The 72089-nt window shown below is 46.2% G+C and overlaps 2 protein-coding genes across 3 annotated transcripts; one reads left to right on the top strand and one right to left on the bottom strand.

The window, feature by feature from the left end:
* Positions 1-33696: 33696 nt before the first annotated feature.
* LOC149348829 (uncharacterized) lies at positions 33697-36130 on the bottom strand. The gene is made up of 2 exons (XM_089585917.1): positions 35743-36130; positions 33697-34133 (listed from the first exon to the last, which is right to left on the bottom strand). Exons 1-2 carry the CDS (start codon positions 36128-36130, stop codon positions 33697-33699), a joined length of 825 nt encoding a protein of 274 aa, XP_089442043.1.
* Positions 36131-46693: 10563 nt separating this feature from the next.
* On the top strand, positions 46694-68839 carry LOC149348828 (uncharacterized). 2 transcript variants are annotated; one of them, XM_089588387.1, is made up of 11 exons: positions 46694-46788; positions 51176-51346; positions 53833-54234; positions 55435-55702; positions 56982-57133; positions 61476-61731; positions 64895-65058; positions 65246-65337; positions 67084-67242; positions 68201-68270; positions 68360-68839. In XM_089588387.1, exons 2-11 carry the CDS (start codon positions 51298-51300, stop codon positions 68455-68457), a joined length of 1710 nt encoding a protein of 569 aa, XP_089444513.1. In that variant the 5' UTR covers positions 46694-46788; positions 51176-51297; the 3' UTR covers positions 68458-68839. The 2 variants fall into 2 exon arrangements, with proteins under 2 accessions (XP_089444513.1, XP_089444512.1); XM_089588386.1 differs by lacking the exon at positions 46694-46788 and having other exon boundaries at positions 50804-51346.
* The last annotated feature ends 3250 nt before the right edge of the window (positions 68840-72089 follow it).

Here is a 72089-nt window from a genome sequence, read left to right as displayed (position 1 = left end):
TTATGGAAATATTTAAAGTAATCGTCCATTCTTCTGATGTGTAACAAAATCTTTCTGTTAAAATGTGTTTCCATCGATTGCATGGAGCAATTAAGACTGCTATAGAAAATCAATGGGGAACGCTTTTGACGATAACAAAAACATTAATACCAAAAAAAAAATACAAGACGGCCATCGGCTGGTCTGCGGATAGATTGGTTGTTTGCCGAAATCTCACGGTTTATATAAAAAAAATATCGTTCATAAGCTGTTTCCTGCTCAAAAATGCTTCTGACCAGAATCGTTGGGCACGTCTCAGTTATTGATAATACACGGGTTTTGTTCAGAAGTTGCGCACTGAGGCGAGAATGGAAATGCAAGCTCTCGCACGGTGTAACCTCGGCGGTATGCGCTGCTGCGCTCCGGTGTCTTAGGAATGGATACGTCAGAGAGAAACTGAGAAAGAAGGATAACTTGCCTTGATGATGGAGACACTGAAATATAGTTTTCACATTAGAAGGGCCTGGGTGCGGGGCCAGTACAGAATTCGCCTAACACAGCCCGCTTCAACCAGTGCACTAGGTGTCGCTTCAGCACGTCGCGCAAAAGCGCCACCGAGATTCAATGGTTTGGGATCCAAAGTGGGAATAGCGTAAAAGTGGGCGGAATTTCTAGTTATAGAACGATAAATAAAAAAAGGACTTTTTAGGGCAAATTATCTGCAAGAAGTATGCGAAGAAACAAAAAAGTGAGACTCTAAGGCAGTGTACCTTTGATTCTTTTTTTGCTCGCACGATAACAGATTGGAACAACTTACCTCTGCCTCTTCTAACCAGCATTGATTCAATTGAAACCTTGAATTGCTCTTAAGTGTTTTTCTTGTCTGCTTTTTGGTTGCCCAAACAGATCGTGTTTTTGCCTTGCTGCAAGTTTGACATTTAATCTTTGGATATTTCATTAATTGGCTTACTTCTGTTTGTTTATGTTTGACTTTCCCAAATGAAGAGCTCGGTTTGCATTTCGTGTAGTCCTTGTTTTGCTCATATTCTATTGCCCAAAGGACAAGTGCTTTGAAATTATTATTTGTTATCTTCATTCTGTACACTGATGTCATTTGTATGCCCCTCCTGCTTGGGTCGTAAAGGCCTGCAGTATTGAATAAATAAAATAAATAAATCACTACCGAGTGTTAGCATTATCGAACGAATATTGCGTCATTAGCCGTCTTCGCTATATCCGGTACAATTTTTTCGTTATATCCAGATATCTACTGTTTTGATGCAAACGCATACAAAGCAAGAAGACAAATCGTTTGACACCACTTCGATTGTCCTACGTCTGTTAGGCCGTAATGGACATTTGAAGTTTCAAGAAGTCATGGTTTGGGGAATGAAAGGTCGTCGGTGCGAATCAATATAAAGCGCTACGCTTTGATTCGACTAGCAGTCGTCTGCTCCGTAACGCGCTGAATCATTTGATACCACTCCGAACATTCTACGCCAATTAGGTGGTGCAACATCTGCGTAACAACAGTACCAAACACTGGTCTCAATTGAACGACCTTGTGTAACATACTACCACGACCTTAAGTAAGGCGAGTATTAGAGCTGCGCTCTAAAAATGGTCGGCCTGGTTTCGCTGGCCAGCAGCGAAATAAATAATAAAAGAAATAAATAAATAATAAAAGAAAACCAAACCAGAATATAGAGCAATGGTAGATACGTGGACGTCGACACCAGTTATATCCCACCACATGGCGCGGATTTGCATTTGGCATTTTGGACTACGATAACTTGCAATTTATTTTCGCAATTTTTTATAGTTCGCTGTGTCGAAATATGGTGGCTAACCGGCGCATTCTTGACGGTCCTATGGCTACGGACGGGATAGTGCAGTATAGCCTCAAACTGCATAAATATCCTTTTTTTCTGGTGACAAATTAGAAGCTTCCTGTCCATTACCTAATGTCTACACGTCAAACAAAATGGAGTCTCTTCACCGAACAACGCTTGCCACCATCTTGAAACGGAGCCGCTGTCACAGAAACACCCCATTTTGGCCATCGTTAATGTGTGCCTTATACTTCAGTTTGAAAGAGTATATGCTTTTGTCGTCACTTTTTTTTCCCCCGTTCATCCGCTTCTGTGTTAAACGGCGCAGACGCCGAGAGCGGCTTTAGTATGCTTTCTGCTGTGTCGGGAGAATATTCGTTTGCAATTTTACATACCTAAAGCGCAAGATAATGAAGGTCAGGCTGCATGACTGCTACCAGCGCTTCTACGTTGACTTTTGTTGTAATTCCCGGCATTCGCAACTTCACAGAGAGCACATAACTATACTTGTGGAGACCGGATGTGGTTGAACACGTGAACATAACAATGGTGAAGCGCATGCTGAAGAAGTGGTAGGGTTTTAACATAGTTAAACAGAGTAGACGTGCGGAAGCATCTGTTCATTCTCCGTCTCTTCTTTCTGGCATCGACATGTGCACGCAACCACATTTCTCGCTCTTCATTTTCACACCCTCTCTCCACCGGGCGGCAGGTGGCGCGACGGTCGCGGAGCGCGCCGGAGTGAGTACTGCAAGCGAGCGCAGCTGCCGCGCGTCACGTGGTTAGGAAAGGATGTGTCACGTGATCAGCTGGGCGGCGACACCCGGCGGCGGCTCGCCGCAACTCTGGCGAGTCATGTACGCGGTATGACGACATGCCCCTCCTCCTGCTTAGAGGTCACGGCGCAACGTTCCTGACCTTCAAAGTTCTGGCTCGGAGAGTAAGAGCTATAGGTGTTAAAAAAAAATGGCCTGGCTTAGCTTATGGTTAAGCCTAGGATGCGAAGCATACCGCCGGCGGAGGCTGCGCGTCCGCAAGCGAGCGCACGAGTTGAGCCCCAGCTTTGACACCTGTTGTGACGTCAGCGCCCCTAGCGGAAGGAGCGGGAGTTAGGCCGCCGGTGGAGGCTGCGCGTCCGCAAGCGAGCGCGCGAGTTGAGCCCCAGCTTTCACAGCTGTCGTGACGTCATATCACGTGGTGCGCCGATGTAGGTCAAGTGGTAGCTACGCGGCCGCGCGCGGCGCAGCAAGGAAGAGCTCGGTTGTGCGGCTAGTATGCTTCGCATAAAAAACTTATGCGAGGCTTCAGTAAAAAGGACAGAGAGCGGCTACAGTGTCATTTTCTGAAGTTTTGATACATGACACGGCCGTTACGCGCCAGATTTTTCCTTTTCGGTAATTCATTGATTTGACTTTTGTGACTTTAACGTCACAAAGCGATTCAGGCTATATGGGGTACGCCGTAGCGAAGGGATCCGGAAATTTCGAACACCAGGGGTTCTTTATTTAACGCGCACTGATATCGCACAGCACACGGGCCTTTAGAATTTAGCTTCCGTCCCAAACAGCTGGAACGCTGACGAGATACGTTTTTACGCCTGCTTGAATGTGGCTTCGCGCTCAGCCTCCAGGACGATGATATAAACGCAGTGCTTACCGGCTACTTCTATATCCCCGGATGCCGGCTCTGTAAGAAAAAGAGAAATGAAGTGCGGGATGATAACCGCACAGCCAGTTTCATTATTTCGCACGTTGCTCTGACCAGCTCAATCGCGCGGCACTCATCGGTTGCCGCGTGAATGGGGGTGTGTATATACATACACGAATAAGCGCACCAGCCCGATAGCTCACACGGCAACTTGCATTAGCTTGACTAACGCCAGAAGTAAAGTCACTCTAGTCACTTTTAGTCGGATGCAACTAAAGAACGGAGCAATGCTGTGCGGCAGTCCTCAGTGCGGGCGGAGCATCACTGCAGACTTACGCTGTAATTTTCTACAGGGGCTTTAGTGTTTAGCCGTCTAGTAGATTTACATGACTGCTAGCCAACCTTCAACTTGTACGCCACTGCGTTTAAGAAATCATTTGCCTGTCCGGGAACCTTACGCCGTCCTGGTCTGTTTTATTTTAGTGGAGAATCCTCTTTCAAGCTTTGCTAAAATCTAAGTAAATGAATGAATTAGAAGTAAACACTCAAGGTACTCTAAACAGCTGGCGCTCTAAAGCTTAATAAGAAAAAAAAAATGGCTGTGGTTTAGCTCTGGTTAAACCTGGAGGATTGCGAAAGCAACATCTGCACGTAGCCATATATAGTTGCGTGAGCCACACTGCCCACAATCTCGCCGTTTCGCGTGCTCTTGCACGACCATACTGCGCATGCGCAAGGAGCAAATGACGTCACTATGCACAGCTGGCGTGCCGGCGGCCCCGGAACGCTAGCTGTGCGCCGCTACTGCGCATCGGATAGGAGAGAGAGAGAGGCGATGGAGAGCGCGCAGAAGCGGCGGCGGCCTCGGCACGTTAGTTATGCGCCGCTACTGCGCATCGGATCGGAGAGAGAGAGAGGCGATGGAGAGCGCGCAGAAGCGGCGGCGGCCTCGGGACGCGCAGTTATGCGCCGCTACTGCGCATCGGATAGGAGAGAGAGAGAGGCGATGGAGAGCGCGCAGAAGCGGCGGCGGCCCCGGCACGCTAGCTGTGCGCCGCTACTGCACATGCGCAACTGGCGAGCGCGGCGGCGGAACTTCTGTGTCACCCGTACAGCGACGGCAGAGGCGTCCCTGCTGTGCGCCGTGTAACGTGACTGCTCCTCGCGCATGCGCAGTATGGCCTTTCCTCGGCTCCGCGAAATGGCTCGGCGATTAGCGTAGTGTTGCTTTCGCAACATAACAAACAGATGTTCAAGGCCAGCTTTCTAACATCACATCTCTAATCTGCTATGATTAAGAACCATGTTGGTAGCTCCAGCAGCCAGCGCCAAATTATCCCCTGGTGCCAAAATACTGAGCCTGGAAGCTACACACATTTCTCTCGACGCGGTAGCTAAAGCGCTGCTATAATACGGGGTATAATTATGAAGCACAGTGTAGGTATATATTTTTATTGGTCAGCACTACTACGTGGGCTGAATGACCGACCGCTGTAGCCGCATTTTAGGAGATAACAGACGCAGGGAAACTGTACGTGTTGTTCTCAAATGAGGCGATCCAACACAGTCTTCCTAAGAACACGACTTATTAGCCAACTTAGTCTTCCCAAGAAGACTAAGAACACAACTTAGTCTTCCCAAAACAACGATAAGTCCGTGGGCAGAAAAACTGTGGCTTACAACTCGTTTGCTGTTAGTCCCAGGGAGAGAAAAGAGTAACGGCCGATGGTCTACAAGATATGGAAGGCGTGTAAGAGATTATTACGTTCCCTTTCACTTTAACAGGTTACCTCCAAGTGTTCGCCGGGCAAAAACTAAATACAAAATAAAAAAGATGCTGCGATACATTAATTAGAGGGTTTAAGACATCATGCATGTGATTTACCACCTGTCAAGTAAATCTTGTGATTTCATTGGTTACTGCTGTATTTATTGCATTGATCTGAGGTATTGTCATGCCACTTTGGTTTTTCTTCCTTGCAATTTAATCTGATGAGGATTTTTTTTTCCTTTATGTAACATGAGTCTTGTGTCTATTTTGTTCTCACCATCATACTAATTTGATGTCCGTTATTTTGAATGTGTTTTTTTTTTGCCTATGTGTATATATGCGCGGTTCCGCTGCCTGTCGGGCTCTGCCACTCAAGCCCTATGAGGCTTTGGCAGGCCGGATTTCTGTACATTTTTTTTAATATTTGGCGCAATAAAGTATTATTATTAATTATTATTATTATTTGTGACACTAATGACTCTCAGGGAGTAGCGTTGATTTTTGGGATAATAGTCGGGTCGGCCACACCGCTAGCCCCCAAAGAACTAACCCTCGGCGTAAAGTTTGACCCTTATCCCACTCTAACCTTTCCTTTAAATTAAATAATAAACCATGCACCACTAGTACGACTCGTTTCTAGCTGAGAGCGTACCTCACAGTGGAACTGCAGCTGCGGTGCATAAAAATCTAATATAATTCAAAACCATCATTTTTTACCTTTAATAATTCGCAGCACACCATAAGCGTGTTGCCAACACGGCTTATCTCTTCTGATAAATAAGACTAGCTTTGCCGAACCTGAGGAGTTCGTGATTAACGGTCAGGAGTAAGTAGATTTTGTAGATTTATCACATTGGGAAACAAAACTTTGAGCGCACCTTGGTCTACAAAACTAACGGTGATATTATCAGCATTGTCGAAAAGTTGTCTTACACGCTCAACGTATGTACCCTTCAGCGACTGCAGGGCTGTGTACTTACAATTTGTATGTATATTTATTTTTTGTATCTGCTAACTACTGTGTGCAAATGCTTTGTATTGTGTTCTTTTTGTGCCCCCCCCCCCCCCCCCCCCCCCTGCGTAATGCCCACTTGGGCCTTTAGGGTACTTAAATAAAAAAATAAATAAAAAAGTATATACAAACAGCACTTGCTTTCACTTCAGCTTGCAGGCGAGAATGACACGCCTTATGGAAAAAGCGAAGAAAGTGGCCGTGTAATACTGCATCTCATGTTGCAGTGATAAATATGATAAAAAGATGGACGCCCTACCTCTTGGGGAACGCTCTTTAGCCATTTGGGATGCTGAAAAAAGAGTATTATGCGACCTGCGTAAGAGAATAGCATTCGCCTCTACCGCGAATTTTACGTTCCAAATAGTCAGTGCGCAGAATTGAAACCACCACCGCTCTTTTATGCGCTCCGAGTTCGTGCTCTTTCAATGGCCCGCTGCAGCGTGGTAGTGACTAATTCACTTGAGCTTTCAGATTAGTATGACAATGACACGCCTTATGGAAAAGAAGATAGTAGCTGTCTAATGCAGCAGCTCCGGCTACAATGACAAATAGGTTTGGTTTGGTTTACTGGGTTTAACGTCCCAAAGCGACTAAGGCTATGAGAGACGCCGTAGTGGAGGGCTCCGGAAATTTCGACCACCTGGGGTTCTTTAACGTGCACTGACATCGCACAGCACACGGGCCTCTAGAATTCAAATAGGATAAAAAAGTGGAAACACCTTACCTCCTGTGTAAGGCTCCGTAGTCGTTTGGTACACTGAAAGAAACGTATTACGCGGCCTGCGTGAGAGATTTTCCCAGTTGTATCAGATATATTCATAACTGTGGCGAACTGCCAAAGATGTAACAATCCAGCCGGTGAGCGTCAGCGATCTGGCGGTAGTGGAGTTGTTTAGCTGCTTATCTGATCTTCGTTTCCAATTTCGGGAGGCTTTAAAACATTTTAAAGCGCTATAGCACCTTTACGGTACTTCATCAGAATTGAAACTTTGAATACCACCTTTAAGAACACAGCCTGCTTTGGGACATGGCGGGATGCACTTAATCAGATGCGGAAAAATATGCAAGGACGTTCATATTTTACTCGACTGGAATAATCTTTTTGCTTCGAAAACAGGAGGGTGAGGGCTGGCCCCTGCGCACGAAAACGTTACCATGCTTTTCTTTTTACCATTCCTTTACCATTTTCTTTCGGCAGGGGTCAAAAAAAGAAATTTATCGCTATGTGCCCGTAGTCAGTTAAAACTCAACAATGCAGGGTCGAATGGTCCTCGGAGGAGGCCCTCCAGTCAATGGGGTTGTCCAAGACACGGGCCTTTCTCTTAAGCCTCTTTCAACTTCCCCTTTAACACCCTTGCGCACCCCTTAATACGTGCAACGAAAAGGCCGCGGGGAGTGGGCGGTTGGGGAGTTGGATCTAAAGCATAGGTATAAATTGAGACGCTACGCGTCCACTGTTGCTGTGTGATATATAGTGCGGTCACGTGTTTACCGTTCTGATCAATTCGACCTTCATTGCAGACAGACCCGTCCTTGACAAGCGTAAGTAGTAAGACCTAACGCTCTTACAAGAACGACAGCGGAGAAACCACGAAAATTCACTGTGCTTCAAGCACAAGGACCCAGAACCCCGAAGAAAGATTTGAGGAGGTCGGATTAAGTCCTACGAGAGGGAAATAGGGAGAATAAAGTTGATGAATATTAAGTAATTACGCGGGTCGTTTACCCAGGTGCCGGAAAGCTAACCTAACCTAACCAAGAGAATACGGCCCTCCAGGCCTGACCGATCAGCTGGCGCTGATGACCACGTCTCATCGGCCGTAATTTATACACACGTGAGTGAGTATTTTCTCTTATACCTCGGAAACATGCCCATTTCTGTCCGGTTGAAGGAAACCACAGGTAACTAGCGCATTCGCCTTCGGCACTCATCATCCCTCCAGCATCATGTGCTTCAGAGCTCGAGGTTTTGGATATTAGAATCGTGTTTTCGAGTAACTACACTCCTTGGTTTCCCAAAAACAGTTGTGAGAAAGGCATCCTCGTTTATGATTCTGGGAAATCCAAACTGGTAGAAAGAGGGATTGCGCTGTCTTATGCGAAGCAACCCCTGACTGAGCCACGTGCCCAAAATACGAATGAAAGCTTACGCTTGCAAACGCAACGCCTCACTAGCTGAGGATACCCGCAGACGTTGCTCACTTGTGTTGAGGCTTTTATTTTGTAGATTTGAAGACCGATAAACAAAACAAAGGATTTCGTGGAACTGCCTCGAAATTGGCTAAAGTGTTGGTGTCAAGGTTGTTCTCTCAGTTTCTCTCATGTTTAAAGGCATTTGTAAAAAAAAAGGTTAGTCATGAAGATCCTGCACATGAAAAGGGTGAAGTTTTCCGCATGTTTTCAACTTTTGTCTCTGGCTCAGCAGTGATTTGAAAAAAAAAAAAATGCCTATTTCGTGCGGCAAGGCCTTCGTTGGACAAACAAGACGTTTCCTAAATCAATGGCTTTTTATATCGCTTTCAGCTGGTTCCATGAAATTCGACAATTCATGACCTAAACCACAGGTGCCACCGTTCCTTTGAGAAGAGGGAGATTTTTTTGAATTTCTAGTCCTTCGCCACTGGCGGAAGCAATGACACGCCGTAAGCTTGAGCCAGTAAAAAAAGAGCAAACGAGAGGCGGGGTGCAATTTAGGCAATGACGAAAAGCGGGAAATAAAAAAAAATGGGATGGAATCGGTGCCACTTTGTTGCGCTCTACAGACACAACTCTGCCAGTTGAAGCGACCATGGTCGAGATCGCACACGTCATCTGTTTCGTCATCGAGATGAACTTGAACTTTGACCAACTAGCCCGAGAGAAACCCCTCTTGAATCAAGGTACGTGAAGATACAGCATCCAAATTGCTAATTCTAGCCTTATAAAATCGACGGCAGGCTACATCTCCTAACAAGGGCTTTCAAAACGGCGCCCTCACCTGACGAGGTAGTAGGCGACATGGCTGTTCCGGTGCTGGGGGACATGAGGCTCGGTGTCATGGTTGATAGGCCAGTGGTCGTGGCTGAAACCGAAGATAAAAAAAAAGATTGAGTTCGTGTGCTAATTAAATTCGAAGGACTTTATCGTGGGCTGCGAATGAGGGTTTATAATTAGCGCTTCAAAATAATCGGTCAGCCAGCACACAAGGTTTGGTATTGGGGTTTAACGTCCCTAAGCGACTCAGGCTATGAGGGACGCCTTAGTGAAGGGCTCCGGAAATTTCCACCACCTGGGGTTCTCTAACATGCTCTGACTTCGCACAGTACACAAATCAGACAGACAGACAGACAGACAGACAGACAGACAGACAGACAGACAGACAGACAGACAGACAGACAGACAGACAGACAGACAGACAGACAGACAGACAGACAGACAGACAGACAGACAGACAGACAGACAGACAGACAGACAGACAGACAGACAGACAGACAGACAGACAGACAGACAGACAGACAGACAGACAGACAGACAGACAGACAGACAGACAGACAGACAGACAGACAGACAGACAGACAGACAGACAGACAGACAGACAGACAGACAGACAGACAGACAGACAGACAGACAGACAGACAGACAGACAGACAGACAGACAGACAGACAGACAGACAGACAGACAGACAGACAGACAGACAGACAGACAGACAGACAGACAGACAGACAGACAGACAGACAGACAGACAGACAGACAGACAGACAGACAGACAGACAGACAGACAGACAGACAGACAGACAGACAGACAGACAGACAGACAGACAGACAGACAGACAGACAGACAGACAGACAGACAGACAGACAGACAGACAGACAGACAGACAGACAGACAGACAGACAGACAGACAGACAGACAGACAGACAGACAGACAGACAGACAGACAGACAGACAGACAGACAGACAGACAGACAGACAGACAGACAGACAGACAGACAGACAGACAGACAGACAGACAGACAGACAGACAGACAGACAGACAGACAGACAGACAGACAGACAGACAGACAGACAGACAGACAGACAGACAGACAGACAGACAGACAGACAGACAGACAGACAGACAGACAGACAGACAGACAGACAGACAGACAGACAGACAGACAGACAGACAGACAGACAGACAGACAGACAGACAGACAGACAGACAGACAGACAGACAGACAGACAGACAGACAGACAGACAGACAGACAGACAGACAGACAGACAGACAGACAGACAGACAGACAGACAGACAGACAGACAGACAGACAGACAGACAGACAGACAGACAGACAGACAGACAGACAGACAGACAGACAGACAGACAGACAGACAGACAGACAGACAGACAGACAGACAGACAGACAGACAGACAGACAGACAGACAGACAGACAGACAGACAGACGGACAGACGGACAGACGGACAGACGGACGGACGGACGGACGGACGGACGGACGGACGGACGGACGGACAGACAGACAGACAGACAGACAGACAGACAGACAGACAGACAGGTAGGTAGGTAGGTAGGTAGGTAGGTAGGTGTAGGTAGGTAGGTAGGCAAGCAGGTAGGTAGGTTGGTAGGTGTAGGTAGGTGTAGGTAGGTAGGCAGGTTTGAGTGTGCCTCAACAGCCAGTTGGCCTAAAACGATCGCACACAAGTCAGATAAAAACAGGCCATGAACACAATAAATAAGAAAGGCAATTTAAAACATTTAAGGTGACGTATGAAAACCAGTTTAGGGAAATATGTCTGTGCTCACAAATGTCGAATTATGTGTTCTGCAAACGAGTCATTGGCACATGGCATGAATCATAGGATAAAAAGTATCGGAACATTTGGCGGCTTTTGAATGAGGCCCACGAAATAGCAGTGACATCAAGAATTGTTGAGATTCAATGCAGGCGCCCACAACTTTTTTCAGTAACTGCACGCCGCACATGAGTCGCCTGTCATGAAAAGTAGACATACTGAGGTATGCTAAGGGGGAATCATAGTCGCAGAAACGACGGCGACCAATATATCTGTCATAGAGAAAGCGTATGAGTTGACGTTGAACATTTTCAATTTTATTGCAGTAGCTAACAGAGATACTATTCCAAGCTACAGACGCGAACTCAAGACGCGGCCTCACGAGAGCACAATAAAGATTGCGAAGACTCCAGTATATACACTTTGAGCGCCTTTGCCGGCCACTTATGTTGTGTAGTGGAGTATACTTGCACACAGTGAGCAATTTGTCTCTTGAGCTACACAGGGAACACCCGCGGAAAATTTAAGGCGCAACGCTGCTGGGAGTAGAACGACAAATATTTTTGGAGTATATGAAGTCGACGTCTCCTCTGTAAACGAAAAACTGCCGCTGATGTAAACACTGCAAATCTTCCAGCAATTCATCGGCACTGTTCTATTGTCTTGGCACATGAAGGGGAGCAAGATTTGTTAGCTCCCATGTAATGAGCATAAGCATACATGTGCTAGACATGCCCCTGAGTACTTGTTTCATGCGTCGTACGCTGCATATACATATCTATATCGCTGATGTTGGAATCAAAACCGTACTCAGAAGCTTACAACCTAGTTATACTCAGTCCAGAAACACAACAATAACATTTTTGTAGTCACAACAGATTTTCTGCAATGTTTTCGCCCACGAACTTGTAGTAACAACAGAATTTTTGCGTAGTATCAAAATTTTGCACAGTTGCTGCACAAATGCACTGCAGAAATACAGGATACATAAATGCATTGCAGAAAAAAACTACAGTAGCGTATAAAAATATTACAAAAACAACAAATTTATAGCTAGAGCTAGACGAGACAACTTTAGTCGTATTTTTTTTAAACGCTTCTGCCGTTTTAGTCGACTGGGCAGGCAGGATAGTATGGCAAGTGCGTGGAAATTTAACAACGGAACATTCCACTTGAGTCTTTTCCGAGTTTGGGCGCTGCAATGAAGTCAGTACAAAAATCTGAAGTTTGCAGACAGCGGACATCCAGTACCCGCAATGCACGGCCTCAACTGAGCCATGAGAAGCGCCAGACTTATGCGATTAGAGCGACGTTGCACACTTACTCTGTGACATTGGCGACAGTGGAGCATAGGACTGAGCTGCAAAGAAAGGATTTTGCACCAGTATGAGCGAGAAGCCTTAATCACAGCGAATCTTTAAGCAAGCTTCAAGCAAACAACAAGTAAGAAGGAATGGAATGACGTCCAATGGATAAACCAAATGCATACCGTTTTAAAGGTGCACTGAAGAGGAATCTGAACTCGTGTTTTTTTTTCAATTCAATTCAATTCGTTCATTTTCTAGAGCGGTACAAATACAAACTCTAAATGGTCCCCTGGACTAAAAGTTGCGCAGGGCAACTGACAAAGGTCCAAGCAGTCGACATAGATTAACAAAAGAAATTGCGCTGAAGAAGGTCTCAAAAGCGCGCAGCGGCAACTCGATTGACACGGTCCCAGCATTCTTAGATACTTTGATTTATTGCCCTGTGTGGCCGATTTCCCTAATTAAATCGGTTTAACGTCCAGCTCCCACCTTTTTTTTTTAATTCCCCGCATACGGTGGGAGGAGTCGACCAACGCATGGAGTGCCTTTCAGGCAGTCGCGTGACGACTTTGCTTTCGCTTTTATTTTGTTTCTTTTAGGTTTCCGGGAATAAATAGGTCTAGTCAGGGACTACATAGCTGGAAATTAGGCCCGCGGAAATAAATATACGGGTGGACTCGTTGCTTTCGCTGACCACTACGTATCACTCCGCCGGTGGCAGAGCGGCAAGCCGCCACGGGACTGGGTGAAAGGTTGGTCGACTCCTCCCACCGTTTGCGGGGAATTCAAAAAATAAAAAAAGGCGGGAGCCTGACGTTAAATTCCGATTTAAATCGGGGAAATCGGCCGCACAGGGCAATAATTCGATGTTTCCAAGAACGCTCGGAACGTGCAGATCGAGTTCCAGCGGTAAAAAGACGAGTTCAGATTCCTCTTCAGTGCACCTTTAAGCCGCTGCGATTAATTTTAATCGAAACATGTACGGCCACTCAATGCACCAACCTTGCATATCGTAGGCGGAGGCACCGTACGGCAGCCCGGGTTGCATCTGGTCTGAAATTGGCACGGAGAAAGTCTCAGAATACGCCTCAGTTTTGATTACCAGATGCAATGCATCTTTGGGACCTTTAGGCTTCGATTAGGTGAAAAGTAGTGGGCTTAAGCGATTCGAGAGACGTTCTCCACTTACACTGCTGTGGTGCCACGTATACCATACCGGGAGGCGCGTAGAAAGAAGCTGTAACGAAAGAATTCGAGCGCATTTGGCAGCACTACGATTATCTGAAATGTAACAGTTCAATCGAAAACACCTAGTACAGCACGTGACAGGTCGGGTCTCGCATGAACTAAAGTGCTATAATTCGTGGAGTCAAAGATTAAGTATGTCCCGTCTGCCACGTAAACACTGGGGGAGATGGATGGGAGACGGACCGGTACTATAGATTCAGCGAGTTTGTGACGCAGCAAATCAACGCACTCCTCAGCTCTATGTCAATATCGTCACGTAGTCGACTGGTGAGTTGTAACTTCAACTAAACCCCTGAGCAGCATAATACGAGCTCTCTGGCATTACAGGGAAATTCGGAAACATGCCTCCAGAATTTGTGGGCGTTTTGTCTACCGTCCTGAGCAAGATACACCTCGAAGTACCCTAAACGGTCGACCAAAGGTTGCAGCTTCCACTATCCATCCGCAATAACATCTATGCGCACCAAATACCCAGAAATATGCATCCGATATAGAGGGTGTTTCACCTAAGACTTTAAACAACATTAAAAAGGGACTTTTAAGAGTTAGAGGTTAGCTTTTTTCGGCATAGTATTTTCAGCACTGCAGAACATAAGAAGTGCTAACGCAGACGTGCTGACAAGCTAACTGATATTGAATACCTAACTTTAACTAATTCTTTTAGGCTCTGTAATTATTAAGAGGCATGTGGCCCGCCGTAAGTAATATCCATATCAGCTTTTATAATCTCGAAAACGCGGTTACCCTCGGCGCTGTCGTTAAAGAAATTTTGGCTATTTCGACGGGTTACGTGCACTGGAGGGGTTGCTTTGCCTGCAAGCTTATCGAAAGCGCATGCATTCTGGCTCAGTGTAGCCGAAATTTGTGCATAGCATTCGCACATAGCAGGCAGCCATTGCGGTAGCGTTAGCAACCATCCCAAACGCTAATCTACTGACAGATTCCTAAAACGCGCGCTGAAATATTAACAACGGACTAACCCACTAATCAGGACTCGCACGCTTCGCAAAACAGCCCTCTAGTCAAGCCTCAGTCTTATGGTTCCCGGGACACACGAGCCAGCGGGAGGGTAAATGCGAGCTCTCTCACACCGGGCGTCCCGCTTGCTAAACGAGGCAGAGGAACATGTTACGTAGCCCATAATCACCCTTTCATAACTGCTATCCATTTTTTAACAGCGCGAAAGGACGACGACGTTTACACACACAACAACACTAGCGCTGACTTTCAACTGAAAATTTATTAACACAAAAGACATTTATACGTAAGCCCGCCAAACAAACACACAAAAAACCTACTTAACTTATCTTAAACATCCGGCAACGACTTCTCAAGAAGGGCAAATTCACGATTCATTAATGACAATGACGGTTTAGCGACACACGCAGAACCATCTTTATCAATGTGATAGGCCTCTACTAATTCTCTTACCTATCACATTGATAAAGAGGGTTCTGCGTGTGTCGCTAAACCATCATTGTCATTGATGAATCGTGAATTTGCCCTTCTTGAGAAGTCGTTGCCGGATGTTTAAGATAAGTTAAGTAGGTTTTTTGTGTGTTTGTTTGGCGGGCTTATGTATAAATGTCTTTTGTGTTAATAAATTTTCAGTTGAAAGTCAGCGCTCGTGTTGTGTGTGTAAACGTCGTCGTCCTTTCGCGCTGTTAAAAAATGGATAACAACCAACTCGCCCAGCTTTCTGTTCTTCTTCATAACTGCTACAAGTGGACAGACCGGCCAAATAGACATACCCCCAATTCACAAAACTCTAGAAAAGGCAGAAGAACACACCCTTCACGGACTATAAACAGGCACCCTCGTAACCCCACTTAAACTCCACCAATGGTCCCCCTCACTCTACAAACCAGAGTGCCTACACTGCGAAGAAATAGCAACAGATTTTCGTATGGTGTGGGCGTGCCAGTTCAATCCTGCCGTAGACAGATTTCCGAGTCCCAATTTGGAGCAGTGGGAGGCCATTCTGCACAGCGAGGACACCGACCAGCAACGAGGACTGGTTCACAGGCACCACGCTGCGGCGGAGGCCAATGGGCTGCCGGAATAGGCGGGCCTCCCAAGACTCCGATCCGAGACTTCCCATCATCATCATCAGCCTGACTACACCCACTGCAGGCCAAAGGCCTCTCCCGCGTCTCTCCAATCAACCCTGTCCTTCGCTAGTTGCGGCCACCGTATCCCCTCAAACTTCTTAATCTCATCCGCCCACCTGACTTTCTGCCGCCCCCTGATGCGCTCGCCTTCTCTTGGAATCCACTCCGTTACCCTTAAGGACCAGCGGTTATCTTGGCTTCGCATTACATGCCGTGCCCAAGCCCACTTCTTCCTCTTGATTTGAACTAGAATATCATTAACCCGCGTTTGTTCTCTGAGCCAATTCTCACCAGAATTCCCATGCATACACAAAAATTTTTCAACTAATCAATCCGTCTGTAAAGATTTTTTATGCCCCTCTAGACGTTCTCGAAAGAGGGACCGAAGCACTTACACGATTCGTATTCGCTTCCATATTGCATTTCTGGAAGGACAAAAGAGCGTTTGTGTTACGTTTTTTCCGGCACTTGTGCATGCCCGATTGCGTCACATTCAAGTAGCACTGAGATAACACCATCCAGTTATTGTTCTTAGTAAATATTGATTTGGTTTGGTTTGTTGGGGTTTAACGTCCCGAAGCAACTCGGGCTATGAGGGAGGCCGTAGTGGAGGGCTCCGGAAATTTCGACCACCTGGGCTTCTTTAACGTGCATTGGTTCTCCGGACCTTTTAAGCTGTTTACTTTCTCTGGCAGCAGAAGACGCAGTTGTAATAGAGAAAATTGGATTTAAAAATCTTCCCTTCAGTCAAATCAAACTCGTGAAGTCATCACTGAAAAGAACAAGTTTAAACCGTTTTGAAGTAAAACGGTGGTGTAGGGACGCCTCCGGGATCCGCTGCGCCCTTTTCGTTAGCCTCCTCGTTTCGGCCCCATAGGCGAGTGCCGGTAAGATCTTGCCGCGATCTGTTAGTGAATGATTAGTTCGCTGATTCGACAGCTGATTTACTGATTAATACATTTTCCACCTTTTTTTTATTAATACTACGAAATTATTTGATATGTAGAAAACCAGCGAAAAGGACGCATTCACAAGGAGGAGAAGTACACAGGACAACCAGAACCACACCTGCAATGCAGCAGTTTTTATTCCTCGAACTCTTGATGCGATTAGTAAGATAACCCGGTAACCCGATAAAAACCTTCGTGAGTGATTTGTGGTACTATTACTGACTTTCAAGCAGAGCTGACGCGTTAACAACCACCATAACGACACAACTTGTAGTTCACGTCAGCACATTTAGTTGAACGTTAGCGAACACAAACGTAACAGTGTGAACCTGTAGTAAACCCATCTGGGGTTAGCAAAGTAGAAACTTCCATACAAAGTACACCATCTGCTGCCTAGCTTAAACGATTCAAACGATTTGTTAGGCATTGGAATGCATGGTTCACCACGCGGTGTTCGCTTAATATATAATTGAATTTCTTGATGTTGCTTCGGTTTATATTTCATCAATCGAACGTCGACGTTACGTCAGTTGGTGTTTAGGTCAGGTGGTGCACGAAAAAACTGAAATGTAATCCCTGATACGTAGTTTGAATTCACTACAAGACTTAAAGAATCCTGGTTCAAGAGGTGGAATGACAATGTCGTATCAGGAGTTTCTTTTTTGTTTATTTATCTGTATGCGTGACCTGACCTAAACAGAAACCACAGACCCTAGCCATTGTTCGGATCTTGAAACCGAAACCAATATTGCATCGAGGAGAAATTCAAGTATAAGTTATTTAGCGGTCGCACGCAAATACCGTGGTGTGGTTTATGTATACGAGTGCCTAACGCATCATTTGAAAGAATAAAACAAGCAAGCAAACATTTCATGTCTATACTCCTATACGAAACGAAGACCTAATGGTCCCTGAGTCTAATGGGCAGCGCTTTCCACGGGTTTAACATTTCCTTTAGCACCCTCTTTCAGAGAGCACGAAAGTACCGCAAGCTGACACAGCGTTTCAGATGAAAAGTATACTCACGCGGTTCGCCATAATCCGGTGCAATGTATAGCTCTGTAAAAAAGAGCGCAGTGGTATCGATGTTACCGATGTGCAGTGGTACCGCAGGGGTACAGATGGAAGGGGTACACCGTGTTATTCGCATACGTGTGAAAAAGAGCAAGAAATTTCGAGGACAAGAGTGCAAACATGCAACGCTGGTGGTCTGTTGCAGAGCAAAGGAAAAAAAGTTGGAGGCTTATCAAGGTTAAGCCCAGTGGATGCGAAGCAGCCTTCGTTCTGCATTCTTATTATTAACGTCCTTAGCGTTTGGAGGCATCTTGACCGCATACACGCCCGGCGCAAAGACGCTGGCGCGGTTGCGGGCACAGAGACTGAAGCGTGGCCCGCATGGAGCGTTTTCGTCGGCGTCGACGGCACCGGAGCGTTTTTTTGCCGCTGGGAGGACGTTTTTGCCAAATCGTCGGGTTCTGTCGATACAGAAAAAAAACGTCGACGCCGCGCCGACGCCAGGAGAGGGCAGCGACAGAGGGCCAATGAGAGCCGGAGCGGGCGTCACGTGACTCTGGACGGAGCCACGCCGGCCGAGAGACGCGCTCGCGAGCTCTCTCTGGCACTGTAGCTGCGTCGCTTCTCGGGTGTCTGCGTCGTGTAACTGCGTCGTGCTTCCCGGAAAGACGGGCGTTTGGCGCTCCGAGGGTACCGAGTTCTAGTTCACTATAGTACAGGGGCTTGGGCTTCGGGTTTCTCGGCCGAAACGGCCGAGCAGCGTGTTGTCTTTCGGAGGAGTCGCTTTTAGCTGGCCGCGCCGTCCCTCAGGTAGCGCCATCTAGTGACAAGACGCCAAAGCACATCAACGCTGTGTTGAAGAAAATTTTTATCCGTAATTACTGATAACTACGATGGGTGCGTTGCGAGCCTTTTTTCGTTCCAAGAAGAAAAACTGCAAATAGATGAAAATGTAGCAAGTGACTAAAAGCTAGACAACTGCTTCACCAGGTGTCGTTCTTGCGAGGTAAACACACTGTATTTAGTTAGGCCTAAGAGCTTGAAAATCGCCAAATTATCTGAAAAACAAGGTCTAGTTATCGCTTATACCTCTACGCGTGGGCAAGAGTAGGCGGAATAAAAGCGAACCGCTACCATTTGAGCGAGCTATCACGTCGAAGAATACAGCGGTGACATGTATTTATTCCGAAGTGGGCGAGCAGGGCGCCGCCATCCTGTCAACGTATCCCGTAACGCGCCCGCAGCGCGCGCCGCTCGGCTGCTGACCATGCGGGAGTGAATTCGTCGACGCCGCCGCGGGCGTCGGGCGCGCGACGCGATTTCGCGGGTAAAAAACGCTCCATGCGGGCCAGGCTTGACGCGACGGCGGGCGCGCGCCACTTCATCCCTGGCGTGACGTAACATATCACATGATGCAGCGATGGTGGCGCCGCCGCCGCGTCGCGCGCGACGGCGCGAACCGAAGCGTGGAGGCCTCCGCCGGGCGACGTCCGACGGCGCGATATGAGGCCCCATCTGCAGCCGGTGTGACGTCATCACGTGACGTCACATCACGTGATCTCACTTCAAGGCCACCGCCGGGCGTCGCGCGAAGGCCCGAAACCTACGTTAATATGCTTCGCATAAAACTCACGGAGACAAAAATACGCCGGTACATGACCTGACCTAGTACTAAAGTAAACACAGTCAATCCTCGGTAACTGGGGCATGAAAGTGACCGAGAATTGGCTTGAATCGTGGAGATCTCTAAATTAAGCAGATAATTTTTGCCAACTTGGTGTTGACGGGACAAAAGCATCAGGTGGAACGAAACAGAAGTTCGAATTACAATTAATGACGTAACATTAAATTGCAACGAAGCACCAACCTGATAGCACAAGCGCTAAGAAGATATTTTGAGGCTCCCATTACTTCAGCAATGAAAAATTTGCAGTGCCCGGAGATTATACACGTAGGATAAACAATAAAGCGTGCTTTATCTGGCAGTCGGCCTCGGAGCAGTCAAACTAGAGAGGACAGCACCAATAATTTGGAAAGATGTCAACAGTGAAACAGTCTAAAAGCCGCTGTACAGATACGAGAAAGTTTAGCGCGGTGGAAACGGCGGGAGGCCTTCACGAGAATGCACCAGAGCTTGTCACATGATTTCGTAGCGGAACCTAATCTAAATCTAACCCTTTTTGTTTGCGACGTACAGGATGTGTCTTGGGTGGTTTTCCTCACAAATGCACCCCGCCATATGTTATGACGACAGCGCGCGCGAATTCAAAGGACGCCATCATTTCAGGGTCCCTGTTCTGGCCAAAACAGGCAATAAGGAATTGTAGTGAACGAGTCGGATCGTTGGGATTGAGAATGGGTCCTTCTCTCAGAAAGACCCTTCGATTCCACGAGCAAGAATACTGTTCGGTCAGTGGACCAAAAGGGAAGAATACAGACCACCATCTCGTTTCTAAATTATGTTCCAGAAGCAGCTGGTAACAGTTCTGACGCCACCTAAAATTCACCAATATTGCGAAAGTGGTCTGAAACGCATTTTGGGCAGCAAACTTTAACCTTTGCTTTTGTGAAACAACAGTCCCAAACTTTGGACTGTTGGCCGAAAAATTTAGCTATAAAATATTTATCAGACGCTTCTGAATCTCGAAGTCTAAGAATTTCAAAGTGACCGCCTTGTAGCTTTCTAAAAAAAAAAGAATTAGTAGAGGTTTAGCTCTGGTTAAACCGGGCAGTTTGCGTAAGCGAGCAGCAACTGTTTTGCCCGAGGCGAACGCGCGTATTTATTCCCCGTTTCGCTCCCGCTTCCTCTCTCCACATTCCGACACATGCGTCTAGAGCGCGCGACTAGGCGCGCGGTAGCGGCGGCGGCGCAGCGACGGTCCTGCCGCCTGGTGGAGCGCGGCTGAAACGGTTGCTATGGCAACGGCGCTCCATCTCTCTGACGTCGCTGCGGCTAAAGGTCAACCGTGGCCACCGCCGGGAGCTACGCGACGGCTCGAAACCTGGCGTAGTATTGCTTACGCAATAAAAAAAAGTATTCAGTAAACCGCACCTGCCAGGGATCTTGGAAGTGTACCCTGAGGAATACCATCGGCACTGATAAGTCGCATGAGCTGGAGTTTTATTAATGCGAGAGCATTATATGGCTCTGTCGTGCAAGCAAAACGTGTCCGGAAACTTTGTCCAGACGATTACGTCGTTCTCTGAAGATGAATGTGTGATTGTGCGATTGTGACAGATGAGTGTATGATAAAATAATGCCGTGGGAAAAATTTCGTTGATGAGGTACAATTGATTAATTAAACGCGAAAAAACACGCAAAAATACACTTAGACGTCAAAATAGCAATGGACGTCTATATAGTACATGGACGTCACAACAGCCACGGACGTCTATATAGCATGTGGACGTTTTGCCTTCGCATTGCCCCACTGCGGGTCGCCGCAGTGTTCTCGAAGTTCTCTTTTTACGACTTAATGTGAAAACAAAGCACGTATCTATGACGTCACATCTGTCTGCAAAAAAAAACCTTAGCAGATATGCTTTGTATAACTAGAGTATCTTGCTTCTTTGAATTCATGACCGGAACCCTATGAGATGAAGTTGCTCATGACGAAATCCGAGTATCTCATTCTTAGTTTCTTTGTGAAAATAAAGCAACAAACTAAATTTTAGTGTCTAATATTACCAGGCTCCGACTCTACACACTGTTGAATTTTATACCATGCTGAAATAATTTGTATGATGCAGTAAACAAATACAATTTGTCATAGAAACGTCATACAGTTATCATACAAATGCCATGCAATTATCATACAAATGCCATTCATTTTTGCAAAATAGTACATTTGTCGTACAAATGTGATAAAATATCATGCACACTGTATGAAATTTGTATGACGAAGCCAGTATGAGGTTATTGCATCATAGAACTTTTTTCAGCATTAATATATGCATGAAGAAAACTTGAAAGAGTACACAATGTGTAGTTAGAAGACATAAAGATTACTCCCTGTTTACTTACGGGGCACAACCACCATGTTGTAATCTAAGCACCAGAAAAAACAAGCAGCGCAAGAAAGATGTTAAGCACTTGGGGTAACTGGACTAAAAGTGCACACGCAACACGTGACGCAACTTTCTTCTATAATTAAAGCTTCCGTTTCGATTCTATCTGTTTTTTTCCTTACCTATACGTTCTCGTGAAGGTTATTACTAAAGGGTGACTTGGTAACCATGCGCAAACACAGTGAAAGATGTCCAGTCACACATTCGTTCTAATACGACGTAATATTTCCCATGTTTTTAATGCGATTTTTCTGCAAGGCCAGTGAGGTGCATCAATTCAAACAGCACCACAGAAACGGACACAGAAGTGGAAGACACGGACAGGGGCTAGCAACAGATTATTACGGTAGTTCAATGTAGAGAGAAAATAGGCCTAGGAATAACGCAAACGTTAAGGAGAAAAAAAAATTAGCTGAGGTTTAGCTCTGCTTAAACCGGGCAAGTTGCGTAAGCAGCGTGGAGCGCGGCTGAAACGGTTGCTATGGCAATGGCGCTCCATCTTTTTGACTTCGCTGCGGCTAAAGGTAGACCGTGGCCACCGCCGGGAGCTACGCGACGGCTCGAAACCTGGCGTAATATTGCTTACGCAGTAAAAAAAAGGTCTAGGAAGAACGAGATTCCCACAGGCTAAAGAGGGGCCATCAAGACTGATTCCACGCATGGTGGGGGCAGGCTACTTCCAATACGGCTACGCCCAACGCCTGTGTCGTTCTTCATCGTCCTGTGTTCGCTTCTGTTCCTTTCAGTCGTTTACTCTACTTTCTCATTCGCTGATCTACTCAATGTGTTTTGCACTCCTCTATTGAATGCATCAAAACTAATTTCCATTCGCACTGTTCCATTGAATGCGTCAAAACCAGCACCTCAGGATTAAGACCGCTAAGAGTATTCTCTGCATCACTTACCATCTTGAAATTGACCCTGCATGCCGTAGCCTAAGCACCGGCAAAAAGAAAGAAAATGAAAGAAGGGTAAAATGAAATATTATGCACTTTTTTTTGTCTGCGTGTTTACCTTGCTGAGGTGGACCCTGCATGCCGTATCCTGAGCGCCGAAAAAAAAACAAATAAAATTAAACAATGAATGTTTTTTTATATGCGTGCTTACCTTGCTGAGGTGGACCCTGCATGCCGTAGCCTGAGTAAAGGCGAAAAGAAGGGAAATTAAACGACAATAAATAAAGTCTTTAGCGTGCTTTTTTGTATTCGTCTTTACCTTGCTGAGGTTGACCCTGCCTGCCGTGGCCTAAGCAAAGGTGAAAAGAAAGAAAATTAAAAATTAAACGACAATAAATAAAGCATTTAGCATGTTTTTTTGTTTGCGTGTTTACCTTGCTGATGAGGTTGACCCTGCATGCCGTAGCCTAAGCGCCGAAAAAAACAAATAAAATTAAAGAATGAATATTTTTTTTATATGCGTGCTTACCTTGCTGAGGTGGACCCTGCCTGCCGTAGTCTAAGAAAAGGCGAAAAGAAAGAAAATTAAACGACAATAAATAAAGTATTTAGCATGTTTTTTTGTTTTCATGTTTACCTTGTTGAGGTGGACCCTGCCTGCCGTGGCCTAAGCAAAGGTGAAAAGAAAGAAAATTAAACGACAATAAATAAAATATTTAGCATACTTTTTGTTTTCGTGTTTACCTTGCTGAGGTTGACCCTGCCTGCCGTAGCCTAAGCAAAGGCGAAAAGAAAAAAAGAGAAAAAGTACATTCGATCAAACGACGTGGTGCCACAGACCTCCGTTAGGAGTATTGGTTGTACGGCCGGGGCAAAAATCACAGGTGCCTGTCGTCTTAAAGGGGTTCTGAAACACCTTCCGAAAGAAGTACATAAACTAGCTCAATCATTAGATTTTGTTATCATGTATATCTGAATCAATTATTACACTTCTACACGCAGCAGAAAACCCCAAATCACACGTTAAAATTGGCGAGCCCTTTCTGGTCACTTTTTCATACTCGCGCCCATCTCCGTCCAACACGTCTGCGTATGTCGGTTAAGAGATGGCTATTGGCTACGTTCTCTCTGACGTCACGCAGCTACCATGGCCACGGCCAATCAGGAGCGTCGCTCTGGCGGGTCAGGAAGCTCCGCTTCTCGTGCAGTTCCCGCGCGCGTCGGCAGCCAAGGTTCGGAATATCTTGCATTAAACAGGCATTTCATAACAGTAACTGAGCACGAAACAGAAGTCTTGGTCCATATAGGGAAGTTTGGTTTGGTTTATGGGGTTTAATGTCCCAAAGCGACTGAGGCTATGAGGGACGCCGTAGTGAAGGGCTCCGGAAATTCCGACCACCTGGGGTTCTTTAACGTGCACTGACATCGCACAGTACACGGGCCTCTTGAGCCAATTATACAGCAGAAACTGGAGGACAGCAGTTGTAATAAATCCCAAGGGAATCAATGTTAACCTGCCAGTAACCCCTGCCTGGCAGTCTGGCACCACCAACCAGTCGTAGTAACGGTTACGGTAGTCACGAATCCGCGATTCAGAAAAAAATTCAGGGGGCACTTTGCTGACCTAAAGTGCGGTGAGGTGAAAGCCCTTAGCGCGGTGTTGCTGCTTGTGTCACTGATGTGTGGTTAAGATGTTAAGCTTCGCCTCTGAGTGTGGAACGCGACAGCGTCTTGCAACGCTGCCAGGGAGTCCACAGAACGCCATCGCCCGTTCGGCTGCACGCCTTGCTCGTCGGTAAATTGGTTTTTGAGGAAAGGAAATGTATCTGTCTTGCATATCTCGGTGGGCACCTGAACCTCGCCGCAACGGGAAGGGAGGATGATGGGAGCGAACGAAGACACTGTATTCACTACACGCGCCTTTGTTCATTCCAAACCATCGAGCTGGCATGGCGGAGTGGTTAGCGTGCTCGTCTCGCACACCGGAGACTGGTTCGATTTCCTAACTCGACCAGTTTCCTACTCGGTTTTATTTATTTATCTGGTCTGACTAGAAAGGTTAATTAGGCTGATTGGTTAATTAAGCAGTTAACTAAACTCAGTCCCACTTGCTTGGAGCATCACTATACCATCCCTCTAATTGGTTGCATGGTTACTAGCCAAAGTACAATTGTCCCCGTTTGAAATTCGCGCACTGTGACGTCACGACCATTTCGACCAATTGAAAAGCGTGACATTTCTGTAGACAGCTCCTGCTTACAACGATGAGACATTGAAGATTTCCGCCTTATTACCGCTGCACTGCGCGACGATGGTTGAGCTCGATACGGCAGTAGGGGATTTATTCACTGCTTAAAGGATTTTATTTCAGGCTTCTGGAAGGAATTTGTTTTTCCGTTTGTTACGGAGTAGCGTGAGCAAATGCGAGTCACAGCGTTCTTCAAAACTATACAAGCCAGCTGTTTTTTACCTGAGCCACGCACGGTGTGAATCATTTTGCAGCACTAGAGGTCTAATGACTCTCCGGAAGTCTATCATGAATGCTAAGAGTTGAAAGAGCTCTATCATTCATGGACCGGCGGCAATTTCGGCAGCTTCTGCTTTTTTTACAATGCAGTGCCACAATTTGAATCGTTATCCTTTTGTTTGATACCCTATGTATACAATAGCAGTCCAAAACAGTGGTGTTCTAACAGCAAAAAAAGTTACTCTGGGGGCGCACAATACGCCCTATAAGAGTGGAATGCGATAACATAACAATTCAAATTTGTCGTCACAAAACTTTCGCACTTCTTTCTCTGTTAGTGGCAGTGGCAGCTGCGTGGACCACTGTTAATTGACCAATAATTCATCACTTGCTTTTTTTCTCGCCACTTATCCTGGTACACTACACTAATCTGCTAATTAATTTTAATCCTTCTACTAATCAAGCTTAATCTACGCGCATGTCCCTATTAATACATCATGCAACAATTATTGATTTCGATTCATTTTTGTATTTGCCTCCTCTCGGTCGCCGCCTGCGATTGGTTCTTACGGCATCACGTGATTTTGTGACGTCATATATTGTTTGCGGTCACGTGACCTTGGGACGTCGTACTTTTCTCTGCCAAAACGCGAATTTCCTGGCATTGGATGGCGGATTTTGCTCCTGACGTGAATTTTAATGCTATCGGAATAAGAGAAAAAAGAAGGGACGAAGCAGAACCCAAATGACAAGTTTCAACGTGGTAGCGTTAAGGGTTTCGTTTAGCGGAAAACGTGGCGGCGTCGCCAGCGTGACCGAAAAATTCCCACAGATGCAACCGAGGTGAGTTACGTAAGCCACGTGGCCTTGTGACGTCATCACAACTTGCCCATCAGATTGTGAACAAGCTGCCCACCGTGACAGGTGGCAGTTAAAAGAATGATTGGTCTCTAGATGCTGCTCGGGGATTGCAACCTGGGTCCTGGGTCTGAAGCCTTGACCACTGCACCACCGCGCTAAGAACGGTATGAGGACTCCCAGGAATCTATTAATGTAGAGTGAAGAATGACCCATTAACCTATAAATGCTATTGCGTCATACCCTTAGGGCGGAGCATAAGTGTCCCCGCCATTATTTTCTTATGTGCTCTTCGAACTTCCGAAATCTCAGCTCGCTGCGCCAAATTTACCTCGAATACCCAAAAATTGCTTTATGTCCTGAAACACGTCACCATCTTTCCAGGCATTCCAAGAGCCATAATGAATCAATAAAGGAGCGGCGAATGATAAGAGGGAAAGGAGAAATAACTAAGAGAAGAATCGCATACGCCGAGCGGCACGAGGTCAAGACAACTTGTTGCAAGGGCTTCACCGCCTTATTTACCTTCAAAGCAGCCCGTAGACAAGAAGGAGAAGATTGAACCGCCCTTACTTGAAAACCGAAACAAGAGCGCTTATAAAATGTTGAGATATTCCAGCATCATCGCTGTGCTCATAAACGAGCATTGTAATAAACAACCTTATGCTATTGTACAGCAACCAATATGCGTGAGTCAGTTCAGGACCAATCAACAAAGGCGATGTTCAGTTCGTTGCTTCCTCTCTCTCGGTAAAGTGTATTACGAAATCAAATACGACGCAGTATTAAAACGCTCGACTCTCCTATTCCTACTATCTCGACGAAGGACTGAGTCTTTAAAATTTTTGTATTGCATTATTAACTCTTTTTGCCGGACCTCTGCAAATGATTACCTAATCCCTGCTATACCATCTAAAACTAGAAGTCACCACAGCCTAAACATCACGCCTTATTTTGCCCGCACGGACACTTTTAAGTACAGTTTTTTTCCGCGTGCAATCGAATATTGGAATTGTTTACCCGGTTCTACTCGCTCTCTTCCTTTAGAGCTGTTTTTAGCGGGTATTGAATAGTTTTTCCGTTTTTCTTGTTTCCACTCGTACTGTTTCGGATGTTTGCCATTGTTGTGCTCCATGTTTTCCTACATTGTTGTTCACACCCACCCATGCAATAGCCCAATAGGGCTGCAGTATGTATGTATGTATAAATAAATAAATAAATAAATAAATAAATAAATAAATAAATAAATAAATAAATAAATAAATAAATAAATAAATAAATACGGCGCGATTAGTACCCGTGCCGAGGAGTACGAGTCCACGAGAGCTTACCTTGGTCGTAGCCGTACATGTTCGCTGAAACAAAAGAAAAAAAGAAACAAGTAAGTGTGTAGGCGCGTACTCTGCAGAGTAAGTGCAGAAAGTGCAAGATCCTCTGAAAACCCCAGCACTTAACAGCGTTCAGTCTGTCTTGCACCACCTGCCTCATCCATAACCTCTCTTCAAGATGCACACCCGACCAAATCTTTAACTGGCTCAGGTGTTGCATCCCTAAATGCACCTTGTAAAAAAAAAGGTTCTTTTCGGCTTGATCGCTGATATATTCATGCTGTAATTCGACGCGTGAGATGACATTTCGTCGTTCCTTTTTGTTCGTATAATGTTTGAGTAGAATACTTGAGTGTTTAGATCAAAGTTATCAGAAATATTCATCGTCTGCCGCTAAGAAGAGCCGAAACAAGCGGAGTACGCAGCAATGGTTGTGGTCCATATGGCTTCCTCCTGTGGGAGAACTACCACTCCTTTCATGGCGGACAAGTCGTTTACCCAGAGTAGGCACAAATGCGCCACCACAACAATTGCTGCGTATTCCGCTTGTTTCGTCTCTTCGTGGTGGCAGACGATGAATATTTCTTACAACTTTCACCTAAACACGCAGGTACTCTACTCAAACATTATATGAGCAAAAAGGAACTAAGAAGTGCCATCTCACGCGTCAAATTACACCATGAATATGCCAGCGGTGTAGTCGAAAAGAACCTTTTACAAGGTGCACATAGCAATGCAACGCCAGAGCCAGTTAGAGATTTGGCCGGGTGTACCGCAGAGAGTGCTACGATTTCAGAAGAGAACAAACTTGTGTGTGTTTCCTCCCTTTTTTGTCCGTGTCTTTGTTTGCGCTATAATATTTCTAATTCAATATGAACTACCAACTCGCCCAACAGGAAGTTTTAAAGAACAAACTAAGTCCCGGAGACCAGCAAACCAGCACTCGCATATGCACTCAACGCCCTCTTCGAAACGCAGTTAGGTACCTCTAGCATACCGTGTTACCGTTACCGGAGTGCCTGGCACCCGCCCACCGCCGGTGAGCACGCGCTGATTGGTCCCGATGCTGCAGGTGCGCTCACAGCCGCCGGGTACGTGACGCCATTTGGCGCCGTCAAGGCGATTTACGCGTGCGCACTGGCGGCGCGCGGGCTCCCGGTACTGCGGTACCGTTAACGGTAATACGCTACACGGCATGCTAAAGATGCCTATTGATGCCTTTCGTGTTCAGGAAAGAAGGCAGCGTTGAAGAGGCTTTCATGGAAACCAGCGCGCAGCATATACTTTCTCAGCCTCTGGGGAGGTTAAACCTTATTTAATTTACCTATGCACTTTCCAGACAACACTGCAACAAAGTTATAAATTATAAACTATGGGGTTCAACGCCCCGAAGCGGCACGTTGGATACGAGCGACGTCGTAGAAGAGAGTTCCGGATTAATGTCGACCACCTGGGCTTCCTTATGCGCACTGAACAGACACAGTACTAGCGACTCAAGGATTTCACCTTCATCGAAATGCGACCGCAGGTTCCGCGATGTCACCGACGTCTTCCGGGTCAGCAGCCGAGCACCATAAGCACTGAGCCACCGCGGCGGCAAAATAAATTTTGCAATGAGAACACCGGCATTTCACGAGTTAAGTAAAGAAAGAGTAAAAAAAAAATGCGTTGGCAAAAGAGTGAACGACGAAGCGCTCTAACAAAATAAAAGCTCAGATTTGAAAAATATTTAGGCATCAGATGAGCACGTCGGGGAAGCAAGCGTAAGGATCGGCTGCTGTCACTGTTTCCGCGGTGTGCTATTCCAGGACGCTCTGCAAATCTGCAGTGTCAATGTTGGGATAGCAATTCGTTCTTGCATGCATAAAGCTTTATGAATTTCGGCTCTGGTTAGCTTACGCGAGAAAAACGCACGCAGTTCTGTGCCGTTCCTGTTTAGATAAACTGTCACTGCCCACCACGAACATTAGTGAAATGTTGCTAGCCTCAACTGTTTCCAAAGCTGTTAAAATACAGGGGACCGTTTCAGGAAATTCTCTAACCCAGTGAAACTTTACAAGATACGCTTGTCTGTTGGAGGGACGGTCAAAAAGAAATTCGTTTCGATGTAACTCACATGTCGCTGCGTTGGTGGAGCAGCGATGAGAAGTCCGCCGAGTGAAGGCAGTCTAAATCGGCTTGGCGACGTCCGGTAGGGCCCGATACACAGCTCTTCTCAGAAAAAAAGAAAAAAAATTCAAGTATGGAGAAGCATGTCGATGAAACGGGCGGAATCCATAGCCGAATTTTATGTGCTGGCTAAGGTTTGTGAATTCTAACTGCCCCTAATCAGCTGTAGCTCTATTACCCATCCTGTTGCCGGGAGCCCCTCTCGGCGGTGAGGCCCACCAAGCCATTGCCTCTCATCGCGAACCGTCACCACAAAGCCCGGAGCTCAACTCGAGCTCATGAGACAAGTCACTGCCCCTCATCGCGAACTGTAATCACAAAGCCAGAAGCTGAACCAGAGCTCATGAGACAAGTCATTGCCTCTCACCGTGAACTGTCACCCCAAAGCCAGGAGCTCAACTCAAGCTCATGAGACAAAACTGGACCACCCCGCCGCAGCAGTGTCCGGAGATATCCACACTGAAAAGCCTACGAAAGCATCCCACACACAGCTAGGTGACGATTAGAGTTACACGTCAGATGGATTGATCAGGGTGACAGCACACTGACCCAGGACAAAGCATTAGAGCGTACGTCAACAAAGCAAGCGTTCCAGAAAGTATGACGAAACCCCTCCGCCACCTCACGTCCCACTGCTCTGATGGCTTAGCAGCCCGCCAATCCAAAAAACGAATCCTCAACCCTCGAGAAACACGAAGCCCTCAAGCGCACCGCTCAGCGTTGGGCGATCGCGGCTGAAAGCGTACAAGGCCTCGAGGGCAACGCTTACTTGCTCGAAAGAGGCCTGGAAGGCGGAACAGAAAGAGGCGCGGCTGGACGATAGCAGTTCTAGCCGAGAGCTCGAAGCGCGTGGCACGCACTGAACGCGGTGAATGTGTGGATGGTGATAGTGACTGCAGTTTTGTGCGTGCGCAGCTGTCAACGTTAACAGGAAGAAATTGCACTGTGGAGATACGGCAGATATTTACCACATGCTACGGCCTTGCCAGAAAAAAAAAAGAGAGAGAGAGATCACTGCGCCGACCCGCATTCGAAGAATGCGAAAGCACTGACGCTTCCTCGGCGCTCGTCGCCTGTCTTTGCGTCTATTTATCATTTTCTTTTTGTTGTTAATTAACGTAACTACCTAATTAGCGTAATTATCATATGCTTCAATTAAACATCGATTTATATACCCTGAATACATCTTTTTTTTAACTCAGTCAACCATTTTCATTTTTCCAATTTGGCGCCGTGGTTGCTTTCCCGTTAATTTACTATATCCCCGCGCAGCCTATTCAACCGACCATTGGTTTTTGCTGATAATTAACCAATTAATCTATGTCAGTGAAGCTTTTTGTTCGATTATTTTCACTCATCAAATACACTTCAAATCATTTAAAACTTTATTTTCACTCCTTTGCCTATTTTTATACTATTTTTCGGTCCTCATTTGTTTTCTCGTCCACTCACTATATCAACGTCCGCATTATTTTGACATTTTTTTTTAGCATTTTTGGCTCTAATTAATTACCTAATCATCCTACCGCCGCATTTTTTTTTCCACAACATCCGCACATCATCCTCTTTCGATTACAGCGACTCGTCTGATGCTACCTCTTCTGAGGACGTCACAACTGCTTCGGACACGTCTTGCGGACACGCTTGGGTGACACGACGACATTGCCTAGAGATGCTTTCGCATTAATAAGATCATATCCCTCATACAGTAACAGTGCAAGGCCGAGCTACTCAAAGCGGTATATGAGGGCCACAGATGTCTCGTAAACAGTGCCGTCGCCGCAGCTTAGACAAATGGAATCCAGACATAGGGACTCCAACCACGGGGTACATTCTCACTTTCGTCAATTAAGCAACAACAAAAGTATTAACGTGAGTTGGGCAAACCATCATTGCATCGTTGCCAGTTTGCGGGGCAAAAGACGTTAAATGAGAACGGGGGAAGGCTCTGCACTCAGTTTTATGCTTTCTTTGCTCTTCTCAGGTGCCTTTTCTGCTGTTATCTTTATCGAATCACTTCTGATGATGATGATGATGATGATGATGTCCTCGGGCTGAATGGCACATACCCACGGCGGGGTATTGGCCAGGGTGCATAGCGGATACAAACGCACTCGTGTAAAGGGAATGGAGTATAATTAAATCTAAAATTTTGGGATGCAGAGCTAGAAATTGTACAAAACAAAAAATACGGAGAAAGAAAAGTTGTGAATTCACATTCTAGCAGAGGAATACCGAATTCCTCTTCTTTCTAACGAAAACATAGAGGAGGTGGAGAACATTTATTTAAACCAACGAGATTATTGATAAAAAATGCTCGATTTACGTAGCTGACACAAATGCGCATTAGGTGAGCTAGCAGCTCGGTTTTTAACTTTGGTTCCGGTGTTCAGATCCATTGTTCACGGGTGGCAGTTGTTTGGATCAAAAACTGGGTTAATGTCCACGTATGCGGAATTAGTCATTCTCAGTTCCCTGTGACTCTTCTTGTACCACTCCTGGCGCAGGGGTGCAGCGGTCAAGGTAAGATGCGCCTCTGCCCACCAATGGCAGGTGATACCATCGGTGGGACTTCGGTTGCGAACTAGGTTGCTCTTTCCGAACAGCCTGTCACGATTAATTGAGCTGCCACAACGGCTAGATGCAGGGAATGGCCGCTATAAGTGATATCGCACTAAAAAAAAAAATGGCTGAGGCTTAACTTGGTTAACCCTGGTCAGATGCGAAGCATATTGATGGCTAGGCTTGTTAATACATGGCTCTCCTGGGTTGAATACTTGATCATTTTAATACAACCACTAGAAGCCTTCGTCGTGGGGGAAGACAACGGCATGGCTACAGCGGAACGCCGACTAACCCCGAGACGCGCGTTGGGTGGGCGCCTGGATTGCCACGGAAGCCGCGTCCGCCTGCCCGGTGGAGCGAGCGTTTCACCTACACCGAGTGTGAACGCGCGTTCGAAATGCGCGGGAATGCCGCTCGAGGACATTCCGGTGTCTGGGCGATGGCATCGTTCTCCTTCTCCCAGCGCGTGACGGCGATCGGTCGTGACGTCATGTGTCACGTGGTATGTCACGTGGTGTGTCGTCACTGTACCACGTGGTCTGCATGGCGTGCAACCACAGCGACGGCGCGAGGTGGACCCTCATCTTCCTCTGTCGTGACGTCATGTGTCACATGGTGTGCACGGCGCGTAACCACGGCGAAGGGCTGTAGTGTACCTCTAGTAATATGCTTCGCATAAAAAAAACCCGAATTCAGCGACACCCATTAAATCCGCTTGCTACCAATTGCATGTATAGTGGATTTATGGTGCTGTACTTAACACATATCCAGAGAAAAGCTAGTTGTACGCTTCACTTAATTGTTTAAAGTGAATGGTATAGGTCAGTAACTCAACAAGCCTGTGAGTGCCTCCAGTGGCGTAAGCATTCACTACAAAAACTATCTGAGCAAATTTAGTGCACAGCGACATGCATGTTAAGTGTAATAATGAACTTTAATAATCGAGAAATTCTATCTGCGGAATATTTCCACCTGCGCTCATTTTTCCAGTCAGTATGTTCTAGACATTTCCAAATCTATTCCCAAACAGTTATAATCCTGCAAGGTTTTTTTTTGAATTACTAGAATGTACAGCTTAAGTGCCAAATGTTTTGCGCTTTATTTCACACGCAAATCTTATTCGTGTTCTTTTTTTGTTTTGTTTTGTACACGTGTCCCCCCGCGCTGCAAGTCATGTATACGGGGGGTTCAGGCTGTTTCAAGTGGAAGTTGTTTCCACTTTTTTGCCTGAACCAACCCTCATCAATTTGTAATCAAAATATAAACGTTTAATTGATTGATTGATTGAAGGTGCCAAATTTTATACCGCATCTAGGCATGGAATATAGAGCTGTTCTACTGAAGTGTCGTTTTCCGCAAAACATACGTTTTCAGTGCTTTCGTTGCCATGAACCGAGCAAAAAATTTTCGGCTCATGCACAGAATCATCACTTCTGCACCGTTTGTTTTATTGTCTGCTTATTCATTCTTCAACCTCACACCACGTGGCATCAGTACTGAAAACGACTTCACACTTGTGGTCTTCCGCGGGCGTCTTGAGAATTTTGTGCAGAATTTTGTGAATCCAGCCACACCCCAAAACTGTGCGGCATACACAAGCATGTAAAAAAAACAAATTCCTCTCTTCTTCAGGGCGGATTGCAGCTCGGCTAATAACATTCTCAATTCCTGCGTTTTCCTCGGAATCAATGTCGGAGCCCTACATCTGTCGCATGATGGCAGTTCCAGACATCGTCATGGTGGGCGTGGGTTCAGGTTGCACAGGGGCAGAACCGGCGTCTTGTAGTATGGTGACTGTGAGCGAGTGTCCCGTGGGGTCCTGGGGAGTAGGGATGTTGTAGACCACGTTCATCTGACCGGATCCTCCTTGTGTCGCGCTCCCTTGAGCGACTACAGACAACGAGGTGCCAGAAGGGCTGCCGCTGCCCCGACTGGAGCCCCGCCGGCTGCCTCGCCTCGAGCCCCTTCTGCCGCTCCTCATCGCCTGCTGCTGCATGGCCTGCTCCTGGTAGAGGTCGCTGCCTGCCATCTGTAGGCCCAGGACGCCGCTGCATCCCATGGATTCCATGCTGCCGGAAGCGACTACTTGCATACCCGAACTGCCGCGTCGCTGGTGCATTCCCGAAGGAGTGGAGCCTGCGAGTGACACATGATTGAACAGGGATAACGATAATTAAAAATACAGTCGTCGCAATCTTCTTCTGTGTAGAGGGATGGATCATCAGCAGTGAGGTTCGGGCAAAAAAATTGGCTGTGGCTTAGCTCGGCTATGCCAGGATATACGCAGCGAAAGCGAGCGCAGCGACGAGGCAAGCGGTGTGACGTCATACCAAACGGCAGCGGCGCTCCGCGGCGAGACGCGCGGTGTGACGTCATGCCAGATGGCGCGGCGAGCGCGCGGCGTCCGCGAAGACTGTTACGGTATACAGATATCTATTTGTCATATATTGAGATGAAGAATATGAGCGAGCTCTTATCTGTATGGTTATAAACTGTAAAAAAGAATACACCTGTACGGGAGTAAAAAGGAAGCAAGCTGTCCTCCAGAGCAATCCCTTTTTTAAAGGCTCTGCGCTAGAGGACGACTAATCCCTTTTTAATCCTTTCTGATTAGAGTGAAGAGCACTCTCTTTGAAGTGTATGCATTACTTGCCGAATTGAGCGAAAACCCGTCTTTGTGTGGTGCGTGTTTGTTGACACTCGATGGTACCCTCAAAAGATAGCGTAGTCATGCAACCTGGTATATGGCAGTTAAAGATTGATCGCGGGAGGTCGCTCGGTAAGAGCGACCCGGACCGCACAACGCCCGCCCTGCCTCTGAATAAATTCCGCGCTTGATGGTCCGACACCTCTAATACTGCCAGTCATTGAACAGCACAGCGGTTTTAATTAAAAAAAAATCTACCAGGGGCCCATAAGTCTGCTTACGTGTTATGAATGCCAAAGCACTGTGCGCTACTCCGGTTTACGTTGGTGTGTTTGTGGTTTGAGCGTTTGTGCAACTTAGTTCGCGTTATTCACCAAACCACACACCATTCGGAGTTCCGTGGGTTAATGCCCATGTATGCTGAATTGGTAATTCCTGCTTAACGTTCATAAATGGCGGGGAGTCCTCGTATACCACTACCAGCGCAGGGACGCAGCGGTTCAACGATGCGCCACTGCACTGGCAGATGGCTGTTCATGTCACAGCCACCCGTAGGGATTGTGCGACCTGTTGTGATTGTACTTCTGGCCACGTGGGCTCGATCAAGCCTGCTAACTCCCGTCGACTCCGGTTGACGAAGCTCCGTTCCACTGAGAGTCATTCTCAGTCGCTTATTGTAAATAATGTAAATAATTGTATAAAGTTTTCGTTGCCTCCCTCTTAATCCAGTCTGCCATCCTCCTCGTCCCATCTCCGGTCCGGCCATGCTACCCGGGTTGCAACAGACCCATGATGCACTTCCTGAGCAACCTCTCGCGCATCTGGCGCGACGCTCCTCCTAAGTTACCTGAGCTTTCTCCTATTGGCTGCACCTCGCTCGGCGCTCCTCCGACCATACCCGAGCTCACCCGAGTTACTACCGAGTAACCGAGACAGTCGGGTAAGCTCGGGCAAGTGTCCACACTTTCTGTTAACACTTTCTGTACACGCTTTCGGTGGACGACATGCATGAGCCACGTAATGCTGTCACGTGGTATTCACAACGCCTTTGTCCGTTGTTCGGACAGTACAAAACGCTAGGCCGTCGAGTTTACCAACCTCTGGAGGAAGCTGAAGATTTGCGGCGGTGCATTGGCATCGATGCAGGCGCATCCTGCAGGAGCGTGGTGCCGGACTGCGTCACCTTGATGTTGGCTGTCATGATCAGGCTTCCCGAGGACGTCTGCTGCACAGGCATGGGCCCTGACATCTGGCCTTGCATGGAAGCCATGACCGACGCCTGCATGGGGCTTGCAGGCGGCGTCATCATTTCGGCCCTCATCTCCACTGGGTTTTCCGGCTCGATGTTGCTGGTCAGAATGGTAGGGTGCGGCGAGGCGATCACAATGATTGGGGCCTTTTGGGAAACGCTCGATGACCTGGCACGCCCAGCCTGCATGCTCTCGTCCGAGCTGCTGGCTTGAATGGATAGCTGGGCCCAGGACATTTTTAAGCCAAGAGGCGGAGATGGTGGCCGTAGGTGGGGTGAGCGGAGGTATCCTGCGAGGGGGCTGACCAGGTACGAGTATGTGTGTTAGTCCCAGTTTCCTCGGCTTTCGCCATTTGCAGAGGTGGTATTAGAAAACGGTGATGGTTGCACCTCTTTTCTTGGGCAGTCGTCGTGAGTGTACCCATAGACAATCCCATACAAATCGCTTTACTGGTATACAGGGTGTTCCACGTAACTTGAACCAAGGGTTAAAAAAAGTTGGGGCACCGGAGCTGGTATTCACAACACGTCTATGCGGCTAGGCGCGCGGTCCCGTTCTCTTGTCTTGTGTGTGTGTGTGTGGTTTTTTGGCGCCTTTACTTTTACAACGTCTATGCGTTGTTTGGACAGTACAAAATTTTGCCTAATTGCTTAATGAGCTTGGAATAACTATCGAAAAATTTTAATATTCACATTAGAGTTACGTGCGTCTCGATTAATTGTAGAGGGGGCTACGAATCAACTCATAAGGCTTTTTGTAGCAATATACGTTATACATGGGCCGCCGCGGTGGTTATGGCGCTCGGCTGCTGACCCGAAAGACGCGGGTTCGATCCCGGCCGTGGCGGCTGAATTTCGATGGAGGCGAAATTCTAGAGGCCAGTGTACTGTGCGATGTCAGTGCACGTTAAAGAACCTCTGGTGGTCGAAATTATTCCGGAGCCCTTCACTACGGCGTTCCTCATAGCCTGAGTTGCTTTGGGACGTTCAACCCCAATAAACAACCAACATTATACATGGTCCTTTTTTTCCAGCACTTGATGAAATTCCGCGAGATATGAAAAGAGAGGTGATTGCGCTCTAGCGCTACCATATTGTAGCGCTACCAAGTGACTCCTGAGTGAAAGAAGCCTGTACACTGCCCGTGGCTAAGCAAATCCTAAGTGCCTAAGGGAATAAGAATTGAATACTTGTGTAATTATTCACTACTTGTGGGAATATTGGTACGAAAAGAATATTCATGCGGAATATCGGAGCGCGAGCAGTCATGGAATTAAAGCTGGAACTGTCAAGAGACTCAACAATGATCTCCACTAGGGAATACGCTACACGTGACTGTCCGTGACTGTCACATCATACGAATGTACAGAAAAATCACATTCTACAACTGATGACACCAAACACACGAGCGCCAAATGCCACTTGATGAGAGGGACAAGAGTGAGCCATGGGCTCTGGTAACGGGCTTGAAGGTAGGGCATGCTAGACCTTGCTGAACTCTGCTCCTTCGCCCACTGTTGAAGGACATTTGAGTGTGTATAAGCATTATAAACGCTGCCACACGAATCTGCCACGTCACGGCGTTGAATCACCCTTCCCGAACACACCTATCGCTGCAACATGTTTTGGGGAGTCAAACTGGGCTCTGCTTTTTTCTTTCCCTTTCTCTTTCTTTTTATTTGAAAGTACACATGTAATTACATGAAGACACACAAGGATCCTTAGCCAGAGGCTAGTCGTGGATCCCAAAATGAATACAAATAAGTCTACTGACGATTCAGGAGGAAAAAAGAACACATTTGTCGGTGTAGAATGAAACAATTGCAATGCAAAATACAATACAAAATACAATACAAAATACAAACTGAAACACTGTCGTACGACATTCATATAACCAAATAAAAAATACATGTCATTCTACATTCAGATTGCCACGTTCAATAGATTTGTAGTATTATGCCACGCCACAGGCGCATATAGTGTCGCTTCACTGCGACGCTACTGTTTGAAGGAAAAAATTCTTCAGTGCTCTAAATGTATTAGGTGAAGATATGACTGAGCATGGGATAGCATTCCAAATTTTGAGACCAGAAAAACGGAGACATCGATGACCATAATGATTGTTAGATATTGGAAGCAAGAACTTTCCATGAGCGGCTGAGCGAGAACTGGACGGTGGAGCCTTGTATGAAACTAAAGGAAAGGTGCTAGGGTTGCAGATAACATTTTTTACAAAAATTGCTAAACGATAGTTTCTTAGGTTAGTTAGTGGCATAATGTTATTTTGTTTAAATAAAGGCAGTGATGGAGTTCTAGGTGCAACAAAATTGATCATTCTAAGAGCCCTTTTTTGCAGCCTTACCACGGGTTCAATATACGATGGATACGTAAGGCCCCAGGCCTCAATACAGTATGTTAGCTGCGACTGAAACGAACTGAAATATAATGTTTTAGCGTATTAGTCTGAAAATATACTGTTTTATACTGTCGTCGAAAGATTCTACGCCGTGCCCAGTTTGAACTGTGTGACAATTACTGAAAAACTATTCGAAAACATAACGGATTCGGTTCATGCACTCTATGTTTAGTTCAGCAAATTGAAAATGCGGTTTTTAAATTTGCTAATCGAAAATTTCTTATATTCCCGCACCCCCAGTATAAGTAAGTTAACCCTTTGTCAGTCGGAAACACCATTACTTTCGCAGATCAACTATGGGTATTGTTTTGCGCGCTAACCAGCTGAAAGGCGGAAATGTTAACGAGCAAGCTTCGGTGCCGCGTCCCCAAGCACATTGGCTTTTAAGGCGAAAACCTTCAATGCCTCATCGTTGTCGACGGAAGCTTGTCAGCAGAAGCTTGTCAGCGGAGGTGTCACGCTTTCGACGGGTGTCCACCGAGTTATTTGAGAGACTTAATGCGTAATTTCCTTTCCTCAAATACAATTTTCATTTTCTTCATTACGGCCCCTCTTTCTTCTTTCACGCCCACTTCCTCCCTTCCTGTGCGGTGCGGTTCAGGTGTCCACCGAGATGACACAGATTTACTGCGCCATTTCCTTTCCTCAAAAAGCGTTGCGTTCAAAGGGCAAGGCATCGCGCCGAACGGGTGGTGGCGTTTCCGTCGTCTCCCTGGCAGCGCTACAACACGCTGTCGCGTTCCACTCCTAAATGCGAAGCTTAAGCGTCATTGATGAGCAGTTAATTACTATTCAGTGATTAACCAGTAATTAGCCATTCATTAGTAATTTGTCATTGCCTAGCAATTAGTACTTAATTATGTGTAACGTCATCCTGTGGTGACGTCCCCAGTGCCACAGAGGCAGTCAAAGTGGTGCGGAAAACGCTTCCGCCTCTACTCACTTTAGACAGTCAAAGTGCCCCCTGAATTTTTTATCTATGTTTTTTACCAGCCCCATGAAACCATTCTTCGCACCCGTTGCAGGGACCCAATGCTTGTGGCATTCAACTGCTCAGGCAAGGCAGTGGAATGGAATCCACGCCAAGGAGGCCGCGTGTCCTTAGAGGCGAAATGTAAGCACACCCGTGAGGTGTGCCATGTCAGTGCACTGTAAAGGATCCAGGAGGTAGTAGAAATTCATCGGAAGCCCCCCTGCGATGGCTCTGTTACCCACGGGACAACTTCCTAACGATAAGCCTCGCATACCACCGAACCTGCCTACGCAGTGCACAAATGACGCATACCGCAAGCGTAAAGGGCTCAACACCGCCGCACACGCCAGGCATACCGCGTGGCCAAGAACCCCAAAGAGAATGAAGGAGAACAGGATAAGGACGAGGACCAGCCGCCGCGGTAGCTCAGTGGTTATGTCACTCGGCTGCTGACCCGAAAGACGCGGGTTCGATCACGGCCGCGGTGGTTGAATTTCAGTGCAGGCGAAATTCTAGAGGCCCGTGTGCTGTGCGATGTCAGTGCACGTTAGAGAACCCCAGGTGCACATGGTCGAAATTTCCGGAGCCCTTCACTACGGCGTCCCTCATAGCCTGAGTCGCTTTGGGACGTTAAACCATAATAAACCAAACGAAACTATACCTACTGCTCAAGGGCAGTATACTTGTTGAGGGATATGCTTGGGTCCCTTCCAGCGAAAGGTAAGGTGTACGAGGCTCTCCGTATACTGAAGGCATAATTCGGGCCTCACAAGCTATCAGCCGCAAGCGATGGAAACGAACATCACTCTACAGCTATCTGCAACTGGTTTATGGTTTATTGGGGTTGAACGTCCCGAAGCAACTCAGGCTATGAGGGACGCCGCAGTGAAGGGCTCCGGAACTTTCGACCACCTGGGGTTCTTTAACGCGCACTGACATCGCCCAGCACACGGGCCTCTAGAATTTCGCCTCCATCGAAATTATACCGCCGCGGTCGGGATGGAACCCGCGTCATTCGGGTCAGCAGCCGAGCGCCATAACCACTGAGCCACCGCGGCGGCTATCCGCTACTGTACGGCCACTACCGGCTCTCGCGCTGCTCTTACCGATGAGTTTGTAGTGACGCTCACCGCGGTCAGCCGAGGACAGCGAGCCGCCGGGGGAAATTTTGAAGAGCTGTGCCGATCACCGCGTCCCCGCTGTCTCCGCCGAACCGCCGCCGCCGCTGCCCAGATCACGCGCTGCTCGATGCGCGTGACAGCAATTCAGACGCCGACGAAGATGATGCCTTGATGTATCAGATAATTTAGGTTGTTACTTTTACACATTTATTCTAGGTGACGAAAATTAAACGGCACCGACCAAAAGTAAGATACAAATGACATTCTGGCTCCCACACGGGAGCCTTGTTCACAATGAAGGCGAAGCGGAAAATCGTTGCCTTCAATGGGGCGCAAGTCATATCCAAGACATCTAGCGCATAAACATAGCGCTGTGTATCGATGATAATAGGCTGGCCTTATGCCTGGCGAATATGCCGTACGCCTGGCTGGTAGGCTTTGTTACTCGTGGAAAAAAGACAGCATTATGCTTAAGTCATGAACTCTCTTGGTCACAAATGGCTTGGTAGGGGGGAGATCACAGGGATCTGAAATGACTGAGCACAGTTTCTTTGACGAATCTCTTGACATCTAGAGGGACTTTTCTTGATGGATTCTCAGACATCGCATCACTATTCTCTTTAGTGCCAGAGCTAGGACTAAAGGAACCTTAAGCTACTTTACTGCGCGTCATTTACAAGGTTTCAGCTCGTACTACAGCGTGAACGTAGAAGGCGAGCCCGATATTTCCCGAGCTGGGCTCTCCATGGGATGTGCGTGCGAAGTTGTAGAACATTATCTTATCAGTTGTTCAGATTAAACCACGGAGGGGTTCGTCCTACTAGCTTCCCTGAATAGAGCAAGACGGTCACGTGGTTCACTTCAAGATAATATTTGCCCACGCGGTAACCAGTCATACAAAGGAGGCTCCTCGCCTTCTTCTAAAATTCCTTCGGGGCTGTGATCTGGTCGAACATTGGTAGAAGCAGCGCGGTTGCCCCCGAGCCGGCCATAAGGCAAGCATTGAAACTACATTATATACCCGCTGCAAACTCCCTGTCTCCATGCGCCTCCGTTGATATAGTGTGCACTTGGATGCAATTTGTCAACCGCTCGCGTGTTCCCTTTTACTTTGTAGCAGCTGCACATGCTTCTTTTTTCTTTTTGCAAGGCTTTAGCAGTGGTGTGTGGGAATGAACACATGTTCTCTTGGAGCTTAAAAAAGCGGTCGGGCGTCTGTGTCACCGGTCTACTGTCCTAGTTAGCATCTCTCTCTCAATGTGCACCGCTCCGAAGCATGTTGGAGGCCAATGGTACACTTCTCTTTGTGCTATGGCGCAGCTGTTTGGCTTACGTTATAGTTCGTTCGGATTGCGCGTTTACTTGTGCCTGCTCACTATGCAATAGTTCAGCTGTGGTGTAGTAACGAAATATGTGCGATCCCTTGAGTGCAAATGTACGGAGGTGATTACACTCGTCTGTACAGAGTTATAGCGATGCCGCGGAGCTAGTAGAGTGAAATTTTACAGCAGCTGCTCTTTTGGGGGCATGACACTTGTGCGGTGCGCTTAGCACGTGTATTGTGGTGCGCGCTAGTCCAATTATTGTCCGTGAAAGTGAGTACCTGGTTAGGGTCCATTGCAGAGCAGTGCTCGAGAACTTCAGGTAAGTCTGCTGACTTATGCACTTTGACGTAGTGCGGTTTTTGTGCGCCCTCACACGTGGTACAATGTTTAGATGCAACTAGAAATGGCTTACAGCTGTATGCACTACCACTGGGTACGTTGTTTGACACGCGAGCACCACAGGCATCGGAACACAGGGGTAGCCAGTGAGAAAATTACCCCGCAAAAGGAATTCAGTGGAAATTTTGGTTACTTTCCTCAAAATCACAAAGAAATAATTACAGTTTGGTTTGGTTTGGTTTATGGTGTTTAACGTCCCAAAGCGACTCAGGCTATGATAGACGCCGTAGTGGAGGGCTCCGGAAATTTCGACCACCTGAGGTTCTTTAACGTGCACTGACATCGCACAGTACACGGGCCTCTAGAATTTCAAAAGAGGAGTAATTACGTTACTAATTACTGACCCCGAAATCAATGCCGTTATATTAAAATTAATACAGCAAAGTAATGAACTTAGTTTGCCGAGCAGTGTTTCGGATTCCATGCGTACAAAGAAGCGCATTAGTCACGACTCCTGCAAGCATTTCAGATTGCTAAATCTGTTGAACCTCAGGCGCAACTGAGCTGTAATGTCGACTTCCAAAACTTTGCCCAGCAATGAAGAAACTGTCCCAGGCATTAGTAAATAGCCGCTCGATTGACGCAAAAGAGAACAACCTAGCCTTGTACATGAAAATCTTTTTCGTCTTGGGTAGCACTCAAAATTGGCAACATCGCTGACTTAATTCGTTGTTTATCGGGTGGGGATGTTAATCGTTCAATGCGCAATTTTTTTTTTATTTTTTTTAGGAATTTGTCGTTCATGTGACTCGTTTGTCTATTCATATGCTATAGACAAAAGTGCACTTAAAATTTATGGCCGTAAATCTATAGATTGTACATGGTTTGTATGTAGGATTTTTGTTCTCTATAGACTAGAGGGTGGAATTTTTATATAGAAAGTCCATAGACTTTATTGACAGAAGTTTACGGACAGCCATAGACTGCCTAAAGAAATGTTTATAAAACTGGAACGACGTGTAGGAAAACGGTCGCCGATCGCGCCACGTTGAAGACTTCGTGTTCTGAAATTTGAAATGAAATTGGTTTTGAGGAAAGGAAATGACGCAGTATCTGTCTCGCATATCTCGGTGGACACACGAACTGCGCCGTAAGGGAAGAGATAAAGGAGGGAGTGAAAGAAGTAAGGTTTGGTTTGGTTAATTAGGGTTTAACGTCCCAAAGCGACTCAGGCTATGAGGGACGCCGTAGTGAAGGGCTCCAGAAATTTCGACCACCTGGGGTTCTTTAACGTGCACTGACATCGTACAGAACACAGGCCTCTAGAATTTCGCCTCCATCGAAATTCAGCCGCCGCGGCCGGGATCGAACCCGCGTCTCTCGGGCCAGCAGCCGAGTGCCATAACCACTGAGCCGCCGCGGCGGGGTGAAAGAAGAAAGGAAGAAAGTTGTGACGGCGATCTGCATTTTAGCTTTCGGCACTTTCCGCACTGTTGCAGTTCGGTCCCTTGTGGGTTCGTATCGTCAGGATAGGATAGGATAGCATAAACTTTATTTGCTCTATTTTGCAAGTTATTACGGTCGACAGAGGGCGGTGCCCCTATTCCAGGGCACCGCTGAGCTTGGCTGCTCGCTGGGCATGGATGACCAGTTCTTTCTGGAGAACCGGGTTGCCGCTGGAGAGCAAACTCTCCCACTGTTCCGCACTCGGATTTTGTATTCTATGGAAAACCTCGTTTCTTTTGCATTCCCACGTGATATGATATAGGGTGGGTTTGGCCCCACACCATGGGCATATGTCCCTGTACTGATCCGGGTACATTTTGCTTAGTATATGTAAGTTCTCAAAGGTTCCCGTTTGCAGTTGCCGCCAGTATACTGCTTCTTGTTGATTTAAAAGGCTTTGTGGCGGAGGATACTTTGCCCTCATTCCTCTGTAATAATTCAATATCTCCGAATACTCCGGGACTACCCGGGAGAACTCCTCATGGGCCGCGTGTTGAAGTGCTCGGTTCGTGTGCTCGCGAGCTACTTCGTCGGCCCTCTGGTTGCCCTCGATTCCAGTGTGTCCCGGTATCCAGAAAATAGTGTGTCTGACTGGTTCTTTGGGAAAGTCAGACTTCATAGTGTGTGTGAGAATGAACAAATGGGCTCTTAGAGTTAAAAAAACGGTCCGGCTTATGCCATGGCGCAGCTTTTCTGTCGTCGCTTTATCTCGCTGTGTATGTGCGCCGTACAGAAACGTTTAGGAGCCCAAGAGTGCGCTATTCTTTGTGCTCTGGCGCAGCTGTTCGGATACCATTAAAGTTCACTCAACATACGCATGCACTTGCGCTTGTTCACTCTGCGATAGTTCAGTTGAGAGGCAGGAGCGCGTAGTACCTGAGCCCGTGTGTCAAAATGTACAGAGATAACGTTCGACTGGTGTGCTGCGGAGGATATGGAGTCAAATATTGACGCAGCTGCTTTGCCGCTTGTAAATGTGCGGTTCACATTCGACTTCACTCGAGCAAAACATTTTTTCGTGATATATAGTGCCTTGCGTGATATTTTTTTTCGCTCCACAGTAGTGCGCGAGCGCTGTTTAACTAGTCTGTGCAGCCCTGTACGTTGACCATGTCCAACATTCTTGGACGAAAGTTTTCAATATTAGAAAACTGTAAGGTACTGTTACGGAAATATTGAAGGTAATAATACTTTCTTCCAAAGTGTAGCAAAATCTTTCTTTTAAATTGTTTTCATAGCTCGCATCGAGCCGTTAAGACTGCCGTACAAAACCAATGAGGAACGCTTTTGACAATAGCAAAAGCATTAATAGCAAAACAATGCAAGCCTGCCAACGAATCATCTGCAGATATATTCATTTCTGAATAGTAGTTTATAACTTAAAAAAAAAAACAGCAGTTGCTAACACAGGGCCATTGTCCGCGGCGTCCTGTATTACTCCGCTGGTCAATCGCAACAGTAAAAAAATCAACTTTTTAATGTTTGAATATATCAAAAAATCCACTGTCAAAATTCTAGACTCATATTTTTTTTTCTGATAAGCTTCCCGTTTAGGTAACAAGAAACGTTTAAGCAGCAAACTACTTTTTCTTCGTGAAGGAATTCTGTTCGTGGAGGCTGAATGTGGGCGGCGCTTGACTGCAGACTTAGGTTGTATTCGAATATAGTGAAATCTTACAATATGTGAAAAAATTGCCTACATAAAGTGGTCCCGTTCCAAAAAGTTTTTTCCAGAATTGTTGGCTACGCAATGTTACAAAATCTAGAATTTTTTTTGTAAGGGCACCCAACCTGGTTTGGCGATAGCTCAAACATTTCCCCCCAGAGACCAAGCACGACCGAGCACTACCACACATGCTCCACATAGGAACCGAAAGAGATTAGTTGTGATTAGTAATATTAGTTGATATTAGGTGTGTGTGATATTAGTTGTGATATAGTTTAGTTATGTCGTGATGTGACATAAAATGCAGCACATAGCGAAACCGTCCATCGCTCTAACTGCAAGGACAAATATTTTCTCACCTTTTCTGCCACTTCTTTTTTCACCCATTTGCAACGGTAGCCTAAATAAAGAGCTTTTATTATCGCTTGAGTGAGAGTCGGGTTTAAACCTTCAAGTTTTTATTCGGTTTCATGTTAACACGTTTTTGGCGGGCTAGTTGGTTAAGCATCTTGAATAAACAGCGCGAACGAAGACGAGCACAAAAGACAAGAAAATGGACGACACAGCGCTGACTAACAACTGAGGGTTTATTGCTGATCACACAAGTATAAATGCATAGATGTCGGCAGAGAGGGAAAGGTATACAAAGTGCAAAACAAACAAAAAAAAACAAAAAAAACCATAAATGTGACAACAGCAACAGAAGCGCGCTAGAAATCAGCGGAGATTATCAGCCCCCAGGAGTGACAGCTCTTTTTCCAGTAGTGTCAGCGAAGGAGTGCTTATACATGCATTTCCCTGCTTGAATATGTTGTAGGCCTCGATAATTTCCCTCGCAGTTTTTTCCTGATTTTCCTGGTTTTTTCCTGATTCATGTGGCACGGTTCTTTGGCAGGAACTCACTTCGTTATACTTCCTTTGCGAAGAGTGCGGTTCGAGATCTTTTCATTTATTTCTTCGCGATTTATGTTTTGAACTAATGTTGAAAATCTCATCTGCAGTCTAGCTACAAAGCTCGAGTCTGAGTGGTTTCGGTGTTTTCCTGATTAGTACAGTGTTTGTCAAAAGTAACCAGGCTGCACGTCTTTCTTCTCAGACACTATGCCAGCCCTCGATCTCTAAATCTCTGTATAGCAAGGATAACCCTTGTTCTCACCTTCAAATAACTTTTTGATCTTTAGGGAAGCCGTGAGGGCTCTACTATGCGAATGAGAAGCAAACCATGGAGCCTGGTTACTTTTGGCAAATACCGTACGTGTTCAGTACGTTACTTCACTCCATGTAAATCAGCCTCCGCCATTTTGAGCCTTAGAAGCATACACCCCGTATCATATAGGTGTGGCGGGTGACCTTGGGACATCCGGATCGATATCACTGGGGGTTTTCGCCACCAGACCGCCACAGCTTCCGTGAAGATAGCGGTCTCCGCCGAGGATCCGGAAAATTACGCCACCCGGCGTCAGCCACACGCGTGCAAAGGAAGCCGCAGTCGTCTTTACCGCCACCGACACGGAAAAGGCGACGTGGATTGTGTCCCCTCCTTGCCGCCGTGAGTACTACTGCCTCGATGGTCTTTCAACGTGGCAATCACTGCAACTATCATTCTCCCCTCTATAGCCAAACGGGCGAGTTGGTGGTACATATTGAAGGCAAACAGCGCAACGACGCAGACAGAGTGGGAGAAAACACAGGACAAGCGCTGACTCACAACTGAAATTTATTCAAGGAAAGCAGTACATTTTATAGAAAAAGTGGCCAACTTATCAGCTAGTACACAGACAAAACCCATGTTTCTACGTGGCATCGAGGTATTTGTCTGTGTACTAGCTGATAAGTTGGCCACTTTTTCTATAAAATGTACTGCTTTCCTTGATGGTTTCTGGTTGGTTTGGTTTCTGGGGTTTAACGTCCCAAAGCGACTAAGGCTATGAGAGACGCCGTAGTGGAGGGCTCAGGAAATTTGGACCACCTGGGGTTCTTTAACGTGCACTGACATTGCACAGTACACGGGCCTCTAGAATTTCTCCTCCAAAGAAATTCTAGCCGCCGCGGCCGGGATCGAACCCGCGTCTTTCGGGACAGCAGCCGAGCACAGTAACCGCTGGGCCACCGCGGCGGCACTGCTTTCCTTGAATAAATTTCAGTTGTGAGTCAGCGCTTGTCCTGTGTTTTCTTCTACTCTGTCTGCGTCGTTGCGCTGTTTGCTTTCAATATCATTCTCCATAACGCATGTTATACAGCTACCTAGAAAAAATTTTTATAGGAAAACACTTAGTATAAAACCAGAAAAAATCAGCTTGGTTAGAAAGAGAAAAAAATGCGAGAAAGTTTTGTTTTCGAGGCCATGTTCCGGTCCGACGAGCTTGAATTTTGTTAGTGAGGCAACAAGAGTGGAGTGAAATGCACAATGTCCTTGATCCCATGGACTTAAAGAGCATATTTCCAAATCTTGGTCAGAGAAGTATATAACTTTGAATTTTCCACATTGTGCATATTAGATTTAGCCGAACAGGAAATAAGCACTCCGTAAAGTCCACGTAGGGGTTTCAGGGTCTTGAATTCTGTCTGAAAGAAGAAATATAAAATGTGTGATTGCCGCGAAAAAAAAAAAAGCTTGCGGGATGATCGTGTTACAGTTAAATTACCCTTTGCATAAAATGTAGTACTGCGTTTCTTTATGCAGTGGGTACCGACTCTACGTTGTTTTTCAACGGAGCTCTTAAAGGACATTTATTCAAATAGGCTATCATCTACTCTAATAGGCTATCAATACAGAGCACTGTCATGCCAATTTTAGTGAGCGGACTAGCCGCCATTTTCTAGTGGCGTCAGAACTGCGTCAGATCAAAGCTCTTTGCAGCCAGGAGAATTTTCGCATAAATAAATAAAAAGGAGAAGAGAACACTTGCTGTTTTCACAAACACCACCTCTCCACTTTTTCTTGGAAAAAACAAAACAAAATGCGGCTATTCACTAAAACAGGATGAAATGACAAGACAGGGAACAGAGAGTGTAATATCGTCTAATCTGATCTTCCCCTGGCAATATTCACCACAAGTCGCTTGCAGAACGCCGTGAATATGTTGGGTATTTTTTCCGCTTGAATATTCTGTTAGGTCATGCGCAATCTCCGAAATTAATTGGATGCTATCATATAGAGCCCCCTTCAAGCACTGTCACGGAATCGCAGCGCAGGATTCAGTATAGTCAGAAAAACTTTACTCCTTCGTCAGTTTTCGTTTTTCGTAATTCTGTTTATAGTTTTTTTATTCTGCATCTTTCTTGCTTTCCCATGAGTGAGCCTAATATGCATGTACCCACACCTCTACCTGCTCCTAATCAATGCACACGTGACCGGAAGCTGCAAATTTTTTTTAAAATTTTCCTTGCCCACTACATTTCGTTCGTTTGTACCGCCTTATGCGTTTTCTCCGATTTTCGTACTGTCTGTGTAGCGAAAACCGTTTTTTAATACAACTTGTTATTCTTTCGATTGCTTCTATAGTTTACCGTTTCAAGAAATCAGTTCCCTGAGTAATGATTCCGGCCATAATGTGAATAGAATAGATCAAACAGATAGTAAGAACATCTTTCCATTAACGAGGCAGCAATATTCGCTAAAAACGTCAGCTCGTTTCAGCGAACTTCTGCCTATAACAAAGATATAGATCGAATGTTCTCAATCCACCACAAACTCTCACACTTCTGCTGTCCCCCGCAGTATTGCAAAACCCAGACCACAGCCCGTATGTACGAAGCAACCGTTTCTGCCTGCCGTACGGTCAGAGAGACTTTGCAATGAAACTGAGCAGCCAGTGCAGTGGCCTCATTCCTTCCTCACTTTGGGCGTGGACGACTAAATTGCCGCCCTTTGGACTCTCTCGCCTGTCAAGAAACGCCGCTGCTCACAGCTCGCCTGATCGCCTCTATCTGAAACACAATGCCGGCCTGACATGCGTTCGCAAATTACTGGTCCCTGGTTCGCTCCTCGCGTTCACAACGAAGGCGTCCGTCTGATGCACCGTGAACCCTTGCCGGAGCGTTCGCAACACGAGGAAAGTTTTCTTCGCTTTCCTCATCGCGAACGCGGGGGCTCGCTATGAGACAGTGAAAGAGGAGACTGATAGCCGAGCTCAGTGTACGGCTTCTGAACTTGACAGGAGAGAAGGTAACAGGAGACGAGGGCAGGCGGGCTAGGAGGCGGATTTACAAAGTGAACACTCAGACAGTGCAATAGCCGGAGAAGCCGCGAGAAAAGCTGGAAGAACATGACAAACACTTCCGACTTAGTCCTCGTTTTCCTCTTGGATTGAGTCGGAATGTCTCAATCGAAACCGACGCCCGCCCGTCTGCTTTGGATTTCGGTACTTATTGAACAACTCTCTGTTCTCGAAAGGAATCGGAACAGTAAATTGCGGCGTCGCTCATATGCTACAACGTTGGCTCGGCGCGTAAAATAAATAAATAAATAAATAAATAAATAAATCAATCAATCAATCAATCAATCAATCAATCAATCAATCAATCAATCAATCAATCAATCAATCAATCAATCAATCAATCAATCAACTAGCCAGTCGTTTAGTTAAGCAACTAGTCAGTCAGTTGATGCATAAATTGTTAAGTGAATAGTATGTAATTATTAATATTTTGAATATCCATAACTCGCACCACCTCTAGGGTCTTCGCAGTATGCTTCGCTATACTGCATGTATTTTCTGCTGGAACGTTGCGAAAGTTAGGTCTAGAGTAAGCCAGCGAAATGTTGTACGAGCACTCCGCCCTCGTACGTTTATAAAACGCAACTTTGGTGACTAAACTGAATTTCTTTCTTATTCATGGCGTATTCCATTCGATGCAACGAGACAATTTCTGATTTGCGTGTTAGGTATCAAGCTGCAATACCTTCTTCAGGTTGCGTGAAGAGAGCAATATTCTTTATTTTTTTCGATAATTTTGTGTTCGATGAACTTTTGATCTCGGGTGTACAGCGCTGTTTGCACGTAAAAGGTTCATGTTGGCCAGCGCCTATGATGCAGACAGCGGCTATCTGCATCGACAATGGACACTAAATGCTGCAGTCGATGAATCAGTCTTCTTGATGGAAGGGCTTCATGACCAGTCGCCGCCAGCTTAAACTCCTCGAGTGCTGAAAGTTGTTATGGGTCAGAGTATCGCCGCCATTCGACAGATGACGCAGCGTTGATTAGCTGCGCGTATTTCAGACCCTTCACTTCACGCTGGTTGCCGCAGAAAGGTTATGACGAGGACACAGAAACAAACAAACAAACAAACAGAAGTGGAGAAACAAACAGATGTTCCGTTCTCTCTCTTCGTCATAACCTTTTTACTGCAACCTCCGTGGAGTATGAAGCAACTATAGCTAAGCTGATCAGCCTTTTAACCTTCAGGCCCGTGGTTATGCTACACGTCCAGGCTTCTTTAACGTATTGGTTCTGGTGCGGTTTCATCTGAAGGACTACGGGCAGTGCTGGTAAAACCCTTCCTCGTTGCAAGGCATGGCTACCGACAACCACTTCCCTACCTAACCAAATGTCCGTATAAGGCCGCTCAATCATTTCTAGCTTCCTCGTTTTAAACGTGCTTCGATGCAATACCCCTGCCGGTTTCTTTAAAGCAGCACACTGGCGTTACGCCAAGGTCGGCGCGTCAGTGTGCGGGGAGGTATTGAGGGCGTGATGCCGGAAAGCGGCGGCCCGAACAGTTCGTGCTCCTCCTCCTTGTATCGTACCTGTGCTTCTCTCGTTCCTACTCGTCGTCGACCATCTGAGTCGGAGAGCGAGTCCCTAACGCGGAGGCTGAGGTCAGTTGGCGGTCGTCCGGTGACGTCAGGGACGACGCTTCATTCGAAATTCCGGCGGCACCACTTTCGCTCTTTTTTTTTTTCGCTCTCCTCCTCTCTCTCGTTATCGCAGGAAGAGGTCGGGTGGAGACGAGGAGGTGAGCTGTCCGGCCAGGCGGTGTCCGGTATCGAGCAGTCTATCGAGTTGTGCACCGCACCACATAGAACCCAGACTGTGCAGGGGGATCTGGCATCATGAAAAGCTGCGCTGTCTTACTACTTGTGACTTGCTGTGCCCTTCAGGGTGAGTCACTTCCGGTGCTGACGATCTTTGTTTTGTTTGATTCACTTCTTTGTGTTCACTCAAGCAATTTGATTAATGATAGACGAAGAGCAATACAATATTTGATGGATCAGAATAGCAGGCTACAGGATTGCTTGCCAAGGAAGGCGATTTTTTTTTATGCACGCAACATCAAACGCTCCAAGAATCATTAATTAAGTGACTTAGCTTGGGCCCGGTTTAAAAGTTAGGGGTTCTGCCTTGAGCCGACGTCAGTCATCCTCTTCTCTTTCTTCCCATAGTTCTTGACTCCAATCTTTATTTTAACGCCGCTCACTACATTGCAAATCCGACATACTCACCCGCTTCTCTTAACACCTTACTTCGCAAGGAAATATTCGTTCCAACACTTTTTTTCCCATTCAACTACCCGGTGTTTCAGTGACGACTTTCAGTTTTTTTCAAAGATAGTCTTTTTGCGGTAAAAATATGGCTTTTGCGGCATCGTACTGCAAGTGTTGGCGTACACCAGAAAACCGATGAATCGTTTTAAGTAGTAAGCTGGTTAAATAATTTTTAATAATTACCTTTTTGATTATTAGAGTTACGCACCTATTTGGAATTAAAAATTTGGAGCCGGCCTTTAGTAATATCCATATCAGTTTTTAGAATTTCGAAAACGCGGTTACCCTTGGCGCCGTGGGTCGACAAAATTTGGCTTTTTGACTAGTTAAGTGCACTGGAAAGGTTGCTTTGCCTGCATGTTTTTCGAAAGCGCATGTATTTTGGCACGATGTAGCAAGCTTTTACACATCTATAAGGTATCTCAGCTATTTCGTAGGCGACAGCAAACTCCTTAGTCACCGCGGGTGCTCGGATTCATTCAAAATGAAGGTACTATTTCACCTTTCAGTGCATGAAAAAGGTTTTGTATTCATAATATTGCAACAACAGATAGTCACTATCTCTCACACTGGTTTTTCAATGCTCCAAGCCCGTGCAAACTCATTCTTGGCTTGTAATTGTTTTTCGGTGGTTGTAAAGTGTAGTGAGGTGATATTAATCGCGTACTAAATTTTGTCCCGTCTGCTCTTTAGCATATATTTCCTCCTGTCGGTCATGTTTTGTACGCTGTAGCGACACTTTAAGTGGTTATATTTCTAATCCCACCCTACGTAATGTTCTGTCACCGATATGGTACTGAGTAGAATTGAAAAGGACCTAACGGAAGCAGCACGTTGCGCAGGACTATTGCTGTATCTCCATAGAATGGTTTTAAGGCTAAAGCATTTAATGCCTCATCGCTGTCGACAGAAGGCTGTCAGCAGAAGGTTGTCTGCAGAGGTGTCACGCTTTTTCTAGTCAGGCCAGAAAAAAGAATCTTCGTGCACGATGGGATTCGAACCACCATCCTTTCGTTCCGCAGCCGAGCGTGCTAATGGCTACGCTACTTCCTGCCAACTTACATTAAGTTCTCCTTGTCCAGGACGCTGGACAGTGTTTGCAGAAAGGCGTCGGATAAGACGGATGCCTCCCAAACGCCGTCCAGTGTCTCCAGCATTTAAGATTCCCAAACAATTGCGTACTTAATTCACATCTTAACCACACATCAGTGACACAAGCAGCAACACCGCGCTAAACGCTTTGCCTCACCGCACTTTAGGTCAATCAATCAATCAATCAATCAATCAATCAATCAATCAATCAATCAATCAATCAATCAATCAATCAATCAATCAATCAATCAATCAATCAATCAATCAATCAATCAATCAATCAATCAATCAATCAATCAATCAATCAATCAATCAATCAGCCTTTTATTTTCTCTATATTAGAGAAGGAGACAGGAATAAAAGCTCGGAAGCTTGACAGAGGTCCTGCCCCATTTTTTCCCGCTGGCATTGCAACAGACAAGCGGCAATAAATTCTGCGCTATACATTATAGCACAAAAGAAAATAACACACCTTGAAAAAAAAAAAGCAAAAAGTACCAACACGAAAATACATGCATCGTCATGACACAAACTTGTTCAGAAAAAATTTCTTAATAACAGTATTTGAATGCTGGAAAGGGTCAAACATTTCTTTGTTTAAGTTATTTAATAGCACTGGCAGCGTATACGAGATAGATTGTTGTGAGTAATATGCTCTAGGTGTAGGAACTAGCCACATTTCTTTATTTCTGGTTTGTGGAATATGGGTGTTTTTTCCAAGTTCTGCCAAATTACCAGCATAATTTTCATTGCTCTGCGAAGCACTTTTGAAACTCATTAAAAGTCTGTGTTCGTGTAAAGCTAAGACTGGCAGGATTTCATATTTTAAAAAGAGGTCACTCGTAGGGAAACAATACGGAACACCAGCAATGCACCTCACAGCTCTTTTTTGGACAAGATGTAACTTGGTCATGTTCGAGGTCAACAAAGTGCCCCCTGAATTTTTTTTCTTTTAACTTTTTAAGCTTCCTTAACTATTTTGAAAACTTTTTTGCATGCACATTACTGCAGGCGTTTCGGCCCAGGGTAAGCCGAGAGTGCAGCAGTCCACCGGAGATGAAAGGTCGGGCGGCAGCAGCAGAAACATGAAGCAGGAGAATACCACTGGACGGAGAGCAACGTCACCCGAAGGGCGCTCTGCATCGAGTCCCTTGCAAGTTGAAAGTTCCAAGCGACACGTTAATGTGCAGCCCCCTTTCGGTCTGAACTTCCCTTCCCAGGGAAGCCAGAATCGGGCTGACCGGGCCTTTACGCGAGACTTCGGCGGAGGATTCGGTCCGAATGGGAACGGCGGTGGATCCTTCGGCGTCGGCTTCGACCAGGATCGCGCCTTGTTACCAGGTCGTTATGGGCGTCTGGATCCTGGAGTCGACCAAGACTTCAACCTAGGACAAAACCCGGACCGATTTTCTGGTCAGTGAAAAAAAAATCTAACTATCGTTTATTAGGACAACTTAAGAACGATACACTTGCAGGTAAACCTTCTGTGCGGATATACAGTGTATGTCACCTAAGATTTCCGCAATATTTAAAAATGTGCTTTTTGAGTTAGAAGAGCGCTTTTTTTCTGAACAGCATTGTCAGCGGTGTAGTACATCGCAGCACAGCTACGTTATAACTAGCAGGCTGGTTAACTGGTGTTGAATAGCTAACTTGTAACTGGTCAAATGTTTAGGGGAATCCCCCAAGGTGGAGTAAATTTGTAATAAGGGAGCAATTACTCATTGGCATCCACCCAAGCACAACTTTCTCTGAAACTTCGCAGTTAAAGAAAAGTAACGGTTGAATTTTTCTTTAACTGCGAAGTTCCTGAGAAAGCTGTATAGCTTTCCTTTGTAGCCGTATGGCTGCGCTTGGGTGGATGCCAATGAGTAATTACTCCCTTATTACAAATTTACTCCACCTTGGGGGATTCCCCTAAACATTTCACCAACACTGTTCCCACTTCGAGTTATTGATCAATTCGCTCTCGCCCTACCATAAGCTTGCCGTCCCGGTTAGCTCAATTGGTAGAGCGACTGCTCCGGTGAAGCGGTGGTCCCGGGTTCGAACCCCGGACCAGGACGAATTTTTCTTTAACTGCGAAGTTCCTGAGAAAGCTTTATAGCTTTCCTTTGTAGCCGTATGGCTGCGCTTGGGTGGATTGCAATGAGTAATTACTCCCTTATAGCTAACTTTTAACTATTACTGTTACGCTGCTTAATTATTGAGAGGCGTGTAGCGCAGCCCAATCAATATTCACATCAGTTTTTGGAATTTCCAACTCACTTTTTACCTCGGCAATATGGTCCAAGAGATTCTGGCTTCACCGTGCCAAAATACACGGGCTTTCGAGAAGGTTGCAGGCAAAGCAACCTCTCCAGTGCACGTAACTCGTCAAAATAGGCAAAATTTATTGGACCAAAGCGCCGAAAGTAATCTCGTTTTTGAAATTCAAGAAACTAATAAAATTATAATTACGGTGGGCTACACGAGTCGCAATAATTAAGGAGTCTAAAAGTAACGGTTGAAAAGCTAATTATTCAATATAAGTGAACCAGCCTCGTAGTTAGCACATATTAGTTGTGCTCTGATGTACTTCACCTCTGACCACAAGACTGCTACGCCACGCAGGTCAGGGTCTGGTACCTTCAGTCGGGTCGGACGCGGACGGCACCTCCCCTCCCGTGCTGGGAGCCCTTCCCGGAGGCCCCCCCAGACCCGATGGCAGCAGCCGAGCCAAGGTACCTCCGATAAAGCTGGCGCCCGACCCAGATGTGGTCACCGTGGCCGACATCGAGAAGATCGGCGACGCCAAGCTGGAGCGCACCGTGCGCGGCTACTACGACAGCGGCGCCGACCGGGAGCAGACGCTGCGGGAGAACGTGCAGGCCTTCACGAGGTGCGCGCCGCGACCGGACTCAGCCCTGGTCGAGACTGCACGGTCGTTTTCAAGCATGCAACACAATTAGAAACGGCATATTACTCCCACAGACTTTTCGAAGCAAAGAACGATACGCCACTACTCTAGTTTCGGACAACTCAATCGAGCTCCTAGATTTCATTTCTGGGCATATAATTGTCTGGAAATGAAATCTAGGAGCACGATTGAGCTATCCGTCTCTGCCTTTCCGTTCATTTCTCTCTCTCTCTCATTTCGAGGCATATAATTGTTGTTCGTTATGCCGTTTCCCGTTTTAACGCCCGTGTTGTTGCGTGAATAGTTCGTTATGCCGTTTCGCGTTTTCCTTTCTTTTTTTTTTCGCAGAGAGCAGTAGGGTAACTTTTCGACGCCTCCTCCCCGGAAGTTCACTCTCTCCTAAGACGACCAGGAGCATGTCATGGCATAAAACAGATACATAGAACCCCCGCACTCCGGTCTGGGCATCTACTGCGGGTCAGGTCGATTAGGACAACATTGTCCTTGAACAGCAAATGGAAGCTGTAGAGTTTCTACTTACTGCCACGTCGTCATTTGAACAGTATACGGATTGCCTCGTCTACTTTTCTCTCTTATCGAAAAAAAAAAAACGTCTGAGTTAGCTACCTCCAGGGATGACATTACAGTGGCATATGTCCAATTTGTTGCAGATGCAAGCAGATTAGTGCTTCTTGCGTCTCCCGCCGCATCGTTGATTTGCAGTTGGCTGTCTCAAGGCGCACACACGACGCACGCACGCACGCACGCACACACGCACGCACGCGCGCACGCGCGCACACACACACACACACACACACACACACACACACACACACACACACACACACACACACACACACACACACACACACGCACGCACACGCACACGCACACGCACACACACACACACACACACACGCACACACACACACACACACACACGCGCGCGCACAAAGGACGAACGCAAGAAGGACAGTGGAGCAAGAGCCTTCCCATCAACAATACACGCTGTTCTAGCTAACAAAGCGACGACGCGCTCTACAATTATTTCAGTGCAGCATAGTTACAGGCAGTCGTCTGCCTGAGAAGGAGACGTCTAAAGACCATTCCCAGTCGTGGAATTTCACTGACTTGCCTTATTCGGCACCTATTGTTGAAGATTCGATTTGACTTTCAGTTTCTGTGCCAGCTTGATAACGCAGTTTATGCACTTTTTGTTTCTTCCATCAACATCCGTTGCCGTTGCTTTCTGTGATTGCAGGCTTCGCTTCCGGCCACGAGTTTTGGTGGATGTGTCGAAAACGAGCACATCGACCACCGTCCTGGGCAGGGAGATATCGATGCCGATAGGAATAGCGCCTTCGGCTATGCAGAAGCTCGCCCATCCGATAGGGGAAATTGGTACTGCCAAAGGTAAGCTGTCCTCTAACTGCGACACGAAAACAGCGCAAACTACACAAAGGACGCAGAAAGGGAAGACGAGACACAGGCGCTAACAACTGAAATTTTATTGCTCTGACACATCGGTTAATATACACAAGGTATCAAAAACAACAAGAAGGATGAAATAGACAATCGCAGCAGGAAACAAGCAGGGAATCATGAATGGCGAGCTGACGCAAGGAACCGAAATACTTTATCCATAAGGGCTATGGATGGGGTACTGACACAGCGGTCTTTTAGGCTTGCGATTTTTTTGGCTTCAGTTATTTCTCGCGTGATTTGGTCACTGCACCTGCTCAGCACGCTCGTGTCACTCCAGTGAGGAGTGCATTTAGAGTCGCGGCAATGAACACCCAGGTGGCCCGAGATTCGTGTGCTTACATTGTATTTGTGTTCTTACAGTCTTTTGTTGAGGCATCTGCCGGTTTGTCCTACGTAAGCATGACCACAGTACAAGGGAATTGAGTAGATTACGCCTTGATCGCAGGCAACAAACCGATCCCGATGATTGGTGGTGCAGCAAACGTAACTGCGACCCATCTGGTTTAAACGCTTGCACAGGCTTGACAGACGATCTGGGGCTGAAAATACGACATCTATCCCTACTTTATTCCCGATCTTTCTCAGGGAATGTGAAATACCGTGTCGGTAAGGAATCACGGCAATCTTCTTATCTCTGTCCCTTTGATGTGGTTCTTTTTTTGTCAACATGGCCTCGGCCACTGATGACAAGAGCGTGAGAGCGTAACCAGCCTGCACAAGTCGGCGCGTCTGGTTTAAAAAACTACCTTCAAGCTTACACAGCGTTCAGCTTTCAAGCTTAGACAGAGCGTTATACAGCCTCTTTCAGTGTAGCAATGTTAAGCAGATCTTCCGGTTTGTCGACGAGTATCTTGTCATCCTAGACTGCGAACATCAGGCCCTCCCATTCGAAGCGTCGAAGGTTCTTTGCAATTTTTCTAGAATACTGAGCCCTTTGATTGCCACCTACGAACTGCCTTCGAATAGTTTCTTACGTTTCTTTAGAATTAGGACTCTATTTTAACAACAATCATGTGTGCTGGGCATTTGAGCCTTGAGCCAAAAAACCCCTTCTGCCCTTTGATTCAGCCCACTCGAAGTTAGTTAAGCGCAGTATTGTTAACTCTTGCTTCCATAACGCCGTCAAAAAATCATGCAGTCATAAGCTTGAAGGTAGTTTTTTAAACCAGACGCGCCGACTTGTGCAGGCTGGTTACCCTCTCAAGCTCTTGTCATCAGTGGCCGAGGCCATGTTGACAAAAAAGGAACCACGTCAAAGGGACAGAGATAAGAAGATTGCCGTGATTCCTTACCGACACGGTATTTCACATTCCCTGAGAAAGATCGGGAATAAAGTAGGGATAGATGTCTTATTTTCAGCCTCATATCGTCTGTCAAGCCTGTGCAAGCGTGAAAACCAGATGGGTCGCAGTTACGTTTGCTGCACCACCAATCATCGGGATCGGTTTGTTGCCTGCGATCAAGGCGTAATCTACTCAATTCCCTTGTACTGTGGTCATGCTTACGTAGGACAAACCGGCAGATGCCTCAAGAAAAGACTGTAAGAACACAAATACAATGTAAGCACACGAATCTCGGGCCACCTGGGTGTTCATTGCCGCGACTCTAAATGCACTCCTCACTGGAGTGACACGAGCGTGCTGAGCAGGTGCAGTGACCAAATCACGCGAGAGATAATTGAAGCCAAAAAAATCGCAAGCCTAAAAGACCGCTGTGTCAGCAACACATCCATAGCCCTTATGGATAAAGAATTTTGTTTCCTTGCGTTAGCTCGGCATTCATGATTCCCTGCTTGTTTCCTGCTGCGATTGTCTCTTTCATGTCTTATCATTCTTGTTGTTTTTGATGCCTTGTGTATATTTACCGATGTGTCAGAGCAATAAAATTTCAGTTGTTAGCGCCTGTGTCTCGTCTCCCCTTTCTGCGCCCTTTGTGTAGTTTGCGCTGTTTTCGTGTCATGGAAAACCAACTAGCGCGTGATGTGTTCCTCTAACTGCGACTTTTCCTTGAAGAGTTTTTGCACTGTTCGCGCAGCTTGCGTGATAAAGCCGGTTAACATCTGAACAGGTTTTCTGGCCCGTCGGTACTGCGAGTAGCACGAGGTAATATGCAAGAAAGACAAACAATACAGCGGGGCTGAAGGCGTGAGATAAAGTGGGAATTTCATCGGTATTTTGAAAAATGGCCACGTATAAATCCTTCGGCGAAGTGTCTTTTGAGGCTGTACATACAGGTATGTAGCAAAGACAAAAACGTTACCGAAGTTACTAGATGTGGCCATTTTTCGAAATACCTTCTCTGAAACTTGAGCGTTTCAAACATGGTTGGAATAGAGCGAAAGACGATGGACAGAGAAATGGTGAGACAACACAGATATCTTTGTTCATCGTCTACTTTCCACTGTTTCTTTAATTCACTTGTGTGTGTTCATCATCACGAGCCATTTGTTGACTTTGCCGCGGTTTTGAGTCGCAAAGGTCAGGAAACTCTATTGCGAAGAGCGTCGACAATGGGTTTAAGACGGGCGTCTCTGGAGATTGCTTTATTAAGTGTGCAATGAACTATACTGACCTCGAGTGTGTTAACAGAGGTTCGACACCGAGAAAAAGTCCACAACGCAGAGCTGTGCTTCTACCTTCTCGGCTATGGCTGTTTCGCGATAATTCCCATTCCAATGGTGAAGGTTAGCGGAATTTACAAGCCAGTGCCAACAACTATGTGCGGACATTGCGAAGCATTACGACTGCGCTGCTAGAGAGTGCCGTGATCGCCTCTTTCCTTCGCGCGAAAATTTCGTTTCGTTGTCTTTGAGGATGTTGAAACATTTACACTAATTGAAGGAGGGCAGAAAGTTGGGCAAGTTGGTAAACATTCATGATGGGCTTGTCGTGTGTGTTTTTTCCTTTCTTCTCCGTCTTGTCACGCTTTGAAACCCATCATGGATACACTAATTGCTAAGGCTAGAAATGAGTTTAGGCGAGCAAGTCGCAGATAAAACGCATAAACATTGCTGAATTCCCTAAACTTTCTCCTTCGCATGCAGCATGGCCTGCTACTTTAAGACGGCACTGTCGCAGGATTTTTTCCCTGTATTTCTGTATAGTGAAAAATTATGACTTATCCACCATACACGACCAGTTTCTCCGACGCAATTCATATGCATCATGCTTTACGTGTATAGCGCCACAAGTATGCCAAATTATTCGGCAGACATTCGTCTCACTAGGCGAACAATTGCTTTTTAAAATATTCAAAAAAAAAAGAAAAATAACTTAACCAACAGCGTGTTTCTTCGCCTACTTGATTAATAAATGTGCGCAAGTGAAGCGTGACTGCGTGAAGGAAACATTGAAACGAGCTAATGTTGAGCTGTACGTGCCATTTCCAGAGGATAGAAACAAAAAAACTTTGGGTTTTCTTAATCCCATTCTTAAAGAAAATGCGATAGCATTTCCAAGTTCACCCACCGTCATATAATCCAAAGGGCCTTCTAAATTTTCGAAGTTTGCCTGGCCCCACAAAAGTGTATTAGGGTGAGTTACTGGGCATTCGTTGGTTGATTAAGAAGGATTAGTGGGTGGATTAAGGTAAAAGAGTGGATCGGATTAGTAAAGTGCCATATGAGAATTCAACAGAAAATAATCGAACATTCTAGTCCTCAGATTTTCAAAATTTCGATGCTGATGTCATCGCGACCCACTCGGCCAATCAGAGAATTTCGTTACGGAGAAATCACGTGGTTTTCGCAAGGCGACAACCTAAATGCTGTCTGTTTATTTATTTATTTATTTATTCAATAAACCCCTAAAGGCCCTCAATCGAGGGTATTACATAGGGGGGAGCATTGACACACACGTACGCAAAACAAGAATTAGCAAGCACCAAGGTGCAACACATAAATACAGAAAGCACATGTAGAAAACAAACAAAAGAAACAAACAAAAATCTGTAATATACATTGTAATTTACACGAAAAAAGAACAGATATTGCTTTAGAGGCTTAACATAACCGCAGGAACAAAACAAAATAACAACACAGCTGAATGCAGCATGTGGTACAATCAATGAGTAAAGCTAAACAGACATTTGGGTTAGAAGGTCCTGAAACTTGTTAATGTTCCTTTCTGAAGCGATGTCTGATGGTAGATTATTCCAGTCGGCTATAGTACGAGGTAAGAAAGAGTTCGCAAAAATCACGCTGAAATTGTTCTCCGGCTTTGATGGATTGCGACCACGAATTTCAGGATGTCATAAATTTTGCCTCGCGCAGCGGCCGAGGCGGCCGGTACGGTGATGATCCTGAGCACCCTAAGTACCACTTCTCTGGAAGACGTGCGGAGAAGCGCTCCCAACTGCCTCCTGTGGTACCAGCTCTACGTGTACCGCAACCGCTCGCTCACCGAGTCGCTGGTGAAGCGGGCTGCCAAGGCGGGATACTCGGCTCTGGTGCTGACCGTTGATGCTCCGGTGTTCGGGCTACGGATCGCCGACGTCAAGAACCGGTTCAGCCTGCCGCCTAACCTCACGTGAGTGGACTGACAAGGCCCACCTCAAACTGCCGCTAGAAGGCCAGCGACGAAGTTTTGCCAACTATTCTAACAGTCGCCACGTTCTTTAAAAACAATCCTAAATAAAGCGGATAGTGCTATTATCATCCTCTTACCTGCGAACACTAAGTTGAGAAAGTGATCTGATAAGTTATTTAGTTAGGATGTAAAAACCTATGTATAACTAAGTTCAAAGTTCAGTCTTGGACTCTTAGAAGGACGCAATTATAATATTTCATCACTGCCAGAATGAGAAGAAAGCAGCTCTACTAATGTAAAAAACGGCAGAAAACAACACATGGCACAGAATACGTATATATAACAGTAGCTTGGTTTGGGCTAGTTGGTAACAGTTTGGTAACAATACGTATATCGCTAGAGAAAATTAAAAAAAGAACCATAACAGCCACATGAAACATCACAGTCAAGGTATGAGAAATAAATATAGTAGTCTGTACGACGTCATTAACAAGTTTATTCAAATAATTATTATCGCCATCCTAATTTATTAATTAGCGCCAACACCGTCAACATTAATTACCGTCATAATCTTCTTTTCAAGAACGTGTCACCAATCACTTTCAATGCTAAATAGTTTCCCTTTTTTGTTCGCCCATTTCAATAAAATCCCACCCGTTATGTGACACCACCGAAAAGAGCGGGCCATTAAGGTAATAAACTGCGCAAAACTGATTAGTTTTGCAAAAAGAAGAGTATATAGTAAGCACAGTTACAAGAAGCAGAAAAGGCAGGTAATGTGAATGCATCGGCATGCTTAGCAGCGTACTTTTGTAGCGTAAAAAGAAATGATATACGTGACACGCATTTTGGAATGCAAATGATATACATGCGCATAGTTCTGCCTTTGTAAAAGAAAAAAAGTAAAAAAAATAGTTGCTAGACGGGTGATTTGGTGCAGAACATAAACATAAACACATTGGAACCAAGCTTCCGCAAACACACTCTTTCTCTTAGAGGAGGCGAACACCCCCATCCGAATGACCGAAACAGCCCTCGTGAATGTCTTATGTGTCCTCTCTTCTGTCCCTCGTCCATTTTTTGCGCTGACTTCTTCACAACTAACATCACAAAGCCATTACGGTTTCCGGTCTTGGTGACCTCAGACGATGGTTGACGAGCACCCTTCCTCGAATCTGCTAATAGTGCTATTCATCGCGAGCAGCGGAGAGGTCATCAAGTTTGTCCCGTAATTTCCTCATAGCTCCTTTAAGATATACGAAAGGCACAAGAATGTGCTGCGCGTATTTGCCCTCGCGGTAAGGTACAGACGTCTCTGCTATTCGAATTCCAAAACGTACACAAAGACTTGCGAAGAGGTCAAGAGTGCCATTTTCTGAACCTTGGTAAGTTCGCGTCTTCTCACCTCGCTCTAACGTTCGGGTCCTTGAATGACTACCTTTTTATGAATGGATAAACTTCCTAAGGTGGCGCCGCAACCCCAGTTTCCAAATATTTTCATGACTTTTAGTTTCTTTTTCAATGGCGGACTTTTCATGCACGCAACTGATCGCATAATCTTGCGATGCTAATTGCTGTAACTAAACTTGGTGTTTGCTGCAACATGACGAAAGTTGCGGCTGCACCATTAGCCCAAACTACTACTTCTACTACTGTTACTGCTACTACTGCAACTACGATAGCGTCTACTGGTACTAATAGTAATAATACTGTTTGCTTTGGTTGGTTTATGCGGTTTAACGTCCCAAAGCGACTAAGGCTATGAGAGACACCGTAGTGGAAGGCTCCGGAAATTTCGACCACCTGGGGTTCTTTAACGTGTACTGACATCGCACAGTACACGGGCCTGTTACATTCACAGCTGTTAGTACTACCGCTACTAATGCTATACATACTACTACTACCACTGCTAATACTATACAAACTACTACTACTACTATCACTGCTAATACTATACAAACTACTACTATTACTACCACTACTAATACTATATGTACTACTACTACTACTACCACTACTATACTATATGCGGCGCGCCGCGGTGGCTCAGTGGCTATGGTGCTCGGCTGCTGGCCCGAAAGACGCGGGTTCGATCCCGGCCGCGGCGGCTGAATTTCTTTGGAGGAGAAATTCGAGGCCCGTGTACTGTGCGATGTCAGTGCACGTTAAAAGAACCCCTGGTGGTCGAAATTTCCGGAGCCCTCCACTACGGCGTCTCTCTTAGCCTTAGTCGCTTTGGGACGTTAAACCCCATAAAAACAAAAAAAAACAAACTACTATACTATATACTGTCACGTTGTAGTGAAGGCAGTCCAGCGGTCAGTAGGACACCAACAAGACCTGGAAATGAAGCTCTTTATTTGGGCTGACTTGCGCCCGCAAAAGAACTGAATCACTCGGCGGCGGCGTAAGCAACAAACGTGCTCGTCAGTCGTCGAACTACGAATGCCCGCCGCTCGCGGCATCGCTCAATTTAAAGCCGGCTGGAAACTTCTAGATAACAGGTCAAGATCATCTACACTAATCTGGAAACACGTAGATGCAGCTCTTCATGGATGTGATCAATCGAGATTAATCCGGTCGCTTCTCGCGTCACGAACAAAAATGATAACACCCTTTCCTGCGACCTTGCGCGAACGAACGGACACTACAATGATACGTGGCAATACGACTACTACTACTACTACTACTACTACTACTACTACTACTACTACTACTACTACTACTACTACTACTACTACTACTACTACTACTATTGCTACTACAACTGCAACTACCACTACCACTACCGCTACTGCTGCTATGTAATACTGATACTAGTACATTTATTTACTGTTGCTTACTAAGTATTGAAAATTGGTTTTTGGGGAAAGGAAATGGCGCAGTAATTGTTTCACATCTCGGTGGACTACCGAACCACGCCGTAGGAGAAGGGAGTAAGGCGAGAGTGAAGCAAAAAAGAAAGAAAGAGGTGCCATTGTGGAGTTTCGACCACCTGGGGATCTTTAACGTGCACTGACATCGCACAGCACACGGACGCCTCTTGCGGCTCGCCTCCATCGAAACGCGGCCGCGGCGGCCGGGTTCGAACCCGGGAACTTCGGCTCAGTAGACGAGCGCCCTAACCAGTGAGCCACCGTGGCGGGTTTACTACTATACGCAGGCTGGCCAACCTGGAAGGCTCCCTGTCAAGCCTGTCCTCCATGTCCGGCTCGGGCCTCACCGAGTACACGAGCAAGCTGTTCAATCCGTCGGTCACGTGGGAGGACGTGCCCTGGCTGCGGAGCATCTCCGGCCTGCCCGTCGTCATCAAGGGCATCGTGACGCGTGAGTCAGCTTATCGGTTTCCCAATCTCGCCGCCGCCACTTCCTTGTTGTGTCTGCGTCCTGATATTTCTCTTTTTTGTGAGTGCTCTGCTTTTATATCTTTTTTCTCCTTTTGGCACTTACCACGACTTGGGTTTTATGCGGAGCAAGAATCGATAATTACCGCATTTTATCTTTTCCGGCGTAGCTGAAGCTGCAGTGTACGCACAAACCTACGGGGCCGCGGCCGTTTTGGTATCCAACCATGGAGGTCGTCAACTTGACGGAGCTCCAGCCACGGTGAGTGTCCGCAGATTATGATCCGTCTAGAGCGCTGTTTCACACAGTGGTTACACCTCTGTACAAAAAATGACCTCATAACTCTTGAAAATATTGGTTTTAGAAGAAATAACGTCGAAATACTAAATTTCATTCTGATATCGAGAAGTTTCGCTTCATTGCCATCTTAATAAAAGCGAAATGACTTCAAACTTACAAATTTAAAGCGAAATGACTTTGAACTTGCAGCGGTCTATAGCTCACGGCCAATTAAGCGTCACATATGTAAAGCCACGCCATTCTGTACCTGGAGCTATCTTGTTAGCATTGTAGAATAAGCACGATAAGCAAAGTATATGGCGCACATTATATGCAAACATTCCTTATAGCACGGGAAAAATGTTCGAAGACGTTATCCCTCCCAGCATGATCTGTAAATATAAGCACCTAATTTCTGTTAGTTCCTAAATCAGGACGGTGCCATTCTGTATATGACCTGCTGGGAGATTATACTACAAACAGCAGATACGATACGTCCATTCTCTGGCAGTCAAAGAATCATTATTGCGCAACTCGCTGCTGGGTGCAAATATTTAGGACTACAGGACAGTTTAAAACAATGTTTACTTAAAGTTGGTGCGTATGGGCTGCCTGTCGAGTAGACAGAACTGTTCGGTTCATGATCGACTTATGTACTTGTGCAGCTAAGCACGCTACATATACCTGTAGGATTAACAGACTCCAGTAGTCACCAAGCATTCATAAGTGTGTGAATCTTTGTAAATTAGCACTCACATATATAAGGTTATTTTGCGCGCAGAGTTTGCCACGATTGGCCAAGTAAGCCAATCAAGTGCCCATCATACGCAACCAGCAGTTTGTGCATTCAGTCCTTAACGTTGACGTTGTGGTCCTCGCTATCTGCCGCGTCGCATCTCTCCATGATAATGCTTCATCGAGGTCAGAAGCAACGTATACGAGATTTGAAATCATATGATACCGACCGTTTCTTAAAACCTCTTGACAAACAAAAAAGGATGGTCAGGAAATTAGGTTATAAGGGCCGGGCTAAATGCAGCTTAGTGGTGGGGGCATTTGTTTTGCAGCAGACGTCTGATGGCGCTGATACGGCCATACCCCTTTCTAGCCCAGTAACCCACAGGTCTGAACGAGACAAAGAAAAAAAATGAGGGGATTGCACTTAAATGTGCTTAAGAGCGGCAGTGCGAAAGCCTTTCTCTGTCCTCTCTTTACTCCCTTCTTTTTCTTTTCTGGTCATTACTATTTATTTAATTTTTTATTTTTTTATTTTTGGATTGTGTTACTTTCTTTCATTGTCGTTTTTTGTTCCGATTTCATTTCTTTTCATTTTTTTTTAAATATTGACTGAAAAGACAAGTTCAGTGAATGTATGCATTGTTATGGGGCTAGTGCTGTATTTGGCTATGGATCTGTCTTGTCGGACGAACGCCGCTGACGAGCCGAGAAGTGCTTTCGCATTAAAATATAAAGATAAAAAAGCAGACGAAAGCTTTATACCGCCGGGTTGACGACGCTGATGACGATGAGAAAAGAATTCAGAAATAAAGTTACTCTTCGTATAAAAGGAACAAATAATCGCATTGCATGCACTTTAATCATTGACATGGAAGTGCAAAATACGTCTGAGGCTGATGCACATAATGCATTAGTGTTTTATGCATCGCCTGAAATCGTTCGCGCATCGAGCCGAAGCTCAAAGCCCAGAGCACACACACGTCTTTGCAGATCGAAGCCCTGCCGGAGATCGTGGCAGCCACCCGGGGCCGCATCGAGGTCTACATGGACGGCGGTGTGCGGAGCGGCGCCGACGCGGTGAAGGCCTTGAGTCTGGGAGCGCGGGCGGTGTTCGTGGGAAGGCCTGCCCTGTGGGGACTTGCGTACAACGTGAGCGGTCTTACGCCTATCCCTCTGCGCGAATGATTGGCATTGTTTAGAAGTTAATATGTAATCCCGCTTCATTAAGTCATTAGATGCTCACATCTGCCTCGCCTAGTCAAGAGCGACGAAATGGGGGTTTCTTTCGATTGATGTTTTCTTTTTACCTTGCTTAATTCTCTTCGTCCCTTTAAGCGACAGACCTCAGCAACGAAAATTTGGGATTTAATAGGCATTTATTTAAGGCGCCATCATAATGATTACTCCCATAGTTTGGCTGTTATTGGCTGTCAAAATGCACGAATTTTTTTTTTTTTTTTTAGCGCAATAAACGCCCCTGTTCTTATGGCCCGCAGTCTAACGATGATAAGAGAGTGTGCTAGCAGGCGTCTTGTTTAAAGCAACAGCTACTAAGAACTCGTTCCTGAATTTCGTGCCATAGTAGCTGTAGCAGAAGTGGTAGTATGTCGTAGTAGTCGTAGTCGACGCAACCGGTGGGTACGTTGCCATGGAAACAACTCGAGGTGTGGTTACCATGAAAGGAGGACGGCATGACCTGAGTAGAGGAATACGTAACCTTAAGGTGGTTACCACCAGAACCGTCGAGAAGGTATTTACCAAGGAATGAGGAGGATATCGCAAGAGTGGAGGAATCTCGAGCCGGAGGATGGTTACCGTGGAAGTAGGATGGCATAGCAAGAGCGGAAAAAGGCGCAACCGGTGGGTGGTTGCCGTGGGAACAGACTGGAGGGTAGCTACCCTGGAAGGAGGAGGAGGGCTGCTGTGGAAAGAGGAAGATATGGCGACAGGTATCGAGGCGTAACCGGAGAGTGATTACCACGAGAACTGTATGTGGATAGACATCGAGAACTGCATTTGGCTATACATCTCTCTTGGTCAAATGTTTTTTATTGATTCTGTGTTTCGCCGCACACTTTTTTATCTCCTTGATCTTTTTTTTTTTCAGGGCACGGAGGGCGTCGCAAGGATGCTGGAAATACTGCGGTCCGAACTCGAGCGCACCATAGCGCTCCTGGGTGAGTGACTTTCCCCATGCAAACGGTTAATACATAGAGAGGGAATGAAGAACGCAGTTGATTCGTTTCATTCTCGAATTTCCATCCAGGTGTGCCGGACTCAACTAAGCTGACTCCGAGGTACGTCGTACGCGAGGAGTACTACTCTCAACTCAACTGGAGAAACTTTCCACGTCAAGAACTGTGAAGTGGCGCACAAGAAAGAAGCTGCCTGCACATCCTCTGTCTCATGAAAAACTCTCCATTGGAATGGATGCCATCAAACTTTCCTGTGTCGAAAGACAGTGCGCTGTTCCCAAGACCACAAGACTGTTGCAGAAGCGCCGGTACCGGGTTTAAGGGGCCGCAGATGGAATCGCGGCTCCGATTCAAGGCCATGTTAAGAGCTTGCTAGATACTTGAATTCCTAAAGAACTTAACACAGAAAACAATAGAGCGCGCGAATAATAAACGCACGTTAGCATCTACCTGGATAAGAAGTCTATAAGCAGTGCGCTAAAAAAATGTATTGCACGCACCAGAATAGCGGTTAAAATGATTTTAAAAAGGAAACAAGTACAGCCACCGGGGACATGTGTTTCTATTAAAGGCCACCACGACACTTTCAGGTCACGGAAGACTTGTTTATGCGCCGTTTTCTTGTTTTGAGCGTACATTTTCCTCCTGGTTAACGATGGAAGCAGCAATGAAGTGAACACAGAGAGTTGCCGCCATTGTTGATATTTTTTTTTAACCAAGACGAGCAGCATTGGCAAATGACTGTGCAGTACATGAATAGTCTGGTTCGCTGGGACATTTTTTGTTTGGCTAACCAGATGACAGTGAAGAACAGACGATGCCAGTAACAGCAACTCACATGGTGAAAGTTCGCGGACTCTGAGAAATTCGTAATCACTGAAAACGTATTAAAGCGTATTAAACTCTTCAATTATCCTGCGCACAGCCCTCATCTAACCACGGCTAATGTAATTCCAGCCGAAGGTCCGGAAAAAAGACTCCTTGTAGGTGGCGCCACAAAGTGTAGGGAGCAGAAAAGCGTTGTCTGGCATTTACTTGCCCGGAGCCTCGTACTCTCAAGATAAAGATAGAAACCGAAAAAAAACTTAAGCGAATGAGTTTGCTTGCGCGTATGTGCTACAGCTATGCTTCAAATCTGGTGCCCATGTCATGCATCCATTCGTTCATCTAGAGCAAGCAAGTTTTGATGTCTGTCATTTCATCCGGAAGTGTGCGCCTTCAGAGGTAAAAATTTAAGAGTTGTTTATTTAACGCATCCAAAATTATACATCCTGACTTGCGTAAGCGAATTGTACTTGTTCACTCATCATGCAAAATATATGTTGCTGTTCGCAGAAGAACAATAGGGCGCATCTTGCGTTCCTCCTCCATCGAAACACGGCCGCGGCGGCCGTGTTTCGATGGAGGCGAAAACGCAAGATGCGCCCGTGTGCTGTGCGATGTCAGTGCACGCTAAAGATCCCCAGGTGGTCGAAATTATTCCGGAGACCTCCACTACGGCACCTCTTTCTTCCTTTCTTCAATCACTCCCTCCTTTACTCCTTCCTTATGGCTCGGTTCCGGTGTCCTCAGGCATACGTGAGCATTTTTTTTATTTGGTATGTGGGGTAAATATCTTAAGGTGGCACACGGGCTATTACCGGTCCTCTTAAGGGGGTGGTCTCCAACTAAATTCCACCACCTGGGTTTCTCTAACGTGCAATGGCATCGCATAGCACAGAGGCAGTTCTGCATTTCCCTCCATAGAAATGCGGCTTCCGCATTTGGGATTCAATCTCACGACCTTTAGTTCAACAAGCGCAGTGTCGAAGCCACTGAGCCACCGCGGGAGTTGTGCAAACAAGGAAGTACATTGTGGTTAAGATATTATACTCAAGTACATCATGCTCAAAAACCCTAGCTTGACGCCCACTGCAGGGCAAAGGCCTCTCCCATGTCTCTCCAATTAACCCTGTCCTTCGCCAGCTGCGGCTACCGTATCCTCGCAAACTTCTTACTCTCATCCTCCCACCTCACTTTCTGCCGCTCACTGCTATTCTTGCTTTCTCTTGGAATCCACTCCGTTACCCTTAAGGACCAGCGGTTATCTTGCCTTCGCATTACATTCCCATGCCTGTTTCTTGTTCTTGATTTCAACGATGGCGTCAATATTCCGCGTTTGTTTCCAGACCCACTAGGCACTCTTCCTGTTCTTAATGCTGCAATTATCATTTTCCATTCGATAGTTCGCTGCGTTGTCCTCAATTTAAGCTGAATCCTCTTCGTTAGCCTTCCCGTTTCTGCTTTCAGCTGCGGATTTTGTGCGATGAAAAGAAACAAGATTTCTTATCTCCCTGTCCGCTCTCAATTATTCCTCGAGCATCGCTTTGCAGTCGTAAAGACGCAAAATTCAACGGCGCTGTGATTCTGACCGATTACACATATGCAAAACGGGCTTCCAAGCAAACAAGTACTAACTGTTGTCCAGCGGCCCCAAGAAATGTATAGTCAGTCTCGTCATCGAGAGCAGAAGTGAGAAATGAATCACACAAAAAGCGTAACACATTCTACTGCCCCCTATACATGCAGCTGGACTCGGCTATTCACCATGTCCATTGGTTGCTGAGCTCGCCGCCGCCCTTACCCACTTCTGTACTTCGAACAGGGAAGCGCGCACGGCCTTTCTGGCTGCTTTCGACGTTTCATTAGTGGTCACCATCGACCACTTTTTTACCAGCCGAAAGGATGCCATTAAGTTGGAATGTCCAAGCGCAAAACTAACGGAAGAAAGATGATTGATCTGGTTTATTGGGGTTTAACGTCCCAAATCAACTCAGGCTATGAGGGACGCCGTAGTGAAGGGCTCCGGAAATCTCGACCACCCGGGGTTCTTTAACCTGCACTGACATCGCGCAGTAAACGGGCCTCTAAAATTTCGCCTTCATCGAAATTCTGGTCAGCAGCCGAGCGCCTTAACCAATGAGCCACCACGGCGGGGCGGAAGAAAGATGAAGGCGACAAAACGGGGCTGTAGCGCCAGAGGCTGTAAATTTGAATACACAACTACTCTCCGGGCGTTAGACAGCGGTGACAGCTGGGTGTTCTAAGGAAAAGGGAAATGAACCGTTCTTTATGGAACTGTTCTTTCCATTTTCCATTTTATTTGGCCGTAACGCCAATGTGACGAAAGCAACAGCAGATGGGAAAGCAAACGGCCAATCAGAAAATGCCGGTCAGACCGCGGCCCTGCTGCTGTCCAGCCAATTCGTCGCCAAAACGACGCCGAATTTCTTTGCTGGAACAAGGTTAGCGGCGATAAAGCTCGGCAGACATGTAAAACGTGCCGTCGTTCTCTTTCATTTGTGGGTGTCGGCACCAGTCCGCCAGTACAACATGGGCTCGAGACCGCTTTATGCAAGAAGGTGTCATCGAGGACATGCTGCTTCTCTAACGCCGTGTGTCAATGGCAGTAGCTACCAATGGAAGAAGACCAGATGGAATTTAAAGGAAATCGATTGTTGTAGAATACGGCCACCGCTCTGTTTTGAAACGGCTCTGGTTCGAATTCTGCTCCGGGCTCAAGTTTTCTTTTTGCTGCATACAATTCGGACGGATAAGTTTGGAAGCTTTAGGATAGGTTTGCCTTTGTGTTCAGCCTCTGGTTCGTCTTCACGTACGGCCTCACGTTCTGCGCAGTTTTCGTACGATGTTCGACTGAATTTAGGCGAGAGTGCGAACTAAAAACATTTCATCCCTGAAAAGCATGAATGTACGGGGATGATTTTATGGGGTTTAACATCCCAAAGCGACTCAGGCTATGAG

The sequence above is a fragment of the Amblyomma mixtum genome, chromosome 4 (genome assembly GCF_055824585.1).
Source record: "Amblyomma mixtum isolate Tamu chromosome 4, ASM5582458v1, whole genome shotgun sequence".
NCBI lineage: Eukaryota > Metazoa > Arthropoda > Arachnida > Ixodida > Ixodidae > Amblyomma > Amblyomma mixtum.
This window is presented reverse-complemented; position numbering and strand designations above follow the sequence as displayed.

Bases quoted from the DNA above. Each gene is read 5' to 3' on its own strand.
- LOC149348829 (XM_089585917.1), bottom strand. From the start codon at position 36,130: ATGTCCTGGGCCCAGCTATCCATTCAAGCCAGCAGCTCGGACGAGAGC. The intron at 34,134-35,742 runs GTTGGTAAACTC...TGTCACTCGCAG, and splicing joins ATCTTCAGCTTCCTCCAGAG to GCTCCACTCCTTCGGGAATG.
- LOC149348828 (XM_089588387.1), top strand. From the start codon at position 51,298: ATGAAAAGCTGCGCTGTCTTACTACTTGTGACTTGCTGTGCCCTTCAG. The intron at 51,347-53,832 runs GTGAGTCACTTC...ACATTACTGCAG, and splicing joins GACTTGCTGTGCCCTTCAGG to GCGTTTCGGCCCAGGGTAAG. The intron at 55,703-56,981 runs GTGCGCGCCGCG...CTGTGATTGCAG, and splicing joins AACGTGCAGGCCTTCACGAG to GCTTCGCTTCCGGCCACGAG.